This window comes from Helianthus annuus, chromosome 3 (genome assembly GCF_002127325.2).
Source record: "Helianthus annuus cultivar XRQ/B chromosome 3, HanXRQr2.0-SUNRISE, whole genome shotgun sequence".
Classification (NCBI taxonomy): Eukaryota; Viridiplantae; Streptophyta; class Magnoliopsida; order Asterales; family Asteraceae; genus Helianthus; species Helianthus annuus.
The window spans coordinates 121,659,640-121,731,728 of NC_035435.2; the positions used below are offsets into that span (position 1 = coordinate 121,659,640).

A 72,089-nucleotide genomic window follows, 5' to 3' on the forward strand; every position below is an offset into this window, starting at 1 on the left:
CAGCTCTTGGTAGTCGATACTCATTCGAAAACCACCGCCTTTCTTCTTGACGTACAGAACTGGAGCTCCCCAAGGCAAGAAGCTTGGCCTTATAAATCCCTTATCTAACAACTCCTGAAGCTGCGTTGACAACTCTTGCATCTCTGAAGGCGCAAGTCAATAAGGTGTCTTAGCTACAGGCGCGACGTCTGGAACCAAGCAATGTGGAACTCGACTTGTCGTTGAGGAGGTAATCCTGGCAAGTCTTCGGGGAAGATTTCAGGATATTTCCTTACCACAGGGATATCTTCGAGCTTCAGTTATTCGGCTTCTTTGTCAACGATATGAGTTAAGAAAGCAACACATCCTTTACGCAAAAACTTCCGTGCCTTCAAGCAACTAATAATCCGTAGAGGCGTATCCTGCTTCTCCCCGTGTATCACAATCATCTCTTCATTCACCATCGGGATACGGATAATCTTCTCATGGCAAACAATCTCTGCACGATTACTCGACAACCAATCCATCCCGACTACGACATCGAAGCTTCCCAGTTCAACTGGCAGAAGAACTATCGAAAACTCACGCTCTCCAAGCTCTATAACACAGCCTCTAATCACTCCTTTGGCTTCTACTAGCTTCCTTTTAGCTAGTTCTATCGAATACGGGATATCTAACTTACTTACTACTAAACCAAGTATATTCTTAAACTCTAGAGATATGAAGCTAGAATCGGCACCAGTACCAAACAGCACAGATGCATAACGTTGACTAACAGGGGACGTACCGATAACCACGTTTGGATCCTAGCGTGCTTCCCTAGCTCCGATTTTGAGCACTCTTCCACGTGCCTGATTGTTTTTAGGGCAATATTTCCTGAAATGCCCTTTGTCTCCATAGTTAAAACAACCTTGACCACGTCCTTGATCATCACCATTTCCGCCTTGATAGTTGTTGTTGTCGTTGTTTCCTCCGCGATTTCCGCTACCATCTTGACCTCCATTTCCACGTCCAGTACCACGCCAACACGTCTTCTTGTCATGCCTGGCTTTGCCATAGTTATCACATTTTCCATATCTACATTGTCTGGTATGATGACGTCGACAATTGTCGCACTTAGGTAGTTTACCCGTGTACTCTTTTCCCTTTTTGGCATTGTTATTGTTATTTGCCCGAGTACCCTTCTTGAAATTTGCGAACTTTCTCTTGTTATCTCCAGATGGCTCCACATGAGTCTTCTTCTTCTCTTCCGAGATTGAAAATTTTCCCAGTCTAACCGCTTCTTCAGTGAGCGCCACACTTAAGTCAATAGCATAGGTAATCGTTGGAGGTTTAGATGCTGTCACCATGCTTATAATCTGAGGTGCCAATCCCCAGATGAAGCGTTCAATCCTCTTAAACTCTGGCTCCACCAAGTAAGGAACCACCCTAGACAAATCATGAAACCTTTGCACATACACAGCTATCTTTGAACCTTCCATTTTCAAGTTCCAGAATTCAGTTTCCAACCTCTGGATTTCTGCCCTCGAACAATACTTCTTAGGCATCAGCTCTTTCAGTTCGCCCATGTTAAAGCATACGCAGCAGTCTCACCCAATGTCTGAACCTGAAGGTTCCACCATGACAGAGCCCATCTAGAAACAATCCAGAAATGTACATGACTTGTTGCCTTGGAGTACAATTGCTCAATCGCAAAACAAAATCCGTCTTCTCAACCTATCGCACAAAAGCTACGGCACCCCCAGTGCCGTCGAAATCCAGGGGCTTGCAGCCCAAGAACTGCTTGTAGGTGCAGCCTGCTACATAAGCAACATCATTCACATAAGGCATTAGCAAATCACACTTGGAAATGTCCAAACGTTTTGTAATGTGTCTTAAGTAACTAAACATTACCGTTGGGTGGGTTATTTCCTGAGGTACCTCTGCTGTGTTTGGAGCGAAGGGCCTCTTGTAATTTCGCCTCTGTCGTCGGTAGAGGGTCGTTGGCATCGGTGTTCCTTCGAGGCGACATCTTCTAAGAAGAAGATCGGATAGGTCAAGTCTTATTCGTCAAGTAAATAAATAGTCGTCTAAAGGTCGTATGTACGTATACATATAGGCAACCATCATAGCAAGCAATCAAGCAACAACATAAGTGTTGGTGCACTACATCTGTTGATTTCGTCTTAGATCGAGTCTGTCATTGTAATGTATAGATTAGGGCACGTTTTACGAGAAAACTGGAGAGTTTACGTGTTTTAGAGTATAGGTCCGCTTATACGGACATAGTAGGTTCTCTTTTGTGTCAGGTCCACTTATTCGAACATGGTAGGTTAGCTTTTATGTCAGGTCCGCTTATACGGACATGCCGTATAAGGGAACCTATCAGGTCCGCTTATATGGACATGCCGTATAAGGGGACCTCCTCACCTATATATACCGTATAAGAGGACCTCATTTGTAACTTCCAAAATTCCATACCGAGGTGCTGCCGGTGTGAGAATCGATTGTAAACGCTATCAAATTAATCATCAAAGAGAATTAAGAGAATATCTAGCTGTTTCTACGTCAGGTACTTGTTTTCCGCACCTGTATCTGATCAAACTCCTCTGATTGACTCGTTCGGGTCAGAATCCGATCCTACAAGTGGTATCAGAGCTTCAGGAGGAGGAGTTCTATATAGAATTGCTGGATTTCATCACATATTCTTACTTCTACACTTTCTTTCTTCGTCAGACCAAGATTTCACGGTCCGTTTCAGCTGATTTTTGGATATGTTGTGCGTATATACCTGATCTACAACCCTACCAAGTTTCAGATCGAAACTCCTAGCCGTTTAGGAGAAATCGAGGTTTTTCGGTTCGTTTTTGCGTCAAACAAACAGGTCCGCTCGTAAGATCTTTGACAGGTTCGCTTATAGGGTAAAAAAGGGGTTCGCTTTTTCGTCATTTTTAAGGTCCACTCCAATCATTGCTATTGGTTCGCTCATTTGTGAGATTCGCTCCAAAATTACATGCTTGGTCCGCTTTTTCGTCATGTTTTTCATAGATTCGCTTTTACGGTTCGCTCCAAGTGACATGTTATGTTAGGTTCGCTTATAAGATCTCATCAGGTTCGCTTTTATGGTCACTTTTATGGTCCGCTCATAGGGTAACTTCACGTGGTTCGCTCATTGTACAATGTTTAGGTTCGCTTATAAGTCAGTTGTTGGTCCGCTTATTTGACTCTTGTGAGGTTCGCTTTTAGGATTTCAGTAGGTTCGCTTAAAAGTAATCATCATCGTTGTGTTGAACAAATAAAAAGTTGTCAGCCTTCTTATAAAATCGGTTAAATGATATAATTGAACTCATTAAGTGATGTCGGCCATATTCATTTGAGGTCCAATGAATGATGTTTGAAAGATTAACTTGAAAACCCATGTGACTTCATTAATGATCCAATCACAGTCTTACACCGACTCACTAAAACTAGCGGCCCACTAGTTTCTTAATAATCATCTTGTTTGTCGGCCACTTTCTAAAGTTGCCGCCCCATTAATATAAGGTCCAATCATTTGTCTAATAAGTGTATAAAAGGTACAATGAGCATGAAATTGTGATGGGATTTGTCAGATAGAGTTTATTAAAAATTGTTTTGAGTTTTGTTGGGCAAGAAAGGTTGCAAGATTTGGATCAATTTGTGTTGTAAGTTTTAGCTCAGTTGACATCAAATTCAAGTCATATCAGTTGGAAGTCGGGCAAGGTCGTTCAAAAGTCCATCGGTTCGTTCGTAGTGAATCTGGTCGTTTGAGTTGTCACAGTTCACATCAATTGCAGTCCGCACAGTGTGTCAACTTTCAGTTCAAGCAGAATATTCACCAGTTCGAGTACCAGTTTTATCCTGTTAATTGATAAATCTATAAACTAATTGTTGTTTGTTTGTTTGTTTGTCAGGTAATATTGTTTGAAAGTGATTTTGTTTGAAATATGTTATTGAGACATGGATAGTGATGATGATACGGAATATTGGGCAAGAAAATACAATGAAGATATGAAGTTGCTTGCTGAAAGTGATAGCGAAGACGAAAAAGTCAAGAAGAAAAAGAAGAAGATCAAAACGCCGGTGAGTAGTGATGATGAGGAGGTTCCCGTGGTAAGAAGACAAAAGGTGAAAGAAGTTCCAAAATTCAAAGTTGGTGAAGAAGTTGATGCGAAAAAGATTCCGGTGAAGTGTGAAAACTGTGAAGCTGTAAAGAAGCAGAACAGCACTTTGATTTACAACTTGAACAGTTTGAAGGAGTCTTATGATGTGCTGAACAAAACGATGAATCAATACAACCAAACGAGTGAAGAACAAGCCACAGCAATGAAGACACTTCAGGGAGCTTTTATGACAAAGCAAAAAGTTGTAAACAATTACATTGAGAAATGTGCTGCTTTGGAACAAAAGCTTGAGTTGCAAAGAATTGAAACTGAAAGAGTTAATCGTTTGTTAAAAAGTTACTCATGTACTTCCTATGTTATTGACAGGATTTATCCGACGGTTGAAAGTATGAAGGTATGGGAAGATGATGAGGTAACTGAAGAGAAAGAAGCTGGAAAAGATGCTGATGAAAAGAATGCTGACAAGAAGAAGAATGACAAGAAAAAAGACACTGAAAAGACGCCATCTGGTAAGAAGAAAGGTGTCAGTTATAACAAGTGTCCACCCCCGCTGGAAAATGGATATTTGCCTAGATATCCAAACGATGAAAGAGTCAAAAAGGCCACAAATTTACAGTGGGAGTCAGAATCGTCAGTCAATCTTCCAGAAAGTATTGATGTTGTGTTTACATCATCTGACACTGATCAACAGTCTCAATTGATGAAGAAAGTCGTGGATCATGTGTTAGAGAGTGATGATATTGAAGAGTCAAAGTCTGGGTCAAGCACACAGTGTCAAACAGAAAAACAGGACAAATTAGTTTATGATAGAAAATTTCTATTGTCAAAATCTAATTTGGATGATGGATTGTTTAAAGTTGCTTATACTTTGAATGATTCTGACAAATTATATTCCGATGAAGAATTTCCAATAAGAGGTGTCAAAACTGAACTGATTAAAAAGGTTTTCATACTCACAAAAATCAATATTTCTGAAATAAAAGGCTTATGTCTTATTGATAAACCTAAACCTTACACCTCAAGAGTTCAACAGAGATTAAACAAGAAAAAGAATTACGGTTCTGGTTCAGATTTCCAAAAGAGATCAAACCATAACGGTAATTTCAAAAAGAAAGGATTAGGTTTTACTCCAACAGAAAAACAGAAAAATGAAAAATATGTTCGTGACTTTAAATCCAAAATGTCATTTGTTTCAGGTACATCAACTGATGAAGAAGAAAAAACAAGTTTCTGGAGAGAATCAAATAAAGAGTTCCTTGCAAAGAAACAAGATGAACAGAAACGAGATACAAGAACCTGTTTCCGATGCAACACTGTGGGACATATTGCAAAAGATTGTTCGAATGCGATACAATCAAAACATGGAGTATTTCGTAAAATCAAAGATAATGTGTTTGCGTTCGAATCACCACTTGATAGAACAAAACTGTTTAAAGATTCTATTTTTGAAATTGGTGAGAGTTCGAACAAGTTTTACAAGAAAAGAGCAAAATCTGACAACCAGAAATGGGTTGTTAAGAGTATTGGTGAAAGCTCTAGCGATGATTCTGATAGGTCGAAATCAGAGCAGCTATCTTCGGGCGATGAAACTGATTCCACAAAGTCAGTTGAGCCACAAGTTGTTTCAAAATGTGAAGCTGATGTAAAAGTTGAAAAATCAGTTCCGATTATTAATGATGAGGAGTTTCCATTACTTCGGGCTGAGAATTATAAAAAGAAAATTGGTAAAGTTGAAATTTCTAACCAATTTTATCATGATAAACAGGAATTTGATGCTGAGAAGGTCTTTAACCCCAAGGTAAAACACGTCTTTGGCAAGATGATTGATCGAAAAGTCAAAGGGGTTAAGGAATTTTATGAGAAGAAAACAACGAAAGAAAAGGTTGAACCATCCCTGGTTTGTGACTGGGATGGTACATATTATGAACAGTAAGTCTCAGGACTTGCCGGAGCTCCCAGGTTGGTAAGCGTGGAGCATGAATCGGCATCTTTCTTGAATTTTATTCGGTAACGTCAATCATACAATCGGTAAAGAGGTTTGTTTATGTTTGTTGGTTATAATTACAAGTGGTTAGATGATTTGATTGCATATGGTAAATCAAGGACTGTTAGGCCCTATAGGTTTATGGATTAGTAGGTTTAGAGGCTAATGGACCATGATTCTAGAAGGGGGTATTAGAGTGGGCTTTGGGGTAATTATGGGCCTAGGGTTTAGGGGGAAACCCTCCCTATAAATAGTTAATGGAAATTAGGGGTTTAGGTTGGTTGATTGGTTTTAGAAAGTTGTATTAGACAATTAATATTGTATGCAACTTTAAGCCTTTGAGTATATTCAAATCTTCATCTTTGTGTTCTTGATTTCTTGATCATCATCAAGTTTGGATTCCGCCCATCCTTGGTGATCATTTGATATCGTTGTTTGATCCGTATTTTCGGGACTTACAATTGGTATCAGAGCCAATTTGATATCAAACATCAAGAAATTCTGCATTTTGGTTGAAGATCTTCATCGCGTTCTTCGTATTCTTCATTCATTGTCTTCATCCAAAATCTTATAAAATTCCTATTTTTTGCTATTTTAATCTTGTTGAAAGTTGCTAAAAAGCTTTTAAAAATTGATTGTAGTTTATTATTAGACATATGACATCATAGTACATCTCTTCAATATTAATAATCTCTCACCATAATCATCATCGTACATCAGCATCATCATCATCTTATCATATTATCTTCTTCCATCCGTCATTCATCATTCATCCGTAATCATCATTTCATCATCATTGCTGCCAAAATTCATCCGAGATAGTTTCACATCATCATCCGCAATTATCTGACATCATCAACATTCCATCTCGGACCAACATCTTCATCCGGAATCAATCCGTCATCATCATAAATCTCATCCGTAATCGTGCGAGATTCACAGTCTTTCATCCGAGATCATAACTTGTCATCCGTGATTCAATCCGTAATCAATCCGAGATCTTCACGTTAATCCGAAATCATCCGGGATCGTCATTTCGAACATTCATCAACTCATCCGTAATCTCACATCTTCTTTCATCCAAGATAATACAACTTTCATCCGAAATCAATCATTCATCCGCAATCAACAATAATCTGTCTCGACATCATCCGTAAGTCATCTTCCTTCATCATTCCGTTCACCTCTGTCATCATCCCCGTTACCGCTGTTACCTCCGGCCTCCGTACCCACCTTCATAATCAATGTGACAACTCGTACTTTACCGTCTCGTACATTACGTGTAACCATCGAACTAGTGTGATTACGTGATCATATTAATTGAACAAATGTTGTGTTATGTGCTTGATGTTTACTATTTGTACATGTATGAATCGGACCGCACAACACACCCACACTCGCACAAGCCCATTCGGGCCTTATACTTTGCACACGGGTTATTAGGGCAGCCCATGTGGGTTCGGCCCACTCCCCTTTAACCGTGTAAATCCCATAGTTGGGGATAGGTTTTGGTTAGTTGTCACAAACACAAAAACACACACAAACCCTAGAAGTTTTCCTCTCTCTCTCGGCTTGCTTGGAACCCGACGACACACACACACTTTGAAGCTTGTGAAACGAATCGATCCTCTACCTTCATCCGGTTAGTGATGATGTTATGTTTTTGGATTATTTGTGATATCATGTGATTGCTATCATTCGTTAGGCGATGTAACTAGGGTGTATGCTAGTAATATTGGTTGAATGTTGATGATAATTGGATTGTTAATCGGTTCTCATGAATGATTAAGATATACGGTTACTTGACATGAAATCGGTTATATGTATGTTTGTGTTATGAGGAATAATTCGGACGGGTTAATAGTCTGAATGTATGCAAACCGGGTAGGATGCATGATAGCTGATTTATGATTCGGTATGTTTTTATAATAATCTGATTTCCTGTTCTTGATGTTAATATGAACATGCTTGATACTCATGATTTGAAGTTGAATGAAATCGGAATTAACTGTGATTGATCGAAATTGTGAAACTGCCTAAGTGTTTGCTGAAATCACGGAGTTTAATTGACTAGAATTATGGAAACCAGTTACACAGCCAGTTGCGACTCAGATTGCGGGTCGAAACCTCCCCGTCTCGACTCGAAACCACAAACAGCACCAGCCGAAACCACGGTTGCGAGTCCCGTTGCGACTCGTAACCAGACCATGATGAACCGAGACCTCCATTGCGACTCGCAACCAGCTGTTGCGACTCGTAATCTCCGGTTGCGACTCGAGATCCCCGTTGCGAGTCGAGATCACCATCGTTTACGCGCACACAGTTGGGCCTTCACTGTCACGGGCCCAATCTATTGAGCCCAACGATTTGAATTGTGGACTGTTTATTAACGGACTTGTATGTGTTGCTTTTTGGGCCGATTGAGAATCTGGATTGTTTTGTTATTGGGCTGCTTATGTCATTGGGCCGGGTATGAATGGACTTAGAACAATTGGATCCTCACAGGCTATGTCTTATCTGCTTACGTGCGTACATGTTTGCCATGACTATACGTGATTACTACCTACGTGTTATATACGAACCTGACTTGTATAACAACCATGCTAGGACGTGATTGACAAATTACTAGCTTATCTATACTCTTTGTGTATCTGCCGAGCAAACCAAGGTGAGTTCACACAGCCAAGGCATGGGATTCCCGGGTTGGGAATTGGGTTGGATATGTTGAATTTGGAATGATTACTCGTACTTACGCATATACCAGACTATAGACCATCGTCCTCAGGTTAGTCAGGACACGTTACGTAAAGCCTACGTAACCCAGTATATTTGCCATATGTCTCCCGGGTCGGGAGGACACGTTACGTAAAGCCTACGTAACCCAATACCATTCACTGGCTTCCAGGTCGGAAGGCCACGCTGCGTAAAGCCTACGTAGCCCCCACGCGTACCACTGTCCTCGGGGAAGGGCACGTCACGTAAAGCCTACGTGACCCTGTACGTTTTTTCCTGTTCTCGGTAAAGAAGAACACATGGTCGGAAGTTAGTCTAGTAAGTACCGTTAATGAGAAGCCCTCATTAACCAGGATGAACATGGGAAGCCCCCCACCTTTAGTACACACTAGTATGGGAAGCCCCCACTAGCTATACTTATGCATTACTTTATGAACTTACTTTCTGTGAACTCGCTCAACTAGTTTGTTGATTATTTGCTGCATGCCTTGCAGGACCTTAGGTATACTTGGGAGCTTGCACAGGGAAGGAGCAAGTCGTTGTGGGCAGATGGATCGTTAATGATGTCGAACTCATAACTCGTTTTGAATTTACTTTACTATGCTTCCGCTACTTAAAACAGTATTTGGTTTTGAAACATCAATCATGTCATGGTGACTTACGTTAATTACTTTTATTATTATTAAATGCTATGTTTGATATGATTGATGGCTTGATCCTGGTCAGTCACGCTCCCAAGCGGTGGTATTCCGTGGGTGGATTTTGGGGGTGTGACAGATTGGTATCAGAGCCATTGGTTATAGAGAACTTGGTTTTAATATGGGAAAACGTTTTATTAAAACCGGACTATAACCAGTACAGTGCTCTCAACGATCCACAACGACGCTTCGCTCCACGTGCAAGACTCGACATCCTAGGTAATAAGGTTTATGTTTATTGCCAGTTTGCTAGAACTGCTTAGAACTTTGCTCGCATTACGCTTAGATACACATGCATTGATTTCATGAGAACACCTATATGCCTACACTTTTCTGTCATCGCCCTACTCGCGAACCATTCTTATGTATGCTACTTGTTACTATGAAGATCAATGGCCGCACGAATTAACATGACTCAAGCCCAGCTAGAGGCTCTCATTGCTGCGGCAGTTGCAGCCGCCCAAGCAGGTCAACCCGCTCAGCAGCAGCCTGGGTGCACCTTCAAGAACTTCATGGAATGTCGTCCTAGCTCGTTTAGTGGCACAGAGGGAGCAGTTGGACTCCTCCACTGGTTTGAAAAGCTCGAGTCGGTTTTCGAAATGTGCGAATGCCCTGAGGCTCGCAGGGTGAAGTTCGCCACTGGCACACTTGAAGGGATTGCGCTCACTTGGTGGAACGCACAAGTGCAGATCTTAGGGTTGGCAGCTGCTAACGCCACCCCATGGAACGACTTTAAGGAACTCATCAAGCGTGAGTATTGCACGCGGGAAGACATACACAAGCTGGAAGATGAGCTTTATAACTTGAAAATGGTTGGATCGGAAATCGAAGCGTATACCAAACGGTCCAATGAGCTGGCCGTTCTGTGTCCAACTATGGTGGACCCTCCATACAAGCGCATTGAGTTGTATCTCAAGGGATTGGCGCCAGAAATTCAGAGCCACGTGACGTCGGCTAACCTCGAAAACATCCAGGAAATCCAACGCCTAGCTCACCGTATCACCGATCAGGCAGTGGATCAGAATAAACTGCCCAAGCGTGTTAATGCTACTGCTAACGTCACCACCTCAGTTACTCCTGCTACATCTGGTGACAGTAAAAGAAAATGGGATGGGGATTCCAGCAAAGGTTCAGCGACCGTTCAGCCACAAGCTCAGCAACAGAAAATCGACCACTATCAGAGTCCCAGTCAGCAATCCTCTGGTGGTCACAGACAGAGGAGATATCAGGGTAGTCAACCCAGGTGCCACAACTGCAACAGGCATCACCACGGCCCATGTAACAAGGGTCGCTGTCAAAGGTGCCTTAAGATGGGTCACGAGGCCAAAGACTGTAGGAGTCCACGGCCTGCGAATCAGAATCAGCAGCCTCAGCAACCAGCTCCACAGAACCAGCAGCAGCAACAGCAGCCACAGCGTGGAAACCGGGGGTGTTTCCAGTGTGGGGCTGAAGGTCACTTCAAACGCGATTGCCCTCAGTTGAACCAGAACCGCAACAACAATAACAACCAGGGCAACGGGAACAACAACGGTGGAAACAACAACAACAACGGCAATGAAGCTCGTGGTCGTGCTTTTGTGCTAGGTCGAGGTGACGCAGTGAACGATCCCAACGTTGTTATGGGTAAGTTTCTCCTTGACAATATTTACGTTACTGTTTTATTTGATTCGGGTGCGGATACAAGCTATATGTCTGTGAAAATGTGTCAACTGCTAAAACGTGCACCAACACTTTTACTCACCAAACATGTAGTCGAGTTAGCTAACGGTAAAAGTCTAGAAGCCACGCACGTAGTTCAAGGTTGTAATCTTATCTTAGCTGGTCAAGCCTTCTCTATTGATCTCATTCCCATAGTTTTGGGTAGCTTCGACGTCGTGATTGGGATGGATTGGTTGTCCCAACACCAGGCAGAAATCTTATGCAGCGAAAAGGTTATTCGCATTCCTCGTTCGGGTCAGGAACCTCTAGAAGTTCAAGGCGACAAGAGTGGTGCTGTGGTTGGCGTCATCTCTTTCTTGAAGGCTCAGAAGTGCTTACGAAAAGGTCACGCAGCCATTCTGGCTCTCGTTACAGACGCATCAGCAAAGGAAAAGAAATTGGAGGATATTCCAATTGTACGCGATTACCCTCAGGTGTTTCCTGAAGACTTACCTGGCTTACCGCCTCATCGTCAGGTCGAATTTCAGATCGAGCTCACTCCAGGAGCAGCACCCATAGCTCGCGCACCATATCGTCTGGCTCCATCGGAATTGGAGGAATTGTCAAAGCAACTGCAAGAACTCTTGGAAAAGGGTTTCATACGACCAAGCTCTTCGCCTTGGGGAGCTCCAGTGCTTTTCGTGAAGAAGAAAGACGGTACGTTCAGGATGTGCATCGACTACCGTGAACTCAACAAGGTGACGGTGAAGAACCGTTATCCTCTTCCACGCATAGACGACTTATTCGACCAGTTGCAAGGGTCGTGCTACTATTCGAAGATAGACTTAAGGTCGGGGTACCATCAGCTGAGAGTCCGGGATGAGGACGTCTCCAAGACAGCCTTCAGAACTCGTTACGGTCACTACGAGTTTCTCGTCATGCCATTTGGGTTAACTAACGCGCCTGCTGTATTTATGGATCTTATGAACAGGGTGTGCAAACCCTATCTCGACAAGTTCGTCATTGTGTTCATCGACGACATCCTGATTTACTCCAAGAGTCAGGAGGAGCACGAGCAGCATCTTCGCCTTATTTTGGAACTCCTTCGGAAGGAACAGCTGTACGCCAAGCTTTCTAAATGCGACTTCTGGCTTCGTGAAGTCCACTTCTTGGGCCATGTGGTGAACAAGGATGGGATCCATGTCGATCCATCCAAGGTAGATTCGATCAGAAACTGGCCTGCACCGCGTACACCGACAGAGATACGCCAATTCTTGGGTCTGGCAGGTTACTACAGACGGTTTATTAGAGACTTTTCGAAGATTGCTCAGCCGCTCACACTACTGACACAGAAGGGTGTCACCTACCGTTGGGGCAACACGCAGGAAACTGCTTTTCAGCACTTAAAAGATAGGCTTTGCAGCGCACCTATTCTCTCATTGCCAGAGGGCACAGAAGACTTCGTAGTATATTGTGATGCATCCATTCGGGGATTGGGATGTGTGTTAATGCAGCGCGACAAGGTTATTGCTTACGCCTCTCGTCAACTCAAGGTTCACGAACGGAACTACACGACGCACGATTTAGAGCTGGGAGCTGTTGTTTTTGCGCTTAAGATATGGCGACACTACCTGTACGGTACCAGGTGCACGATTTACACCGATCACAGGAGTCTCGAGCATATCCTTAAGCAGAAGGATTTGAATATGCGTCAACGACGATGGGTCGAGTTACTTAACGACTACGAATGCGCTATCAAGTATCATCCAGGCAAAGCCAATGTTGTGGCTGATGCCCTTAGTCGAAAGGACACCTTACCAAAGCGCGTGCGAGCGTTACAACTTACGATTCAGTCTAGCCTTCCTGCACAGATACGAAATGCTCAGACAGAAGCACTGAAGCCCGAAAACGTCATGGCTGAAGCCTTACGCGGCTCACGACAGCAAATGGAACAGAAGGCAGACGGTGCCTACTATGTAACGGGCCGTATTTGGGTCCCTCTTTATGGCGGTTTACGCGAACTTGTTATGGATGAAGCTCACAAGTCTCGCTACTCGGTACATCCAGGGTCGGATAAAATGTACCACGACATCAGCACTACTTATTGGTGGCCTAGTATGAAGGCCCACATTGCTACGTACGTTGGAAAGTGCTTGACCTGTGCGAGAGTCAAGGTCGAATATCAGAAACCAGCTGGCCTACTTCAGCAGCCTAAGATACCTCAGTGGAAATGGGAAGAAATTTCCATGGATTTCGTTACAGGCCTACCTAGATCCCAGCGTGGGAACGATACGATATGGGTCATAGTTGATCGACTCACCAAGTCTGCACACTTCCTGCCGATTAAGGAAACGGACAAGTTCTCCACTCTCGCAGACGTTTATCTTAAGGAAGTTGTCTCGAGGCACGGGGTGCCCACGTCTATCATTTCGGATCGCGATGCACGATTCACGTCAGAACTTTGGCAAGCAATGCATAAATCTTTCGGCTCAAGGTTAGACATGAGCACAGCATACCACCCTCAGACGGATGGGCAGTCTGAGCGTACGATCCAAACTCTCGAAGACATGCTTCGGGCATGCGTTATCGATTTCGGCAACGGCTGGGAAAAGCACCTCCCTTTGGTGGAGTTTTCTTACAATAACAGTTACCATACCAGCATTCAAGCCGCTCCATTCGAGGCATTGTACGGGCGTAAATGCCGGTCACCTCTCTGTTGGGCAGAGGTGGGAGATAGTCAGATCACGGGTCCAGAGATTGTTGTGGACGCCACAGAAAAGATTGCACAAATACGACAACGCATGGCGGCAGCACGCGACCGTCAGAAAGCCTACGCGGATAAGCGTAGAAAGCCATTGGAATTTGAGGTCGGGGACCGGGTTTTATTGAAAGTCTCACCCTGGAAGGGTGTGGTTCGTTTTGGCAAACGGGGTAAACTGAATCCGCGGTACGTCGGACCATTCGAAATCATAGAAAAGATTGGCAAGGTAGCCTACAAGTTGAACCTACCAGCTGAACTCGGGGCAGTTCACAATGTCTTTCATGTATCGAACTTAAAGAAGTGCCTATCAGATGAAAATCTTATCATTCCTTTTAAGGAACTCACTATCGACGAGCGGTTGCAGTTCGTCGAGGAACCAGTTGAAATCACGGACCGGGATGTGAAGGTCCTCAAACACAAGAGAATCCCTCTTGTCCGAGTTCGTTGGAACTCCACACGTGGCCCAGAGTACACCTGGGAACGCGAAGACAGGATGACAGAAAAGTACCCCCAGTTATTCGGGAACAAGGCAACCACTACTGAGGCTGAAGCTACTACTTCGGAATTTCGGGACGAAATTCCAGATCAACGGGGGGAGGATGTGACACCCCAGGAAAATCAGTGAACAGTACAGTTTACCTAGCTTCCTCAGTGAGTGCATACCAAATTTCGGGACGAAATTTCCAATTAGTTGGGGATAATGTGACAACTCGTACTTTACCGTCTCGTACATTACGTGTAACCATCGAACTAGTGTGATTACGTGATCATATTAATTGAACAAATGTTGTGTTATGTGCTTGATGTTTACTATTTGTACATGTATGAATCGGACCGCACAACACACCCACACTCGCACAAGCCCATTCGGGCCTTATACTTTGCACACGGGTTATTAGGGCAGCCCATGTGGGTTCGGCCCACTCCCCTTTAACCGTGTAAATCCCATAGTTGGGGATAGGTTTTGGTTAGTTGTCACAAACACAAAAACACACACAAACCCTAGAAGTTTTCCTCTCTCTCTCGGCTTGCTTGGAACCCGACGACACACACACACTTTGAAGCTTGTGAAACGAATCGATCCTCTACCTTCATCCGGTTAGTGATGATGTTATGTTTTTGGATTATTTGTGATATCATGTGATTGCTATCATTCGTTAGGCGATGTAACTAGGGTGTATGCTAGTAATATTGGTTGAATGTTGATGATAATTGGATTGTTAATCGGTTCTCATGAATGATTAAGATATACGGTTACTTGACATGAAATCGGTTATATGTATGTTTGTGTTATGAGGAATAATTCGGACGGGTTAATAGTCTGAATGTATGCAAACCGGGTAGGATGCATGATAGCTGATTTATGATTCGGTATGTTTTTATAATAATCTGATTTCCTGTTCTTGATGTTAATATGAACATGCTTGATACTCATGATTTGAAGTTGAATGAAATCGGAATTAACTGTGATTGATCGAAATTGTGAAACTGCCTAAGTGTTTGCTGAAATCACGGAGTTTAATTGACTAGAATTATGGAAACCAGTTACACAGCCAGTTGCGACTCAGATTGCGGGTCGAAACCTCCCCGTCTCGACTCGAAACCACAAACAGCACCAGCCGAAACCACGGTTGCGAGTCCCGTTGCGACTCGTAACCAGACCATGATGAACCGAGACCTCCATTGCGACTCGCAACCAGCTGTTGCGACTCGTAATCTCCGGTTGCGACTCGAGATCCCCGTTGCGAGTCGAGATCACCATCGTTTACGCGCACACAGTTGGGCCTTCACTGTCACGGGCCCAATCTATTGAGCCCAACGATTTGAATTGTGGACTGTTTATTAACGGACTTGTATGTGTTGCTTTTTGGGCCGATTGAGAATCTGGATTGTTTTGTTATTGGGCTGCTTATGTCATTGGGCCGGGTATGAATGGACTTAGAACAATTGGATCCTCACAGGCTATGTCTTATCTGCTTACGTGCGTACATGTTTGCCATGACTATACGTGACTACTACCTACGTGTTATATACGAACCTGACTTGTATAACAACCATGCTAGGACGTGATTGACAAATTACTAGCTTATCTATACTCTTTGTGTATCTGCCGAGCAAACCAAGGTGAGTTCACACAGCCAAGGCATGGGATTCCCGGGTTGGGAATTGGGTTGGATATGTTGAATTTGGAATGATTACTCGTACTTACGCATATACCAGACTATAGACCATCGTCCTCAGGTTAGTCAGGACACGTTACGTAAAGCCTACATAACCCAGTATATTTGCCATATGTCTCCCGGGTCGGGAGGACACGTTACGTAAAGCCTACGTAACCCAATACCATTCACTGGCTTCCAGGTCGGAAGGCCACGCTGCGTAAAGCCTACGTAGCCCCCACGCGTACCACTGTCCTCGGGGAAGGGCACGTCACGTAAAGCCTACGTGACCCTGTACGTTTTTTCCTGTTCTCGGTAAAGAAGAACACATGGTCGGAAGTTAGTCTAGTAAGTACCGTTAATGAGAAGCCCTCATTAACCAGGATGAACATGGGAAGCCCCCCACCTTTAGTACACACTAGTATGGGAAGCCCCCACTAGCTATACTTATGCATTACTTTATGAACTTACTTTCTGTGAACTCGCTCAACTAGTTTGTTGATTATTTGCTGCATGCCTTGCAGGACCTTAGGTATACTTGGGAGCTTGCACAGGGAAGGAGCAAGTCGTTGTGGGCAGATGGATCGTTAATGATGTCGAACTCATAACTCGTTTTGAATTTACTTTACTATGCTTCCGCTACTTAAAACAGTATTTGGTTTTGAAACATCAATCATGTCATGGTGACTTACGTTAATTACTTTTATTATTATTAAATGCTATGTTTGATATGATTGATGGCTTGATCCTGGTCAGTCACGCTCCCAAGCGGTGGTATTCCGTGGGTGGATTTTGGGGGTGTGACAATCAACACCATCTTCTCTGGCACTAAATCCGTCAACCTGCAACGTCATACTTAACCACCCATCTTACCATTGTTCATCTTCTCCGATCTACACCTGCAACTATATCGTTTCTTCCACGTCTCTAGTCATCTTCTCCGTTTCCGACACTCCTGCAACCTGCAACTCTTTTCGTTCATCTTCTCCGGCGGCTCCTCCGGTCACCACGTCCACTCTCCGTTCTTCGACAATCCTCATTGTTACTCCGGTCATCTTCATTGTCCAACTCGATTCCCAGTCATTGTGAATCGTCATCTTCACCGTTGCAGCTGAATTTAAACTAGGGTTTTGGTGTGTTTGAACGAAGAAGAAGGTCGTTGGCGGCTGAGATACATTCATTTAGGGTTTCAGGAACTTGTTTCACGAAGAAGACAGAGATACGACATTTGAAATTGTCGTTTTGGGACTTTTATTAATATTATATAATATTTAATAATAATCATAACATAATCATTACCTAATCATTAATATAATATAAATATAATTATAACATTATAATATTAGTTTCTTTAAATTTATTATATTAAAAAGGTTTATATTTATATTATTTAATAATAAAAATATATATACATATTATATAGTAAACTTAAAAAATTAGAAAACTTTAAAAAATAAAAAAAACAAACAAACAAACAAAAAAAAGGTTATAAAATTAAAAAACAGGTGTTTGTTCGGTTTGATAAAGTTTTGACAGGTTTTAAGATACGGTACACAAAGCGGGATCGTTCAATTGCAAAGTGTTCGAAGATGTCTACAGCCCAAACTCAGTACTCAAACATTGTCTTCAGCCCAGTATGTAATCCAAAGCCGAATGCAAATCCGAACATTGTCTTCAGCCCAATTATCCAAACTACCGTTAACAGCACTGCACCCCAGACTCAAAATCAAAACCAAAACCCGAACCAGAACCAGAACGTGATGGATAATGCTGACGATTCGCGGTTTGAAATCATTATTTCTGAAGATGGAGCTGGAAGGTTGCGGGATCGAGTGAAAGAAACGCTAAATGAGTTTATAGGAGAATACAATGTTGATCCTGTCGTGGAATTCGTGATGCGTTTGCTTAAAATAGGGGGACGAAAAGAGGAAGTAAGGAATAGGATGAATACTTTTTTGGGTAATGTTAAAGATTCCTTTGTTTCTTGGTTGTGGGACCATTTACAATCAAACCAAGATCTATACGCACAGTCAAAAGAATCTCATCCCGATGAAGTGGCGAAACAGAAACCTCAAGCCCAGCAAACTGCAGTCAATAGTCCAGCACCCCAAGCCCAAGCCCAAACTCAGCCAGATAAACCAAGATCGCTCATTGACACTGTCAACTATCTGTTGTGTACTGAACCTTGCAGGAATAGGGTTGCACAACTGAGGGCACTCAATTCTAAAATGATGGATGATTACAACAGTGTCATGGCAAAGTACATCGGTCTTCGAGAGAACAATAAAATTCTCTATGAAAAGATTGACGCACTTAAGAAGGACATAGCTCAACTTTACAGAGACGTGAATCAACAGCAATGTTGGGTTCACGACTATAAACATAGACTCACAGTTAAAACTCTTGAATGTGACTCTGTGAAGGGTGAGCTAGAGCTCCTCACTGGAACGTATAAACAAAACGAGTTAAACATTAAAAAGTTTGATACTTCCAGTGACACTGATCGTAATCTGTGCGATGTGCAACTTGCTTATAAAGAAAATAAGGGTAAGGGTTTGGGCTACAAACAGGTTCCACCGCCATATAATCATAATTACTCAAGAATGCCTGCTACTGAGCAAGAACAAGAAAATTATGATACAATGATTTACGGTAAACCGAGTGATTATGTTACATGGGAGCCTTTCAAACCAAAGAATGTCAGACCCGCTGATTTTCGAAAACCAATGAATTTTGTTAAAAATGAAAATGAAAATTTTTCAAATAAATCAGCTGGCAAATCCAAGCAGGTAAAAGAAACTGAAACCGAAATGAGAAAAGAAGCAGAACCAGTTGAAAGATCCGCAGAGGAGACTGAAGAAAATTTGTTAGATTCTGATTCCGTTGATAACACTAATTGTTCTAACTCATGTGCAGAATCAGAAACAGTTGAAGAATAGTGAATGATGAACCACATTCTGATGTTGCTGATAATTCAGATACTGTCAATCATGGTCTTGATGTTTGGAATTATGTTATGTCTTATGTTGCTGAGGCTTATGGTGTTCCGACTAGAACTGATGAATCTGGTGCTGTGATTTTAGATCGCAATGAAAGTGTTTTCACAAGGAAACCTGATGTATCGACTGATAAACTAGAGACCTGTGTCTCAAGTGACTCAGAAAGTCATTCTGATGGTTCAGACAACTATTCTCGTGTGCCTGAAACATCAGATGATATATCAGAAACTCATGAAGATGGATCATCTGATGAACCTGACAGTCAAGTTGCAGATTCTGGTACATCAGACAACGAGCGTAGTACTTCTGAGAATTCTGAATGTGCCAAACACTCAGATTTAAGTAGTGCAACGCCCGAAGAGAGTCAAACAGTTTCAAACATAGACTGCTCTTCGCATGAGAAACCAGAATCAGCTGATGTCAAGGACTCGGAGGTTGACGAAGCTGAAGAAAAGATTTTCGCAGAATCCATTTCTGAAGAAACTAATGGGATCTCGAAGATTGAGGAAAAGAGGTCCATAGACATTAATTCGTCAGTTGATTCAAATGATGAAACTGAAGAAGAGATATTTGTGGAAACCTTTTCTACCAAAATTCCTGAAAACATGGTTTCTGAAGAAAAGGAATATGTGGAAGTAAATTCAACAGAGAATTCAACTTTTGACCCCAAAAGATCAGACTCTGAAGAAAGTGTTTCTAATGAAACAAAATCCCCTGAATCTATTCCTTCTAAGAAGAAAAGATCACGTAAAAATAGAAGACCACGCAAAAAGAAAGTTCGAAAGGAAAACCTAAGCCTCGAGCAAACTGAACCTAAGATGAAGAGTAAAGCAGTCGATACTTGCTCTTGTTCTGATAACTGTAAGCAGGATTCTTCATAGACAAAACATACACACAAGAAGTCAGCATCAAAAGAAAAGAAAGGACTTGATCAGTTCCCTGGAATAACACAAGCAGAACTAAATGTCTTTTTCTCAAAGAGACAAACATGTTTTAATTGTGGAATTCCAGGGCACATTGCTAGAAATTGTGTTAATCGGCCTTTCGTGCCTCACTACTCTGGTAACACACATCATCAGAAGGCTATGCATTATCGATCGGACGAAAATCGATTTTCTCGAGCCAAGCCTTCTGATGGGGACTGGAATCTAGCGAAAAAGAACAATCAAAAGTTTTCAAACACAACTGGGTTCCAAAGACATCATATGGAGTCAAAAGTCTCATCTTTAGAGGAAAATATGTCAAACAACATCACTGACTCTAAGATTTGGAAGCCCACGGTTCTTGCTGGATCCTAGTCTCAGTGTTCACAACCGTCAACATCGACGTCTTCACCACAAACTCTACTAAAAGTTATATGATCTTTCGTGAGGTTTCATACACTGATAACAATGGTCAACTCAGGTCAACAATGGCCTGGGTTCCAGTTTCTAATTAATCTTGCTAAGTGTGCAGGAACGGCTATGGAGGGCGATCGTTAGACTTCGGTTTATCGATAGTAGTTGTTCCAGTCACGTGACAAAAGACTTATCCCAGTTGAATTACAAAAAAATATTCGATGGTGGATTTGTCAACTTCACGGGAAGGGAAACTGGAAGAATAACCATGAAGGGCACTATCAGAAATGGGGTTCTCATCCTCTCAGACGTCAATTATGTCCCAGAACTGAAGCACAACCTTTTGAGCGTATCTCTGATGTGCAACAAAGGGATGGAGGTTCTCTTCACCAAAAGAAAACGTGCTCTTGGAACGCGTAGGGTATTCAGAAACAAACAAGATGACACTAGCATGATGACGAGGAACAAGGCACGAATGGCAGTTCAAGGTTTCGAACAAGTTAAAGGTCCGGTTCATGATGAGGAACATGCATTGGTGATGAGAAAGAAGTTCGAAATGAGCTCGTTGGGAGAAGTGAAAATGTTTCTGGGCACACAAGTTCGTCAAAACAGGGATATCAAGTCTACATCGGCTGGATGCCAATTCTTGGGGGTCAGTCTCATCTCATGGCAGTGCAAGAAGCAACAGCTCACTTTTGCAGCGGAAGCAAAGTGCGTTACAGCATCTGCTGCCTACTGCTCTCAGGTTCTTTGGATACAACACCAGCTCAAGGATTACGGTTTGACTTATCTAAACTCTACTACTTATTTTGATAATGATGTCGTTGTCCAGATTAACAAAATCCTGTCTTTCACACTATCTTTCACTCTAAAACCAAGCTCATTGATATCATGGTGCACTTTATTCGAGATTGCTATGACAGGATATTGTTTAAACCTAAACTGATCCACACTGATTCTAATTCAGCGGATCTTTTTACAAAACCTGTCAGCATCTCTAGATTCAATGTGCTTGCAGATCTTTTGAAAATGATACGTATCACCGACTGAGCAACGACAAAAAAAAAAAAAAAAAAACAACCACCCCGGGGTTTCTATACTAATGTAAATAAATAAGGAAATTTGCGCATAAAGTGTGATGCACAAATTTAGGGGGGGAGAGGGACATATATGTACATATGCATAGTTTGAGGGGGAAATATATATATATATATATATATATATATATATATATATATATATATATATATATATATATATATATATATATATATATATATATATATATATATATATATATATATATATATATATATATATATATATATATATATATATATATATATATATATACATACGCATCTTTTGAGGGGGAGAAATAGCTGCTCGGGAAATGAAATGAATTTTCGTGTTAAAGAACTTGATTAACACATGTAAGGTTTCAATGTTAAACAGGTTCGGCTCCACTGCGATGTGTTGATAGGTCTGCCGCTCGAAAAGCAAAAAAGCAGAAGTGATACAAAAAGGTTGCTCGGTTGGTTGGATCGTTGTGTTAAAGAACTTGATTAACACATGTAAGGTTTCAATGTTAAACAGGTTCGGCTCCACTGCGATGTGTTGATAGGTCTGCCGCTCGAAAAGCAAAAAAGCAGAAGTGATACAAAAAGGTTGCTCGGTTGATCCCATGGCAGGTTCTCCCTATATTACTCCTCTATTTGTTTTCTATTATTAATTTTTTTTGTTTTGATTATCTCTTTGCTAAAAAAAGGTTGCTCGGTTGGTTGGATCGTTGATTTTGAGAAAGATGTTTTTTGTCTTGAAAATGCAAAACATTAAAGTAATAATCTGGCCCACTGTTTCGGATTAGGGCCCACTGTCGTGGATAATGCGAATCAGATCCGGCTCATTGCTCTCAAATATAATTCGGACCATCGTTCCGAGTTGGGGCTTGGCCGTTTGATCTCAGGCCCAATCCGAAACACTATTAACTGGCAATCACTTTCTCCTTCGAGTCACGTTTCGTACTAATCTCATCTCCTGATCATCACGGATTCTCTCATTATCTTCGGACCACTTATTCGAATTACGAGGTGTGCATGTTCTTATGCTTTTCAAACCAAAGCCTTTGAATGCCACAGTTGCCGAACAACATGACGTACAACATACACCTGCTGATAAGAAAGCTGAGATAGAAACAAAAATTCTAGATTCAGACGAAGAAGAATCTGACGAGATCAGTGATGTGGAAGTGATTGTCTCTGAAAAGGTTGAGGAACCCGTTCGAGAATCGACGTTACTGCTAAAAATTTACAAGCCCTGATTGAGTCCTTGAAGGATAGTGTCGGTAACCCTCCTACCGTATCTATTCCTGAAACTGAAGATGATTCAACAGATGATGCTGAAGAAGCACCCAATAAGAAACAAAGAACCAAAACAGCTCCTGATTTTCATTCTACTGGCCCAAGCTCAGAACCATAGCCTACTATGCCCACCGATCCATAAGTCACTGCTGCCACTCAAGAAAAAAGCACGCAAGATCTCGATTTCGATTTAAAAAAATTAATTTGGATCTCGATCTGCCTGAAACAACTCATTTGCAACTAGAAAGCTCAAGCGGCATCAGGTTCAATGTAGGAAGTTCCAGTGGTGCCGATTTCTCTGAGCATGAAGAAGCAGCCATGCGCTTTGCAGCTAGCAAAATGAAATTTATTGAAGAGAGAGGTAGTGATGATGATGATGATACGACTGTTGATGTAGCAAAGTTGCAAAGAAGAGTGATTGTGTTGGAACAAGACCCTGCCCTGAAAGAAGTTCAGATCTCATCTTTGCAAGCTCAAAAATCAAGCAAAGATCAGGCGATCGAACAACTAAAAAGTGATGCGGGTATGCTGACATCTGGTGAAAGATAAGCTGGAAAAGAAGCTCGAGAACGTAATCAAGAATCGTCTGTTTGCTAATCCGGCTCTGTTGCCTGGTGGTCCTCCAAACGGATTCAGCAACTAATCCAGTAAACCTAAGGGGAGATTGTTAGGCCCTATAGGTTTATGGATTAGTAGGTTTAGAGGCTAATGGACCATGATTCTAGAAGGGGGTATTAGAGTGGGCTTTGGGGTAATTATGGGCCTAGGGTTTAGGGGGAAACCCTCCCTATAAATAGTTAATGGAAATTAGGGGTTTAGGTTGGTTGATTGTTTTTAGAAAGTTGTATTAGACAATTAATATTGTATGTAACTTTAAGCCTTTGAGTATATTCAAATCTTCATCTTTGTGTTCTTGATTTCTTGATCATCATCAAGTTTGGATTCCGCCCATCCTTGGTGATCGTTTGATATCGTTGTTTGATCCGTATTTTCGGGACTTACAAGGACATTAATTTGTACTTGTATTTTCCTACATCTGGTTGGAAGACAAGATGATGAACCACATCCCCGAACATTTGTTTGATAAACCTACAAGTGGTAAAATCAATCAAACTTATTTTCCGGAAAAACCATTTTGATTAAAACAAATTTAAGTGTTTTGAAATCTAAATGGGAAAATAGTTTGTTGATAGGGGGAGTTCTGATTGTTTATGCCTAGTGAATGGCGATTTGAGGTGATTTGATATCGGTTGTCATGTTTCTGTACAGTTTGTTTTCATATTTTCGTTAATGTGTTTGCATTTTAGGGGGAGTAAGAAAATTTCAGAAAATCCAAAAACATTAGAAGATTTGAAAAAGCCAAAAACATGATAAAATCAAAAATGAGTTTTGTTGTGAAAAAGAGGAAATGATAGTACATCAGTGGACTATCACAACATGCTAAAGAATTGGAAAGTTTAAATGTGATAAACGATCTTACTACGGATGTGTCAGTAGATTTTCGCACATTTAGTAAATTGAAACGAGATATAAACCTAAATCAAACTTGCTTGATTCGTGGGTAACTATTCTTGAATATATGGGTAACCCCCGAAATCTTGTTTGAAAGGTCCCGTATTCTGAGATACTAGGTCTTTATACTCAATGATATCTGGGGTATTATCCCGGGACTTCTGCTGTATGGAAGTACTGACCTAGTCCCCGGATAATACTTTTTGCAAAATGCTTGAAATATAGCATCGCCCTCAGCAAGCTGATGAAACAATAAAATTGATAGTCGCTGCTGTTGTAATCAAAATATCCTCTAAAGGGGACCCACCAAAAGTCGAAGCCGTCATCTCTCTGCGTATACGGAAGTATCGACCTGAGCTCTCACGGCCCTCGCACATAACCCCTTTACAGATATCATCTGTGGTATACTCACCTGTAAGACTGAATATTTGGGATCTGGATACAGGAGTATATTCAAGTGGAGTAATACACAATTAAGTTTAAGTCTCTAAAACATTAATATCGTATCTCGAATCAATTGAAGTCTGTGTGAAAATTTAAGTGGACAAACATACTGACAATCTAGGTAAATTGTTTAGAACTGAGAATGTTTAAAGCTTAACGGTGTTAGTGATATGTCTCAAAACTGATATGATCCTCTTGCACGAGCTCACAAAAATATTGTCTGTAAATAGTTCATTTCTGCATGTATTTTCTTTCAGAAAAATACAAAAAAGATTTTTGGTGTGTTTTAGCATAAATTTTTGAAAACACAAAAAGATTTTCGACAACTGGTGTTGAATGGCTGATTTTCAAAATTCGAAGTGCTAAACATGATGAACAATTGGTTTGGGTGTCTGTGTTTGTTTTGATAAGAAAAACGTCATAATTCCAAGTGGTTCATCAGTAACTAATTGGCTGGTTAGTTTGTTTGTTTGGTGATGTTTATATGCTTAAACGTTTATCATAAAACTTATGTTGTGGTTGAGTTGTTGTGTAGGAAGAATCAACATTTGAGGGGGAGCACATGTTGGACTTGATAAACTCAAAAGATGTCAAACTTCAAAGTGAGGGAGTCTGTTGATGATAAAAGAGAAAGAGAAGAAGATAGAGAGAGAGAAGCCCAGAGACTGATCAAGACTGAAGATATGAAGACACAGCATTGTTGTGACTCGATAGTCAACTCCATCAACATCTGAGGGGGAGTCTGTTGGTGCACTACATCTGTTGATTTCGTCTTAGATCGAGTCTGTCATTGTAATGTATAGATTAGGGCACGTTTTACGAGAAAACTGGAGAGTTTACGTGTTTTAGAGTATAGGTCCGCTTATACGGACATAGTAGGTTCTCTTTTGTGTCAGGTCCACTTATTCGAACATGGTAGGTTAGCTTTTATGTCAGGTCCGCTTATACGGACATGCCGTATAAGGGAACCTATCAGGTCCGCTTATATGGACATGCTGTATAAGGGGACCTCCTCACCTATATATACCGTATAAGAGGACCTCATTTGTAACTTCCGAAATTCCATACCGAGGTGCTGCCGGTGTGAGAATCGATTGTAAACGCTGTCAAATTAATCATCAAAGAGAATTAAGAGAATATCTAGCTGTTTCTACGTCAGGTACTTGTTTTCCGCACCTGTATCTGATCAAACTCCTCTGATTGACTCGTTCGGGTCAGAATCCGATCCTACAATAAGCTTAGCATAACATATAAATCGACAAAGTGTTTAGTGAGAACATGACAATTGAGATTTCTTTAATTACCAACCACAGTTACATTGTTTACAAAGTGTATCGCATCAACAGGGTCACACTACCCGTGTCCAATAAGTTTGTCAATATACCAAAAATCACGTGGTCAAAAGTGGTCTTCAAAGTCTTCATAATCTCGGCTCAATAGTAGTGCCTTTACCAAAAGTAATGCATCTGCATAAGACCAAAAACCTACTGTACTGATGACTGGAGTGGAGGAGGGAAGAAAAGCAAACTACGAACATGTGCGAGCTCCTCCTGAGCTCGTATACACGACGAAGTAAGTAACTGATCTGCTTCTCGATAGTAAGGAAACGAGCATCAAAACCTGGAGAAGGTGTAAGAGTAGCAGGTGAGAGTGCAAAAGGAGAAAGTGATGAATGTGGAGGAACAAAAGTATACTGACAAAGACAGGGTGGAGGACGTGGTGTCAGCTCAAGCTCCAAAACTCTATGACTCAAAACCTCAAACTATAGCTGAAGTGACAGGAGCAACTCATCCCGTGTGTAGCCTCCATAATGTGGAGGATGATAGGGGTCTGAAATCGGCGTAGTGTATGGTAGGAACCATCGGAACGGCTTGTCCAGCGGTGAAGAAGTGAAGGGAGCAAACGGTGCAGCCTGAAGGATCTGTGGAAAAAGCTGCTGAAGCAAAAGGATCGTCACGCAGGTGCTAACCTGAAGTACCTTCCCCTGGACGGGGTGTAAGGATGTCCTGAAGGAAAATAATCGGTGAATCAGTGCAATGGACATCGGATTCTACATGTTGGTGCATCCGTCTGTCGCCTACGTCTTGTATCGAGTCTTGTATCGTATAGGATAGAACAGGGCACGAAATCCAAGAAATTGTTCTTAGAAAGTGATTCCGCTCCAAATGACATCTTGTCATTTGGAGCGAAACCCCAATTGTTCTGATTCCGCCTGAAACGTCCAAGTAGCTGATTCCGCCCCTAATGTCTCTAGATCCTGATTTCGCTCCAATGTATATGTTCTGATTCCGCTTGTAATGCGAGGACTATATATAGGTGTAGTTAGGAACGAAATCACAGAATAGTTGTTAGGTCATAGTCATTCCGGTTGCCACGAAGTGCTGCCGAAGTGTTGTCAGAGCTTGTAATCGATTCAGTAATCAATAAAACAACAGTTAAAAGTGAATACGGCTGAGATGCACCAAAACATTAGTTTCTGCCTCTTGTTTTGGACAAAAACTCTTCTGATCGACTCATTCAGGGCTGAAAACGATCCTACAAGTGGTATCAGAGCTTAGGAGGAAGAGTTCTTGCCATTTCAGTTGTGTTTTCTGATTTTCTACACATTCTTCTTAAAAAATCAAAATTTTTCACGGTAAAATTGGCTCAATTTCACATACATCACTCGAAATCATGTTTGATAAATCCGTGAAAGTTTCAAAGTTAAAATCAATTTAAATCTGAGTTGTACTTAATTCCGCTTGAAATGCATTTCGGATAAGTGACGTCATACTTGATTCCGCTCCAAAATTCAACTTGATTCTGCTCAGAACGTAATTCCGCTCCAAAAATTGTTAGCTAATTTCGCTCCAAATCAGATTCCGCTCCAAAGATTCAGTCTGATTCCGCTCCAAGCAAAAGCTTGATTCTGCTCCAGTTGTTCATCACATCTAATTCTGCTCCAAACTACAGAGTTGATTCCGCTCCAAGGGCACAAAAGTGATCTCGCTCGAAACAGAAGTGGTGATTCCGCTCCAAGTTCTGATTTCACTTGAGACTTAACTGATTGATTCCGCTCCAAACCTAATTTCCGCCTGAAACTTGGAATTTGTGAACTTTGAAATATTAAACAATGGACAACGAATTTTATAATGCCTTTGCTGGACCAATGAACATTACTCAAAGTACTTTGCTTGAAAATGAAACCGGGACATCTCAGAAACCGCCTAAGCTCATGGATATTGATGATTATAATGCATGGTCCGAACGGTTTGGAAATTGGGTTGAAGCTTATCATTTGGATGCATGGGAACATACTGAAGAACCATATGTTAGACCCACAAAGAATGGTATTCAGCAAACGATTAGAGAAATGAGTGCTGAAGAGAAAAAGAAATATAGAGATGAAAAATTGATGGTGAGTCTGCTTCAGCAAGCAATCAAAGAGGACATTTTGACCTTGCTTCAACATGATGGAACTGCTTATTCGATCTGGACTGAATTGGAAGCAAAATTTGTAGAAAGCGATTATATGCTTAAAAACAAAATGTCGCTCATGAAGAAAGAATTTGATTTATTCCGTGGTTTGAAATCTGAAAACACCAAGCAAATTATAGAAAGATATTGTAACTTGGTGAGAAATATGTCAAAACTTGGAATTAAAAAAGATACTGATGAATTGATTGAAAAACTTGCAGATACGCTACCACATGAAATCTGGGGAACTTTTCTGATGATGCTGAGAAACAACAGAAAAGAATATAAAAAGCTAACACTGGGAGAGTTCATCAAACACCTGGAAGCTCAAGAGATGGAGCAGTGAAAGATTGCCAGGATGAAGAACTACGATGGAGAACAAGACATCAGTCTGTATTTCAAGAGTGGTGTTAGTGAAATGACAAATCTTTCTCCAAAGGTTGAAACAGCTTACAATGCAAAAGGTTCTTCTGAAAAACCATCTCAGGGATCAAGCAGCACAACAGGATTCTCTTCATTTCCGACATATGATCCACAGTTCACTACAACAAAGAGTGGCAAAGTTCTTCAATGCAACATTGCTTTAAATCTGGAAAATGATCAGAACTATACTGAAGAAGTTGCTAAAAGCCACATGTCTTTGTTATTGACCGTGCTTGAATCCTACGGAGGCTTAGTTGCAGGGAGGATCGGTAATCCAATGCTCACGAAAGAGGATTACAATCAAATCGATGCCGAGGAAATGAAATAGATGGATATTAAATGGTGCATGGCTAGTGTGTTGAGACGTGCTGAGAAGTTCAAACAAATTACAGGCAGAGATTATTTTCGCGAGGCTCATGTGTCAACTTTAGGTTTTGATAAGTCTAAAGTTACTTGTTTTCGTTGCAGGGAAAAGGGGCATTTCAAGAGAGAGTGCACAAATCGTGAAGCGAGTGGAGCTCAAAACCCTTTTGGAAACAACGATTACCACAAAAATGCGATTTATAATCAAGTCACACCACAGCCGTATCAACAACAACAACAAGCACCGCATCAGGCACAAACTGCACATGGAAGAAGTGTGATTGAAGATTCAAAAAGAGCGTGTTTAGTCAATCAGGGCAAGGATGGAGGTTTCAGCTGGGATAGATATCTTCCAACAAACAGCAAAGTGTGTTTGGCAGATCAAGATGATGAAAAGTTGGCTGAAGGTTTTAGTTGGGACAATTTATGCCCTGTTGTCACACCCCAATATTCCACGTATTACCGGTGGGCCCGGCGGGGAGTATCGTGACGTAGTTGATATCATCATTGTCAACACACACAATAATATAGCACATCGGAAGGCTGGGAAAATAAACTATTACAAACCATACTGTCTGTCGTTGTTCGAGTACATGAATAATACAGTCTGGAATGTAATAAGATCCACAGGCGGATCATAAAGTACAAAGAAACAAAAACTACAGACTTCGGGTATCTATTGGATTTGCAAGATCCTCTATAACACCCTATAGCTCCAGCCTATCTCGTGAAGTACCTGTCAATCAGTCTTTAGGAAAATAGTCAGTATAAACTGGTAAATACAATTTAACTGACACGTTTTGAAAACATTTAAGAAAATTGATTTAGGTGCACAAGGCACAAATCATTTATAACTTGGGACAATCTTTATTAAGATCATGTATACAGCTTTACATATTTGTCATACATGTGGGCCGGTTTGGAAGCCGGACATGATTAACTGACTCACCACTTATAGAACCCACAAAGGAGTTATCCCCAACTTGTGGGTAATTTAATATTTAGCATTTGCATCTGTCAGGTGCATGCCTGCACCCCGTGCATAGGTCGTGGCCATTAATAACTTAAATGAGCCGAGGATATCCAGGACACGGTCGTTAACCCCCAAATGTTTATGTTATCAAATAATACAGATTAAAACGGGTTATGCGGATTTATTAAATCACAATCCGACAAAATAATCCCATACCCGACCAAGCGGTATTAATATACCGTATCCCAAGCCCGTATAGGGAAAATAAGTTAAAAGTATTTACCTGGTGGTAGCAGTAAATTCCTAAGGTTCTTGAAAGGCACTTTTTACCGGAAGCTATAAATCTGTATGGAAGGTTTAATTAGCCTATTAGGATGCTAACGGGTCTTTAATTAAGTTAAGGACTTAGACCGGCTAGCTAGAAGGAAACCTTATGGATCTAAACGCTAGATTAAGCGGAGACCGGGGTAGAATGTGATTTAGACCCGACAAGCTTGGATACTTGTATAATATGGGTAAACTAAACACATTCTGGAAAATGAGGATTTAATGATAAGGTTAAGCCCGTTTCGGCTATTTTACGTAAACTAGTCACGTAATCCTATCCGAACACGTAAACGCGTAACGGGTAACCGAATAAACTATATACATGTCTTAATCATTATTATGCTCAAAATATGTTAATATATCAGTAATATATCAACATTTATGCCCAAAAAGCAATTTAAACCAAAATAAATCCCATAAGGGTATTTTGGTAATTTCAATGCCCATAAAAGAGTTTATTTATAAAACTGAGTTCCAGGTCTGATTATATTAGTAAAAACATGTACTTTAACGAGTTACATCAGTAGGATACTTAATATATGAAAAATATACCTTTTATTACCAATTATGCACCGTAGGGGCATTTTGGTAATTTTACATAGGCTTATAAAGGTTAAAACAGGTTTCTGAGTTTAAAAACTTTAGCTTACTGTAATATTATATAAATTAGTTTAAAATATCAGTAGGTAATGAGTTTTATATGTCAAATCTAGTTTTGACCCATACTAAGTGCTAAAAATGCTTAGAAACCGATTTAAAGGGCCATTATGATAAAAATAGGAAATCTAAGGTTATGGTCAGTTTATAAAGTTCAAAATATTATATTTATCATATAGAATCAGTAGCAAAAAGTTTGGCTTTAAAATGTTATGTAAAACTCATTTTATGGATGAAAAGGGTAAAACCGGCAATTATCAAAATTAGGCTATAATCCTATGTTATGCTCAGCCTAAAAATAAATAAAAATCTTCAAAATCCCAAAATATTATTTAAACATCAGTAGGTAAAAAGTTTGGTGTCAAAAATCGGATTTAGATAAGCTTTATGCTAATTACGCCTTTTAATTACTAAAAAGTCCCTTAATTACGCTATTGAGCATAACTCCCATTCTAGACCTCAAACTGATGTCAAATTTTCGGGACATGTCTAAATATCAGTAGCAAAGGTTTTAGTTCATTCACATTCCTAAAAATCTCGGTTTTATGTAAAAAGGGCGTTTTAGGCACTAATGAGCATAATTACGATCAAGAGCATATATTACAAACGATTAGGCACCATACAATGTAACTTCAGAGGGTTATACTACAATGTAATATGGTCCTAATGGAAGCTTAAAACATGGAAGAATTAAGCTTGAACGGGTCAGAACTGAAAGTCAAAGCAAAAGTCAAGCTTTTGCGACTTTCGGTTATAATCTGCCCTTAGACTATTAATTGTCGGATTAGGACTGATAAAACATGTTTAGATAGTCATTACCAAGTCATTAGAATGTTAAAATGTAATTTTACCTCTGGTTTATTAAATAAAATCATTTTTGTCATTTCTGTCCAGTCTACTTTGACCCGACATTTAATCAGTCAAACGAGATAATTAGGAGACACCCCTTCAGGGGTTAATCACTTATACTAATGTGGTTTCGTAACCACTTTCAATTTAATCAGTGGTTAATCCACATGTAATTAAAACGAAAGTCAAACTGATTATACACTAAGTTTGACTTTTAAGTAATTAGGCTAAATTAAACAACTAAACAAGTAATTAGAAGCTTACTAATGGTCCTAGCAATCTTTTCTACACTTGTAATCCCCTTGTTACTGCTGAGAGCTCCAGAGCAAGTCCCACAAGTGAAGTGTTGCAAATGATGTGCCAAGAACACAAGAGGATGTGCACTTATATAGCAATTATCATGGATTTAGATCACTTCCAGGTGGATTTGGGGGCCCTGGGATCATCCCAGGTGTCCTAGCTATTTTATTAAACCGACATATAGCTCCAAGGGTCGTCACAACCTATGCAAAGGCGGTGGAACGGCTTAACCCGCACCTGGCAGGTGTTTTATGTTACTGGAAGTCCCTCGCGGCCCGCGTAAGAGTTACATATGGGCTTACGCGGCCCGCCTGGACATGGTTAACTGGCCAAAACAAGTTTCCAAACTGGCAGTTTCAGTCCCTGAATGTATTTAGCCCCATTTAACCTTATTGTTGACATGTAGGGCCCTTGTATTCAGCAAGTTAGTGTTCCATGAAGAATAGGCTAATTCGTTATGCTCGGGTTCGTTAAATTCCTTCATAAAAGCAAGTTTCATCAAGTTGACGCTTTTAACCCAAAGTTTAGAAAACATGCTTAACGATCTCGGAATTACGTGAAATTTTTACCACATATTCTCGGGAGTATATTTGAATATTACGAAGCCTCAGTTTCATTAAAAGGCCACTCAGAGGTCAGAATTGATATATTGACACTTTTAACCCTTGTAATTTATAATCTTTCGATTATTTTCCCAAACGGCTTCGTATACCCAATCAATCACCCATTTAAGAATATTTTCTTCACGTGTGGTCATTCAGAGGCTCAAGTTTGGCATGTTGACACTTTTAGTCCTTTCGTTTGCATATTATCACTTGTTGTCAACTTTAGTCCCTTAAACTCAATCTTTCGCTTAACCGGAGTTTAGGACACGTGTTTATGTATAATTTGACACGTTTTTACATGGTGTTACATCCTCACTGTGACACCTGTGTCACCGCGACCATCAAACAAATACCAAGCCGATGAAATATTGTATTTCATACTTGGGATCTTGTATAAATATGTGTATCTTTTGCACATATCAATTCTTGTTCAATTTCAAACTCTACAACGCTTTCTGGAGAACTATACGCAAACCGGTGCGTAGACGTACTTAGTTTAATGCGACAAATACTCCAGAACACCATCATATACTTAACATACCTTAAATAACTTTTACATAACTTAGAAATAAGTTTTGAAGGTTTTGGTATGGCAAAAAAAAAGTTAATTCGCTTACAGGGACTAAACTTGACAAACTGCGAAAGTATGACGATTCGTACTAAAACAGACATTTCGGAACATGTCCATAAGTTAAACATACCATAAATATCCTTTACATAGCTTAGAAATAGGCTTTGAGGGGTTCGGTACGCTAAAAATAAACTTTTGGATCATCCAGGGACTAAAAGTGTCAAAAAGTGCATAAGTTTGCACTTTCGCGCATAACTTACGTTCTGAATACATCCGGACATCCAAAAATTTATGTAAGCATCATAATATTATGCCTTAGTGTTTGGCATAAGAAAAATCCATTCGTCGCGTCATTTGGATCGTTTTTCGCGCTTATGCGCATTCCGTCGTAATTAACCGAACATCGCGATCGTACGACTAAACGAACCAACATCTAACATATTTTTGAGCATGTTTCATGTCCTTAATGTTTAGGCATCATTTTAGGGCCTTAAAGATGGCTTAACGGACCTTGAATGTGTCGGAAATGGCCTTAAACCATAACAGGGACCAAAACTGTCATTTTTGAAAATTGGCTTTTTATCAGAACCTCCAGGCGGGGCGCGTAAGACTAAGGGCAACCCTCACGCGGGCCGCGTCAGCCCTGCAGATGCAGAAACTCGTTTTTCTTGCAAAAATTGGCCTTTCAAGCATCCAAGGGGCAATGCCTCTTCACAACCTCTGGGGTTAAGGTCACATTTTGATACCACAACATTTTGACAAGTGTACGAATAAGATCAAGGCACGATATTCAAGAAACGATCCTAACGGTCTTGCTTTTCCTATAAATACCCCCCATTTGGTGTAAAAGCCACAAAATCTGATCTAAAGCTCTAAGTTGAAGCCTTTGCTTCATACCTGAGCTCCTGGATCGAGATTAGCTTTCGGGGACCCTTCGTAAGTGTTCTTTCGTTCTTTTAATCGCTTTCTTGTCCTAAAGTCAAACTATGTTTGAATTTCTGCGTTGACCAGCCTATGGTCAACACGAAGTTCTTTTGAACTTCATAACGTGAGCGTGATCACGATGGTTATAGTCCCTAGTGATTACACCTACTGATCACCACGTTATCTAGGCTCAGTGACGAGTCGTAGTTTCGGCCAAAATGCGCATTCTTGTGTATTTTGTAACCAAACTACTTGTGGGTATCAAAACCGTTTGTTTTGATACCAAACCTGTTTTCTAAACTTAGTTAAGCATGTTCTAACATGCTTAGCTCGTCACTTTTAGTATAGTGCTTATATAGGGTCGTAAGGAAAGCGATCTAAACAATCGCTTATACTTTCGAACCTGACCCATTTGGTCGATCTTTACGATCCGACCAAACACATTAGGTGACCATAGTTGTATAGGGAATAACCTTCCGAGGTTATACCTTATGGTCACGACATTAGGCGTTCCAAGCACGTGTTACGCAAACGACACGTTAAGGTAGCATAAGCTACCAAAACGGGTCGTAATGGGTCGTAAGCACTTAGGTTAAGTTTCACTTTAGTATGTGGGTTTTGTTAAACCATATTACATGAGTCTCCATACTCGTTTGGTTTACGAACCCGCATCCTATCCAATCCTCCGATTTAGGTCCGGTATATTAACATAGTTACCTATATTAGGTGCCGTTTGTATCCGTGATCTCTAGCATTGTTTGGTTGTTACACAAGGACTTCTAAGCAATCTCAGGTGAGTACATACAACCCCATCTTTCAAATGCTTTCAAGGTGTCTATGTGAGTACATAGACCCCTCTTTTACTGTTTTCCAAACTGTTTTGGGGTGGAACACATGTGCCTACTTGTTACTTTCATGCTTTCCATGTTTTCACATCATATACTTGCTATGTTCATTAGTACATTTATAGTATATGATTTCAATACATTTTATGCTTTGTATGCCCATTGTGTGCATACTTAGTACATCACTTTACAATACATTTCATGCTATGTAGGCCCATTGTGTGCATACTTAGTACATTGTTTTACATTGCATTTCTGTTGCATATGCTCATCCAGCATATGAACACATTATACTACATTTTGAACCGTTGTAACCATTCGACTATGTGAACCTTCTTAACCCTTTGATTATATGAACCGTTTGTAACTATTGAACCGTGTGAACCAGTTGTATCTGTTGACATGATTTACATTTGAAAATAGACATTTGACTATACATAAACATTTCTACAATTGTTAAACATTTTATCTTGATGGTTTGGTTTGAGTAAGTGATCTAAGTAACGAGGTGTGTGTAATATGATACAAGCATGGTGGATACGCCGCTGGTACTTCCTATATATAAGTGTTTGTATGGTATTACATATCGTAGCGTTATTTGAATCATTTCAATTTGGGACATATAACATTTTTATACAAATAACACACTTTTCACAAGACCTTGATTTACAAACAACTTATCTTATACAAACTCATTTTACATGGTTATTCATTTAACCATACATTACTCTCTTATTTATACATATCATCTGATCTTATCGTTTTTCAAATGATTTACAAGACAAAGTAAATTACAAGGTTCACGACTAAACATTTTCTCAAACATAAGTCATGAATTCTATTTTCACAAAACCTATGTATCTCACAGGCATTTTTATGCTGACGTACCTATTTTCACATGTGTTTTCAGGAGATGATGCATAGGACTTATCAAGGCATACTTAGGCGGACCTGTGCCTTAGTGACTTAAAACGAGACAAGAACTAGTTAATTTATGTTACGTACTCTTTGGTTCTTGTTTAAACAATGTAATTCATGTTTGATTAATAAAATGAAACTTCATTTGCCATGGATTTGAAACAATTAATTCTGTTACAACACTCCCCGACGTTTCCGCCACGTTTTGTATGTTCTTCGTGGTCGGGGTGTGACACTCACCCCCTTAAAAAAATCTCGAACCCTAGATTTACTGGAATAAGTGAGGGTACTTCTGTCTCATAGTGGATTCAACTTCCTACGTATACTCGGGACCTCTACGAGCGTCCCATTTTACCTTTACTATAGGTACGTACTTTCTTCGAAGCTTTTTGACTTGTCGATCCTCGATCGATATAGGTCTCTCAATGAACCTCAAGCTTTTATCAACTTGCACGTCTTTATGAGACATAGCTAGAGATTCACCGGCTAAACATTTCTTGAGATTACAAATGTGGAACACATCATGAATTCCACTCAGCTCCTCTAGCAAGTTTAGCTTATAAGCTACACTGCCGACACATTCGATGATCTCGAATGGTCCTATATATCTAGGGCTCAACTTGCCCTTTTTACCAAAATGCATCACACCTTTCCAAGGTGACACTTTCAATAAAACTTTATCGCCCACTTCAAACTTGAGAGGTTTTCGCCTTTTATCAGCATAACTTTTCTGCCTATCCCTGGCAGCTTTTAGGCGATCACGAATCTGGACAATCTTGTCCGTCGTTTCAAGGACTATATCAGGTCCTGATATCTGGGCTTCTCCTACTTCTGCCCAACAGAAAGGCGTTCTGCATTTCCTACCATATAATGCCTCAAAAGGCGCAGCCTGAATGCTGGTATGATAACTATTGTTATAGGAGAACTCAATCAATGGCAGGTGGTCATCCCAACTACCACCCAAATAGATAACACATGCACGAAGCATGTCTTCCAAAGTTTGAATAGTACACTCACTCTGACCATCCGTCTGGGGATGGTAAGCAGTACTAAAATTCAAACGAGTGCCCAAAGATTGTTGGAAACTTTTCCAAAAGTGAGAGGTGTATCTAGTATCTCTATCAGAGATAATAGCCACCGGTACTCCATGAAGAGCTACAATCTTATCGACATACAACTGGGCTAACTTATCGGAGCTATAAGTCTCCTTGATGGGCAAGAAATGAGCTGACTTCGTCAATCTATCAACAACAACCCATATAGTATCATTTCCGTGCCTTGTTTTAGGTAGCTTGGTTATAAAATCCATGGTTACCATTTCCCATTTCCAAGTGGGAAGTTCCGGCTGTTGTAGAAGACCTGATGGCTTTTGATGTTCAGCCTTAATCTGAGCACATGTCAGGCACTTAGCTACATGGGTGGCAATAGATTTCTTCAAAGCTATCCACCAGTAATTGGCCTTTAAGTCTTGATACATCTTGTCACCTCCCGGGTGAACCGAATACTTAGAGTTGTGGGCTTCCTGAAGGATCACATCCCGAAGTCCTCCTTAAATAGGAACCCAAATTCTACCGTTCATTCTAAGAATTCCATCCTTTCCAGGTGTTAACTGTTCAACAGTTACACCTAACTTTTCGTTTGGAAGATTAACTTCCAATACAGCGTCCTTTTGTGCAGCTAATAGTCTTTCATTCAGACTATTCTTCAATTCAATGCTCTTTGCATTGATCCTAATCGGTTTAACTCTTTCCTTTCGGCTTAGAGCATCTGCGACCACATTCTCCTTACCGGGATGGTAGCGAATCCCGCAATCATAATCATTTAAAGTTTCCATCCAACGGCGTTGTCTCATATTGAGCTCTTTCTGGTTGAACAAATGTTGGAGACTTTTGTGATCTGAATAGATTACACATTTTGTTCCATACAAATAGTGTCTCCATAATTTTAGTGCGAATACAACGGCACCCAATTCCAAATCATGGGTGGTGTAATTCTTTTCGTGCACCTTTAGCTGTCGCGATGCATAGCCAATTACATTGCCCCGCTGCATAAGTACACACCCCATGCCAGTGTGTGAAGCATCGCAGTATACAACAAACTCTTCAATTCCCTCTGGTAAGGATAAAACCGGAGCATTGCTCAATCTTTGCTTTAGAGTCTCGAAAGATTCCTGCTGCTTGGGAATCCAGACAAATTTTACATTCTTACGGGTCAAGGAGGTTAATGGTGCAGCTATTCTTGAGTAGTTCTCGATGAACCTTCTATAATATCCTGCTAAACCCAGAAAGCTGCGAATTTCTGTAGGTGTCTTAGGTGCTTCCCAATTCATAACAGCCTCTACCTTGGCAGGATCTACTTGAATACCTTGTTCACTGACAACATGTCCAAGGAACTGGACCTTACGAAGCCAAAATTCACGCTTGGAGAATTTGGCATATAACTTCTCTTGTCGAAGCAGTCCTAAAATACACCGAAGGTGCTTTTCATGCTCCACTTGGCTACGCGAGTAAATAAGTATGTCATCTATAAAGACAATGACAAACTTATCCAAATACGGCTTGCAGACTCTATTCATGAGATCCATGAATGCTGCAGGCGCATTAGTGAGCCCAAAAGGCATCACTAAGAACTCGAAATGTCCATACCTCGTTCTAAATGCTGTCTTCGGAACATCTTCAGTTCGGACCTTGAGTTGATGATACCCAAATCTCAAATCAATCTTTGAGAAATAACTCGCTCCTTGGAGTTGATCAAACAAGTCATCGATCCTGGGTAAAGGATAACGATTCTTGATCATTACTTTATTCAGTTCACGGTAATCAATGCATAAGCGCATTGATCCGTCCTTCTTTTTCACAAACAGAATTGGAGCTCCCCAAGGCGAAGAGCTGGGCTGAATGAAACCTTTTTCCAATAATTCATCCAGTTGAGTTCTGAGCTCTTTCATCTCGGTAGGCGCTAGACGATACGGAACTCGTGCAATAGGCGCAGATCCTGGAAGGATGTCTATCCTGAATTCTACTTGCCTCTCAGGAGGTAATCAAGGTAACTCGTCAGGAAAGACATCAGGATACTCTGAAATGATTGGAATGTCTTCAATCTTCGGCTTTAGATCATTCACAGTCACCTGTGCCATGTAAATGATACATCCACCCTTCAAACACTGAGATACCTTAAGGATAGACATATTGCTGGGCAACCCATACTGTGTATCTCCTTGAAAAGTGACTGATTCACCGGAGGGGGTTTTGATAATGATAAGCTTTTTATCATAGGCAATTTGGGCTTGGTTATGCGGCAACCAATCCATGCCTAAAACTATATCAAAACCAACCAATTTTATTGGCAAGAGGGACAACGGGATAGAGTGGTTCTTAATGGATATGGAACATCCATCAAGAAGAGTTGAAGCTGATTCTAAGGTACCATCAGCGAGTTCTACCTCATACTTTATGTCTAGAGTCTTAATAGGCAAATTCAATAACTTACAAAACTTATGATCTACGAAGGACTTATCAGCACCGGAATCAAATAAGACTCTAGCATAAATATTATTGATGAGGAAGGTACCTGTTATGACGTTATCATCGGTCACCGCTTCCCGTGCCTGCATCTGAAACACCCTGGCATTGTTCTTCTTAGCCTCCTCAGGCTTCTTCGCATTCTTAGGGCAATTGGTCTTGATGTACCCCTTTTCATTGCAACCGTAACAGGTTGCATCCTTTATATTCCGGCACTCGACAGACTTGTGCCCCATTTTCTTGCAGATCCCACACGGTTTAGCTTGTGGGTCCCGGTTGCACTTGCCAAAATGCCTTTTGTGGCAAGTCTTACACCTGGGCTTATCACCAGTTTGCCCTTTCTTGGAACCAGAGTTCCCCTTTCCTTTCTTTTTCGAATGAGAGGACTGATCATCCTCTCTCTTCCTCTTCCCTTCTTCAGAAGTTTTCTTCGCCCTACTCCTCACAATATCCAAAGTGAGGGATAATGATAGATCCACAGCGGATCTATAGGTGGTTGGCTTTAAAGCCTTAACATTCCCCTTAACTTCAGGAGCCAGACCACCAATAAAACGCGCAATGCGCTTGGGCTCCGGTGTGACTAGATACGGTACAAGCCTCGACATGGAATTGAAACTAGTCACATATGATCTACAGTCTAGATCCTTCATCACGAGGGTGAGAAAATCAGTCTCTATACGCTCCACATGCTGAGGACAATAAGTGTCCTTAACCAGATCAACAAACTTCTCCCATGAAAGATTATACAAATGCACTTTCCCAGTGGACTGTATAAGTGCTTTCCACCACGTAAGGGCATCGCCCTTAAGAGATTGGGAGACACACATGACCACATCTTCTTTAGCGCAACCGCTAATATCTATCACCGTTTCCATCTCATCTAACCACTTCATACAATCTATCGCCCCTTTTTCTCCTGTAAAGTCTCTTGGCTTACAGGATACAAAATTCTTGTAGGTATAACCCTTGGCGTGCCTAAGGGTAGGCTCAATAATTACCTACTTTTTGGGTATACTACCCTGGTTAGACGAGTGCAGGGACTCACTTTTCTTGTGAGTATGTGGCTGAGAATGGGTTTTCGAAAGAGTTTGAGACCGAACAACACTCGGCTCTTTAAACTTAGCCTCTACCGCTTGAGAAACTGCCGCGGTGATTAGGGCTTGCAGTTCGGCACCAGTAATATTGATTATGGTGTTGCCCTCTGCTGGATGACTATTTGCTTCGTCTGAGCCAGCCATTTCTGAATGCTATAATATAGACAATAATAATATTTTAAATTACATATAAATTCATCGCATTGATGATCCAATGGTCATGGTATTATTAAACCATTTAGACCATTTCAAATCATAACTAAAAGTTAATAGAATGCATTATTCTTTACATTATTGGGCAGGGGAAGGATAGAAATTTCACAACTGCCAATGTCGTAAAAGACATTTTATTCATTATTAAACTCGTCTCGAAGGACATTTAAATAGCTTAGGAAGCTTGTCACAAGGACGAGTTAAGATCTATCTAACGATCTCTAAGATCAGTGATCTTTTAAGGGTTGAACAAAGTTCATCGCCTTTTTGACAAGAAGTTTACAAATTGTACTTTCATTGCCATCTTTACACCTTTGCTTTAAAAGCATGCATCTCAAATGGATGTCTTGGTGTATACATCGTTTGATGTTTACTAGCCATGATTCGCATTGATCATTTAGGCTATATGTGACTTGGAAGGATCCAAGTACCTTTTGGAAGCTTGTGTGGTTTCTCGTACCGCACAGCTAGGAATTTTAACATGTTTTCAGATGTTAACAGAGATTTGCTATCTTAAAAAGGTTGTACCATCATAGCCAATTAATACTTTGGCTAGGTTATACCTCTAAGAGTTTATTTGGCAGATCAATTATAAATTGAAAAGATATAATATGGTGTAATAAAATACACAATTAAAAACCAAAGTTGAAACTTCATTACGATGAAAAACAATACAACTGCCCTAAACGGGACTTAGGAAAAGACAAACTACCCACGCAGGGGCATACAGAAAGGAAAATAAGTCCACGCAGGGACTTGATACAGAAACTAAACAAATGTCCACGCAGGGACACGATTACAAGTACCAAGAAAACATAACAATCCTCTACTTCTTCTTCCCTTTTATAAGGTTCGCAAGGCCTTTCATGAAACTAGTATGCCTTTCCTTGTTCTTCCTAGCCTTGTTCTCAACCTTATCTAGCCTCTCCAGAATTTCTTGAGTTTGTTGCTGTTGCTGAAGCTGCTGGGGAGAAGGTGGCTGGTACGGCGGGTACTGGTAACCCTGAGCCGGGTATCCAGCTGGATGCATAGGAGGGTAAGTAGAAGGATAGAGGTGGTGATACTGCGCAGCCGTAAGGTACGGGTCTTGAGATACATAGTCCGAGGGGTACCCTGATGGGTTCTCATAAGGATTGTACCCGGAAGGACCTGGGTACGTCGGGATTGGGTTATCAAAACCCACAGGCGGCTGAGGTGGTGCATAAGAAGCTTGCGGAGGATTAGCCTCCGGTGCCGCGTTTGAGGGCCCACCCATCTGGGGGTCCTCTGGAATAGGGGGATAGGAACTCGAACCATGAGGAGAACTGAAACAAGGTCCTCCTCTTACGGACATGCGTGCGTTCCTCCTTCGCCTTGCAGGCTCGGGAGGTGGCTGCGGTGGCTGCTGCGGTGGCTCCTCTACCGGGAGTGGTGGTGGTGAGACAGCTTGAAGTTGAGGATCTTCCAAAGGTGGTTGGGCTGGAGAGCTATGGTAAGATGGGGTAAAGAACCAGTCATATGTAACCATTTTCTCCTGGAACGAGTCGGGCCCATGGTATGGGGATCCCTGATACGGAGACCCACTAGATATGCTGATAGGGTGGCCCGAGGTTCCTGTTTGCATCTCCGGGTCGGGGTCATCATCCATCTCCATTTCCTGAGAGAAATGGTCCTTAGGGCCCAATGGGTTATAGCCAAGAAAATCGTTAACATAATCGGCTGGGTTGAACTGTCCTGGGGAGTAGGGGGAGTCAGAATGATGAAACGAGTGAGATTGCAAAGAGTTATGCGACGGGTAAGACTCGTGCGAATGGTGAGATTGATGAGAGTGGTGAGAGTGTTCGGGCTCGTCTGGAGCAAACGGCCCGAAAGACGGATGAAAAGATGGCGAAGAGCTTAGGGAGACTGAGTGTCTTGCCGGCTCGAAAGGTTGACCCCACATATCGTGAGAGTTGGAGGAGGATAGGGACGCCGATGGAGTGCGTCTGTGTGATGGTCCAGCTGATGACGGTCCTCCGCGCATGTGACCCTTGCCTCGTCCTCTTACTCTTGGAGGCATGATGGTGAGTTTCCTGTTGAAACAAGAAAACAAAAATAAAACAAAACATAATAACAGCAAAGGAAAAGTAAAGATGTATTCTAGGTCATTTGCCGAGACTCGAGAGTCTAAGGAATGTGCTTATTGTGTCATTGAGATTAAACACAAAAGGTTAGTGTTTAATTCACTCAATGTTGGCTCTGATACCAACCTGTCACACCCCAATATTCCACGTATTACCGGTGGGCCCGGCGGGGAGTATCGTGACGTAGTTGATATCATCATTGTCAACACACACAATAATATAGCACAGCAGAAGGCTGGGTAAATAAACTATTACAAACCATACTGTCTGTCGCTGTTTGAGTACATGAATAATACAGACTGGAATGTAATAAGATCCACAGGCAGATCATAAAGTACAAAGAAACAAAAACTACAGACTTCGGGTATCTATTGGATTTGCAAGATCCTCTATAACACCCTATAGCTCCAGCCTATTTCGTGAAGTACCTGTCAATCAGTCTTTAGGAAAATACGTCAGTATACACTGGTAAATACAATTTAACTGACACGTTTTGAAAACATTTAAGAAAATTGATTTAAGTGCACAAGGCACAAATCATTTATAACTTGGGACAATCTTTATTAAGATCATGTATACAGCTTTACATATTTGTCATACATGTGGGGCCGGTTTGGAAGCCGGACATGATTAACTGACTCACCACTTATAGAACCCACAAAGGAGTTATCCCCAACTTGTGGGTAATTTAATATTTAGCATTTGCATCTGTCAGGTGCATGCTGCACCCCGTGCATAGGTCGTGGCCATTAATAACTTAAATGAGCCAAGGATATCCAGGACACGGTCGTTAACCCCCAAATGTTTATGTTATCAAATAATACAGATTAAAACGGGTTATGCGGATTTATTAAATCACAATCCGACAAAATAATCCCATACCCGACCAAGCGATATTAATATACCGTATCCCAAGCCCGTATAGGAAAAATAAGTTAAAAATATTTACCTGGTGGTAGCAGTAAATTCCTAAGGTTCTTGAAAGGCACTTTTTACCGGAAGCTATAAATCTGTATGGAAGGTTTAATTAGCCTATTAGGATGCTAACGAGTCTTTAATTAAGTCAAGGACTTAGACCGGCTAGCTAGAAGGAAACCTTACGGATCTAAACGCTAGATTAAGCGGAGACCGGGGTAGAATGTGATTTAGACCCGACAAGCTTGGATACTTGTATAATATGGGTAAACTAAACACATTCTGGAAAATGAGGATTTAATGATAAGGTTAAGCCCGTTTCGGCTATTTTACGTAAACTAGTCACGTAATCCTATCCGAACACGTAAACGCGTAACGGGTAACCGAATAAACTATATACAGGTCTTAATCATTATTATGCTCAAAATATGTTAATATATCAGTAATATATCAACATTTATGCCCAAAAAGCAATTTAAACCAAAATAAATCCCATAAGGGTATCTTGGTAATTTCAATGCCCATAAAAGAGTTTATTTATAAAACTGAGTTCCAGGTCTGATTATATTAGTAAAAACATGTACTTTAACGAGTTATATCAGTAGGATACTTAATATATGAAAAATATACCTTTTATTACCAATTATGCACCGTAGGGGCATTTTGGTAATTTTACATAGGCTTATAAAGGTTAAAACAGGTTTCTGAGTTTAAAAACTTTAGCTTACTGTAATATTATATAAATTAGTTTAAAATATCAGTAGGTAATCAGTTTTATATGTCAAATCTAGTTTTGACCCATACTAAGTGCTAAAAATGCTTAGAAACCGATTTAAAGGGCCATTATGATAAAAATAGAAAATCTGAGATTTTGGTCAGTTTATAAAGTTCAAAATATTATATTTATCATATAGAATCAGTAGCAAAAAGTTTGGCTTTAAAATGTTATGTAAAACTCATTTTATGGATGAAAAGGGTAAAACCGGCAATTATCGAAATTAGGCTATAATCCTATGTTATGCTCAGCCTAAAAATAAATAAAAATGTTCAAAAATCCCAAAATATTATTTAAACATCAGTAGGTAAAAATTTTGGTGTCAAAAATCGGATTTAGATAAGCTTTATGCTAATTACGCCTTTTAATTACTAAAAAGTCCCTTAATTAAGCTATTGAGCATAACTCCCATTCTAGACCTCAAACTGATGTCAAATTTTCGGGACATGTCTAAATATCAGTAGCAAAGGTTTTAGTTCATTCACATTGCTAAAAATCTCGGTTTTATGTAAAAAGGGCGTTTTAGGCACTAATGAGCATAATTACGATCAAGAGCATATATTACAAACGATTAGGCACCATACAATGTAACTTCAGAGGGTTATACTACAATGTAATATGGTCCTAATGGAAGCTTAAAACATGGAAGAATTAAGCTTGAACGGGTCAGAACTGAAAGTCAAAGCAAAAGTCAAGCTTTTGCGACTTTCGGTTATAATCTGCCCTTAGACTATTAATTGTCGGATTAGGACTGATAAAACATGTTTAGATAGTCATTACCAAGTCATTAGAATGTTAAAATGTAATTTTACCTCTGGTTTATTAAATAAAATCATTTTTGTCATTTCTGTCCAGTCTACTTTGACCCGACATTTAATCAGTCAAACGAGATAATTAGGAGACACCCCTTCAGGGGTTAATCACTTATACTAATGTGGTTTCGTAACCACTTTCAATTTAATCAGTGGTTAATCCACATGTAATTAAAACGAAAGTCAAACTGATTATACACTAAGTTTGACTTTTAAGTAATTAGGCTAAATTAAACAACTAAACAAGTAATTAGAAGCTTACTAATGGTCCTAGCAATCTTTTCTACACTTGTAATCCCCTTGTTACTGCTGAGAGCTCCAGAGCAAGTCCCACAAGTGAAGTGTTGCAAATGATGTGCCAAGAACACAAGAGGATGTGCACTTATATAGCAATTATCATGGATTTAGATCACTTCCAGGTGGATTTGGGGGCCCTGGGATCATCCCAGGTGTCCTAGCTATTTTATTAAACCGACATATAGCTCCAAGGGTCGTCACAACCTATGCAAAGGCGGTGGAACGGCTTAACCCGCACCTGGCAGGTGTTTTATGTTACTGGAAGTCCCTCGCGGCCCGCGTAAGAGTTACATATGGGCTTACGCGGCCCGCCTGGACATGGTTAACTGGCCAAAACAAGTTTCCAAACTGGCAGTTTCAGTCCCTGAATGTATTTAGCCCCATTTAACCTTATTGTTGACATGTAGGGCCCTTGTATTCAGCAAGTTAGTGTTCCATGAAGAATAGGCTAATTCGTTATGCTCGGGTTCGTTAAATTCCTTCATAAAAGCAAGTTTCATCAAGTTGACGCTTTTAACCCAAAGTTTAGAAAACATGCTTAACGATCTCGGAATTACGTGAAATTTTTACCACATATTCTCGGGAGTATATTTGAATATTACGAAGCCTCAGTTTCATTAAAAGGCCACTCAGAGGTCAGAATTGATATATTGACACTTTTAACCCTTGTAATTTATAATCTTTCGATTATTTTCCCAAACGGCTTCGTATACCCAATCAATCACCCATTTAAGAATATTTTCTTCACGTGTGGTCATTTAGAGGCTCAAGTTTGGCATGTTGACACTTTAGTCCTTTCGTTTGCATATTTTCACTTGTTGTCAACTTTAGTCCCTTAAACTCAATCTTTCGCTTAACCGGAGTTTAGGACACGTGTTTATGTATAATTTGACACGTTTTTACGTGGTGTTACACCAGACCAAGAGTTCATGGCCAAAGAAATGTCAAAAGAGACGTCAAATGTTAAAGCTTTTATTGCTAATGCTTATGATCTGAAATGGGCTGAAAAATGCAGAAAAGTCAGGGAAGCTGCAGAAGAAAAGCGGAGAAAGATTGAAGAAGAGGAAGAAGAAGAAGAAGAAAGGTTAAAAGCTGAAGCTGAAGCCGAGAGAAAGAAAAGAAATGAGTTTTTCCAATCAAACAGAACAGTCAAAGACGTTCCAGAATTTGAAATCAAAGTTGATACTGAAGCAGTCAAAGTTTCTGAAAAGTGCTTGAATTGTGATTCTTTGATCAAGCAAAACAATGAACTGTTGCACAATATTAACAGATTAAAAGAATCATATGATACAATGAACAGAGAGATCAACAAGTACACTGAGTCAAACTGCGAACAAGCTATAGCAATGAATACACTCAAAGGAGCTTACATAAGACAGCTTGATGATGTCAACTTTTACACAAAGAAATGTGCTGATCCGGAGTTGAAGCTGGCAACACAAAGAATAGAAACTGAGAGAGTTAAAAATCTATTGGATAGTTACTCATGTTCTACCTTTGTTGTTGACAGGATTTATCCGATTGTGGAGAGTTTGAAGACTTTTGAAGAAGTAAAGACTTCGGAAGAAAAGAAATTTGTGACAAAAGACGAGGATGAAATGACAATTTCTAGTAAGAAACCAAGTGTGGTCTACAATAGATGTCCGCCCCCGGTCGAAAATGGATATTCTCCTCGAAGTCAAAATTCCGAAAGAGTCAAAAAGGAAATTAACTCACAATGGGAGTCTGGGCCATCAGATAACTTGCCAGAAAATATTGATGTCACGTATACGTCGTCCGACACTGATCATGAGTCAAAATTGATAAAAAGTGTGGTCGATCAGGTGTTGGATAAAGATGACAGTGAGGAGTCAAAAATGGAGTCCAAACCCGAGTCAAAGTCTGAGTCCGATACATCAAAACCAACAATCAAAAAGGACAAACGAGTTTATAATAAAGAATTTATGCTATCAAAATCTAATTTGAATGATGAACCGATCAAAGTTGCATATACTTTGAAAGATTCTGACAAATTATATTCTGATGAGACTTTTCCAATAAGAAGTGTTAGATTTGAAATGATTCAAAAGGTTTTCAAAATTACAGAAATTAATATTTCTGAAATAAAAGATTTAAATCTTTCTGGAAAACCTAAACTATACACTTCAAGAGACCAACAAAGAATTAACAAGAAAATGGGTTACAATTATGGTTATAGTTTCCAAAAGAAACCAAACCATAATCGTAATTTCAAAAAGAAAGGTCTTGGATTTAATCAACCGAAAAACTATAAAAATGAGAAAATTTATAAACCAAAAACTGTGTTTGTTTCAGGAAAAACAACAGCGGCTGAGAAAGAGCAAGTTTTCAGGAAGCAGACAAATCAGGAATTCCTTGCCAAGAAGCAGGAAGAGCTGAGGAAGAATGTTATTCAGAAAAAGACAGAAACAAGAACCTGTTTTCAGTGCAAAACTGCTAGGCACATTGCTAGAAACTGTCCTAAAACATTCAAACCAAAACAGGAAGTTTCTAGTAAACTGAAAGAGAAAATTGTTGAGAAAACTGAACTTACAACCAAAAAGTTTACAGGCTTTGAAAATTCAACCTTTGAAGTGGGAGAATGTTCAAAGAATGTCTTAAAGAGAAAAGATAATTTGAAAAATCAAAAATGGGTTGTTAAGGGTTCAGGAAACAGTTCTGGTGATGAATCTGTCTCCACAAAGACAGAGGAACCGAAGGTTGTTGTGAAAGATGAGAAGAAAGTTTTGATAGTGGATGATGTGAATTTTTCACCACTGAGTGCTAAAAACTTCAAATCTAAAATCGGAAAAGTTGAAATTTCAAATCAGTTCTTTCCTAAAAAGAAAGAATTGAATATTGAAAAAGCCTTTAACCCTGCTGTGAAAAACATTTTTGGTAAAATGATTCAGGGGAAGGCTAAAGGGGTAAAAGAGTTTTACCAAGCTAAAAGGAAAGATATAACCTCTAATGAGACTGAAAAGGTTACACCCAAGGCTGGTCAGGTTTGGGTGGACATATTCTTTGTTGAATAGAAACCTGACTTGCCGGAGCTCCCAAGTTGGTAATCGCGGAGCATGAATCGGAATCTTTCTTGAAAATGTTTGTAAAATTTGTTTTGAGAAGTGTGAATTGCCGGAACTCCCAGGTTGGTAAGTGTGGAGTAGGAATCGGCACCTTGAGAATTCAACCAACGGATGATAATTGGTTGAAAAGGTTTGTGACAGGTGTTTTGGTTTTTGATTCTACAAGTGGTTCAATCATCGATTCTACAAGTGGTTAATCAAGGTCATTAAGTTGAACTTGATTTATCTATCATTCAAAAGATTGATAAACAATGTGATGAAATGACCCCAAAACCTACAAGTGGTTGATAAACGAACTTATTTTCCGTAAAAACCATTTGGATTAAAACAAACTTAAGTGTTTTGAAATCTTAATGGGAAAATAGTTTGTTGTGAGGGGGAGTTCTGATTGTTTATGCCAAGTGGATGGAGAATTGAGGCGATTCTATCAGTTGTCATGTTCTGTATAGTTTGTTTTCAATTTCTTTAAATAGTTTTGAATTTTAGGGGGGAGTAAGAAATTTTCAGAAAATCCAAAAACATTAGAAAATCTGAAAAAGCTAAAAACATGATAAAAATTCAAAAATGAGTTTTTGTTGCATAAAAGAGGAAATGATAGTACATCAGTGGACTATTAGAACACGCTAAAGAATTGTAAAGTCAAAATATGATAAACAATCTCACTGTGGATGTGTCAGTAGGTTTTTACACATTTAGTAAATTGTGACAAGATATAAACCTAAAAATTCAAACTTGCTTATTCTGTGGGTAACAACTTCTTGGATATATAGGTAACCCCTGAAATCTTGTTTGAAAGGTCCCTTATTCTGAGATACTAGGTCTTTATGCTCAGTGATATCTGGGGTATTATACCGGGACTTCTGCTGAATGGAAATTCTGACCTAGTCCCCGTATAATGCTTTCTGCAAAATGCTTGAAATACAACAAAAGCCCTCAGCAAAAATGATTAAACAATAAAATTGATAATCATTGCTGTTGAAGAAAAGATCCTCTAAAGGGGACACACCAAAAGTCGAAGCCGTCATCTCTCTGCGTATACGGAAGTATCGACCTGAGCTCTCACGGCCCTCGTAATTTAACCCCTTTACAGATATCATCTGTGGTATACTCACCTGTAAGACTGAATACTGGGATCTGGATACGGGAGTATATTCAAGTGGTGGGACACACGAATAAGTTTAAGTAATTAAGACACTAATAGTGTATCTCGAAACAGTTGAAATTTGTGTGAAAATTTAAGAGGACAAACATACTGACAATCTAGGTGAATTGTTTAGAACTTAAAATGAAATCAAGCTTAACGGTGTTAGTGATATGTCTCAAAACTGATATGATCCTCTTGCACGAACTCAGAAAAATATTGTCTGTAAATATTTCTTTACTGCATTTTCTTTTATTCAAAAAAATTCAAAAAGATTTTAGTGTGTTTTAGCATAAATTTTGTAAAATCCAAAAAGATTTTCGACAACTGGTGTTGAAAAGCTGATTTTCGAAATTCCAAGTGCTAAACATGAAGAACAGGTTTGGGAGAAAATGTATGAAGATGTTATGTTTATAAGTGGTTTTCAAAGAACAAATCATTTTGTATATTATCTGAAATAGTTTCTAAATTTTAAAGATTTAATCATTTTGAAACTTATGTGTTGAGTAGAGATTATACAGGTAACCTGAGCTGGTAGAGAGCCAGGTCAAGATATTGGAACGAATCATGAATGTGTGATTTCCAGACTACGATCCCAGCAAATTGAGAGGGGGAGTCTGAAGGCAAAATTGAGAAAGCAGTTAGAGCCAGTGCTGATCCTGGAACTGCATTTGCACAAGAGAGAAGATAGAGTTTGATGATGCTTCAATGGAGAACATTCGAGGAAGAGGAGCTTGTTTGTGATAAAGACTGATAAAGACTGAAGGTTGACAACCGAAGACTCGACACTGAAGACTCCGTCAACATCCGAGGGGGAGTTTGTTGGTGCATCCGTCTGTCGCCTACGTCTTGTATCGTATAGGATAGAACAGGGCACGGAATCCTAGAAATTGTTCTTAGAAAGTGATTCCGCCCGAAACGTCCAAGTAGCTGATTCCGCCCCTAATGTGTCTAGATCATGATTTCGCTCCAATGTATATGTTCTGATTCCGCTTGTAATGCGAGGACTATATATAGGTGTAGTTAGGAGCGAAATCACAGAATAGTTGTTAGGTCATAGTCATTCCGGTTGCCACGAAGTGCTGCCGAAGTGTTGGCAGAGCTTGTAATCGATTCAGTAATCAATAAAACAACAGTTAAAAGTGAATACGGCTGAGATTGCACCAAAACATTAGTTTCCGCCTCTTGTTTTGGACAAAAACTCTTCTGATTGACTCATTCAGGGCCGAAAACGATCCTACACTACAGGAGGGAGAGGAGCAACATCAGCGGGTACGGGTGGAGGAATAAATGGCTCGGCAAAAGGAAGATCAACAGGTGCAGGTACTGGGTCGGGAATAGGGAGTGCAATATCTGGTAATTTAAACGGAACATGGTCAGGATCAGGAATCGGCTCAAGATCAATAGGTGCAACATCAGGCTGACCCAAAGGAACAGGAGCTAGCTCAGGAGCAGGCTCTGGGTCGTGTGGGGGTGTGGGATCTCGAGCAGGTGATAGTGCGGCAGACATAGCGGTGTCGTCGTCTGAGTTAGTAGTAAAGCTGAAGATGTCACAGACTCAAAGGAGTCTAAAACCGAGTGCAAACTAGAATCAGAGGATATCTCAATGACAGGAGTCTCAGGAGGTGGGACAGCAACAACATCCTCAACTATCTTTCCATCACCCTGGGCGTCGACAAGAGGACCTTCAACAAACAAATCAACGTCATATTCAAACAAATCGTCATCATCCTTGAACAAGTCATCGATGGGCCAAGCCTGGGAGGAACGACCACAAGAGGTACGACATCGAGGATCGGAGCCACGATGTGCTCACCATCGGGATGACCAATGATGAGGTGGTCATGGACTGGAACAGGGATGACAAAAGGATCCTCGTCAGGGAAACCATCTGCAAGGATAAATCATCGCCAAAGTCTGGTAGCGTGAACGACTGGAAGCATGTCAGAATCACTCTTAGTGTCTGACGTATATATCCCTGGTGCGGGCATAACCTCGTCGTCTGCTGCGACTGCCATCGGGTCACGGGCATCCGACAATCCCACTCTTTGAGGATGACATGTGTGCCTGTATCGTCACAATCCTAACATATGTACATAGAGTAACCACTAATACTCAGTATATGCAAACAAAGGCAATTTATCATGTAACCATGTATTCACATTATCCTTCATGAATCTTTCTCTATCTTTCCTAGTCTACCTCATGCAGACTAAACCACCAATGTGACCTTGCAACCGTGTTTCTTGTCTTTCCTTTTTGTAAAAACGTTTGTTCCATGGATCTGGGCGTTGTGTGCATATGCAATGAAAACATGTTGTAAAAATAATTTCGAGAGAGAGCCCTAGTGATTGTAGTCTAGACTCGAGAAGAAATCCTAGTTCGCTACAATCGAAGTTCTGATACCAAACTGTCACACCCTGACTTTTGCGGAAGCGTGATTTGGTATGACTTGCTTAATATCATTGCATTCAACCATAACAAACATCTATATGATAAAACCATGATGTTCATCTATAAATTAAGTTTCAAAACATTACAATCGTCATTGTTTCACCACAATCCAAGACTTCAATTTCAAGTACATAACAACCCAAGTTTTAGGTTCCAAACTGGACTTAGCAAAAGACACTACTAAAAGCTAGGCTTTGAACTATGTATCTTATCCAAGATAAGATGCAAAATCCAAACCTTTCGACACTGGATGACATCTTTTATTCGAAGACACAACTTGAAATCTTGAACGCCCGCCTAGATCCATAATCAACTTCCTGAAATACATGTAGTTTGAAAACATCAACAAAAGTTGAGCGAGTTCATGTGTTTTGTATGTGTGCACGAACATTCCTTGAAAACATTTGTAAGTATGTATGTATGTACTTGTAAATCGGTATGAAAGCAACAAGGAAACAGATCAATTAATGTGTAGCTAATACATTAATATGTGTGACATGGTGCAGGAAGGCTCAAACCTAGCAGATTTTGTACCGGGCTATCCGGCGGGAACGACATAGTCACCTCATGGGCCAAACCCCGGTCCACATGGGTGTGGGCTCGCTACACCCAAATAGATCTATCAGTCATGTCCCTCGGTCCTACAATGAGGATTAATGGTCTTAAGCGTTGTACCCACCACTCACATGATCTAGCAGTACCCTTCCTTAGCTAGCCATACCAAATGTAATCGTATGTAAACAATTTGTAACATGTACCACACCCCCGAAGTTATAAAACTGAAAATAGTTAAAAGAAAAGGGGGACATGAACTCACTGTTTTGCGTTCTTTGGTCAAATAACTCAAAGCTTCCTTTACGTCGCACGACTACCTACAAACGTGCTACGGTTCATTAGACGGGTGGGTCGTGCCTTGACCTTGGTCTTATTTAGTATTTTTGAGTTACGTTTCTTTGTGTCATCAATGTTATTCCAAGTATATAATTATTTGTTAAAATAATAAATATTTTAACTTAAATTATATTTATCAAATTTTGGAATATTAGTTAAAATAATATACTTTAACTTGACTCATATGTGTATTTGTACATGTATAACTTCCCCAAGGATGGGTGTATTTATACTCATATTCTTATACTTGTGTATTTTGCCAAGTATCGGTGGTGTATTCTGGTGTGTATGTATACGTACGAGAATACGTATTTTTATTGTGTTTATTAAGTATTCATATACTTAATTTTTGTATTAACTTTTCCGGAATAACATTTATAATAAAAATACATCAATATATATTCCCAAAATATATATTTTAAGAAATCTTATATAGAAAAATCATTTATAATTTTTCCCTTAGCAAAAATATTTATAAACTTCATATAAGTCTCAAAAATAATATATTTTCAAGTCTAGCTTAGAAAATATATAAATTCATTTTTCAACCAAAGGTAATATGTTTCATGTTTATTTAAGAATATATATATTTTCTCCCCAAAAATAATATATCTTCTAATATTCCCAAGAAAAATATATATTTTTATTTACCAAAAATAATATATTTTCTCCTTGTCAAAAATATGATATATTTTTGTGGTAATTGTAAAAATCATATTTTTGTTCCTTTGGTGTCCAAAATACCAATTATCAAAATTATACTTATGAATTTATTTCCGGAATGTTTATGTAAGTTATATTCCTTGTTCAGTTTCTCCAATATTTTGGGTATAAATTACGTATTTATTTCTTGGAATTTTGGTAATATTTTGGATTGTAATTTCTTGGTATTTTGGTGAGTTATATTATTTCAAGTTCTAAAATCATATAACTAATACACACAATATAAAAATAATCACACACATGGTGACATCTAAATATATATTTTCCTAAATACATATTTAGTCACTTTTATTAGCAAAAACCAACCTCCAATACTTATAATTTTGGTAACAAAAATTATGGCAAACTTTATATAAAAATTCATGGTTTAAAATATATTTGTAAATATTTATTTAAAAATATTTTTTTCTAAGCGTTTAATTTTTTTAGAAAAATTTTGCCATAGTTTCCCCTTAAAAATGGAGGTTTCCATGCTTTTAAAGCATATCGTTTTCTTTTATAAATCACCACAATCAACAATAAACCAATCAACACTTACCAATTTGCCAAAATCAAGCATAAATTACTACTTCATTAACTTGAAAATTTACAAAAATTTGTAGTAACTTACTAGTGTGTTTAGTAAGCTTAGTTACCCTTTAAAGTGTGGCTGTTTATATAAAAACATCATTATTGAAGAATTTAGTTCTTTACAACTTGCAAATAAATTTTCTAAAAATATTTCTTCTTGAGTTTTTCTTGTTACATATACATTTCTACACTTGATTAACCACCCAAAATATGGTTAATTTCTTTAAGAACCAAGCTTAAGTGAACTTTGTATTTTTAACTTGATTTCTTGAAAAATCATTCTTAAAATCATATGTTTATAAGACTTTATATCACACTTTGTTCATCATACTTCAAGAAAAACATTAGATCTTTCAAGTTCATGCTTTACATATGGATGATTACTTTGATCTTAACATAATCCTCCTCTCATCTTGCTAGATTATGTCTTTAATCCCTATCTAGCAAGATCATATGATGTCTAACATCATAAACACAAATATTCAACAATCAACAAGCACATAACAACATGATTTCTTATGATTTTTAAGCTTATGTTTAAGTTTCATGTTCATGATTCATAGTGTTCTTCAAGATTAACCACTTATATCATCTTTTAACCAACTTAAGAAGATGTAAAATAGAGTGTGGATGATCTTACTACTGGCTCAAGGCTAGGGATGATCACAAGATGAGGAAGAGGTAGATAAAAGCACTAGGGGGAGGTCCTTCACCTTCCAAAGACACCAAGCTCCTTAATCTTGCTTTTAACACCTTAGAATCACCTTGGAATGCTTGAAGGTTAAACGAAAATGAAGGTAGTAGGGTGGGGTGTGTGAGTCGTAGGCTATGGAGGAGAAGAAGGGGAATTTTTGGTGTTGAAGATGATGAAATGAACTTGGCTTAATCTTGTGGTTAATTTACAAAAACTTCCAACAAATAAGTATCCATAGGTTATTATGTTTAGTAAAGTTATAACAAGATCCAATAAATAATCCAAATAAAATCTATGGTGGGACCCACATGTTGGGCCGTAAGTGGGGGCAGGGGTATAGGGTTGGAATGTAATGCTAAGTTAGTTATATTAGTTACAATCCAAGTGTATTAGTTAGGTGTTCAGTTACTAGTGTAGGATTGAGATTCGACCTATACGAGTCGATCAGAAGAGTTCTAATCCAAATCAAAGGCGGAATTCAGTGATTAGGACTTGATTACAGCTTGATTCACACACAGATTCACTTTAACTGTCTTGTATATTGATTTGAAAGAGTTACAGATCATACAAAACTTCAGCAGCACCTAGGCTCTGGAATCACAACTGTCAAATGAATGACAAAGCTCAGCTATATATAGGGGATGCCAATTCGCATGGAATGGACATGATCCATTTCGTGCGAAATGGACAATGATCGTTTTGTACGAATTGGCCTCTGCCAATTCGTGTGAACTGGTCCAACACCTTTAAACCACTATAATCTAGCCTACCGAGCTCCATTCTATCCAATCTAGATACAAGACTCGATACAAGACGAAGTCGACAGACATATGCACCAACAGACTCCCCCTTGGATGTTGACGAAGTCATAGGTGTCGAGTCTTCAGTATGATAAGTCTTTAGTCTTGATCAGTCTTCGTGCTCTGCCAAAGTATCTGACACTGTAAGCATCCTCAATCTTTTCTCTTCTTCTATCAGCAGCTAACCTCCCCCTTGGATGTTGATCTAATCTTCAATCTCCTCTTTCTCTCATTCATTAGCATTAGCAGCTGGATTCGTACGATAGGATCTGAAACTGGCTCTACTATCTTCAGACTCCCTTTTGCTAGCAGACTACCCCTTAAATTGTTCTGGGATCGCAATCTGACATAGCACTCGTTTTATAATCGAAACCTGGCTCAAAATCTGCTTAGGTTTAGACACGGAGATCTTGTTTTGTAACATTCACAGTCTCAGGAACGTCTCCTGGCTCTCTGTAAGCTGCACAATTTTCTATCTAACAATAAGATTCACAATAGTTAAGATTTAACAAATTTAGAATTCCTGCTGACCACTTGTATATGAAACATTCTAATTTGGTATTTTCATTAAATTGAAACCATTTAAACTTTTCAAATTCATTCTCATTTCAAACAAACTCTCCCAAACCATTGTTCATCATGTTTAGCACTCGGAATTTTGAAAATCAACTTTTCAACATCAGTTGTCGAAAATAAGAAGAAATAAAATCTTTTTGATTTTTCAAAATTTTATACTAAAACACAATCTTTTTGAATATTTGTTTTTAATGAAAAGCAGTAAAGAAATATGTACAGACAATATTTTTGTGAGTTTGTGTAAGAGGATCATGTCAGTTTTATGAGACAAATCACTAACACCGTTAAGCTTTAAACATTTTAAGTTCTAAGCGATTCACAGTATATTGATCCACTTAAATTTTCACACAAAGTTCAACTGTTTCGAGATACGAGATTAATATTTTAAGCACTTAAACTTATTCGTGTGTCCCACCTCAGAATATACTCTCGTATCCAGACTCCTATATTCAGTCTTACAGGTGAGTGTACACTAATGATATCTGTAAACGGGTAATGCGAGACCATGAGAGCTCAGGTTAGAACTTCCGTTCAGAAAAAGAGATGATGGCTCGTCTTTCGGTGTGTCCTGTTTGGGGATCTTTTCTTCAACAGCACATGATTAGCATTTTTCAATGTTTCATCATTTTTTATGCTGAGGGTGAGCTTTAAGATTAAAGCAGTGCAGAGCATTATACGAGGACTAGGCTATTGCTTCCGCAAAATCAGAAGTCCTGGTATAATACCCCAGATATCATCATGCACAAAGACCTAGTATGTCAGAAATAGAAAGCCCTTCAAACAAGATTTCAGGGGTTACCTATATATTCGAGAGATGTTCCCCACGAAATAAGCAAGTTATTCGTATTTAAGTTTATATCTCGAAAACAATCTACTGAATGTATAAAAACCTACTGGAACATCATCAGTGAGACCGTTTATTACATATGACTTTCCGATTCTTTAGCGTGTTGTGATTGTCCACTGATGTACTATCATTTCCTCTTTTTCACAACAAAACTCTTTTTCATTTTCTCATGTTTTTGTTGTTTTTCAATTTTTTCAATCAAAATGAGTTTTGTGCTTTTTCAAATTTTCTAATGTTTTTCGATTTTCTGAAATTTCTTACTCCCCCTAAAATTCAAAATCAGTTAAAGAAAATTTGACAAACTAATGTAAAATGCTTCAATTTGCCATTCACTTGACATAAACAATCAGAACTCCCCCTGACAACAAACTATTTTCCCATTATGATTTCAAAACACTTAAGTTTGTTTTAATCAAAATGGTTTTTCCGGAAAATTAGTTTGTTAAAACCACTTGTACGATCGGGGATTAATTCATCACATTGTTTTTCTTTATCAACCACTTGTATGATAGTTAAATCAAGTTCAACTTAACGACCTTGATAAACCACTTGTAGGTGAAAACCCCTTTTTCAACCACTTGTAGGTTCACTTATCAACCATACCATTTGTAAATCGAAATATGACAATTTTAAATTTTGAGAAAAATGCCGATTCATGCTCCACGATTACCAACTTGGGAGCTTCGGCAAGTCAGGATTTTAAGTAGAGAATGCTGTCACCCAAGCCTGACCAGTCTTGGGTGATTGTGAATCATCTTCAATCCACCATATTTTTTTATTTGTAAAACTCTTTAACACCTTTCACCTTACCATCTGTCATTTTTCCAAAAATATGTAACACTTTTCCATTAAAAACCTTTTCAGCATCAAATTCTTCCTTTCCAGAGAAGAATTGATCTGAAATCTCAATTTTACCAACCTTTGATTTCAGGTTTTCTTTTGACAATAACGGAAAGTTTTTATCATTCATTTCTGGAACGGAATTCTCATCATTTTTCTCAATAAATGACTCCTCTGACTTTGACGAGTCAGATTCATTGTCAGAACTAGTTTCAGATTTAACAACCCATTTTTGTATATTTAAATCGACTCTTCTTTAGTAAAAACGTTTCGAACTTTCACAAACTTCGAAAGCCGAATTTTTGAACTCTTTAACATTTTCAATTGGTTGTTCTTTTTTATCAACACATTTTTTCTTCATTTTAGAGTTAGAAAAAACTCTCTGTTTTGTGTTGGTGGACTTTGGGCAATTCCAAGCAATGTGTCCAACTTCTTGACATTTGAAACAAGTTCTTCTGTCAACTCTTGGTGCAGATTTTTTCAAAACGTTCATTTTCTTTTCGGCGAGAAACTCTTTGTTTGACTGTTTTCTGAACAGTTTCTCCTTTTCTTCTTCTGAACTTGTACCTGAAACAAATTTAGTTTTTGGTTTATAATTTTTCTCATTTTTATAATTTTCAGGTGGAATAAAACCTAAACCTTTCTTTTTGAAATTACTATTATGGTTTGGTTTTGGTTGAAAACCTGAACTAGAACTGTAACCTTTTTTCTTGTTCAATCTTTGTTGAACTCTTGAAGTGTATTTTTTAGGTTTTTCATTAAGATTTACATCTTTTATTTCAGAAATATTAATTTCTGTTAATTTGAAAACCTTATTTATCATTTCAGTTCTGACACTTCTTATTGGAAATTCTTCACTAGAAAATAATTTGTCAGAATCATTCAAAGTATATGCTACTTTGAATGTTTCATCATTCAAATTATTCGTTGACATCAGAAAATCTTTATTATAAACCCTTTTGACTGGTGAACTCGGACTCTTGTCTGATGAACTCGAACTTTCAGATTTAGACTCCGACTTTGACTCTTCATCCATATCCAACACCTGATCGACCACTTTCTTTAATAACTCAGACTCATGATCAGTGTCAGACGCTGTGAATGTGACGTCAATGTTGTCTGGTAACTCATCAGTTGTTTCAGACTTTAACTTTATATTGACTGCCTTTTTTAATTGTTCCTCATTTGGTTTTCTAGGAGAATAACTTTCCCAGATCGGAGGCGGACACTTGTTATACTTGACACTTTGTTTCTTACCAGTATCCGTAAGTTCCGTCTTTTTATCTTGAAAAGCTTCAAGACCTGCAACAGTAGGATAAACTCTATCAATCAAATAATCACAAGTTGAATAACTCAACAACAATCGTCTGATTCTTTCATTTTCAATCTTTTCAGTTTCCAAATCCTGCTTCAGCTTTGCACACTCTTCAATATAATGATTGATGGCCTTCTGCTTAGTCATTAATGTTGAACTCATCATCGTCGAGGCAGCTTCTACTTCTAAGTTTGTCTTGTTCAAACTATCAACCGTTATGTTCAGCACATCATACGATTCTTTTACATACTTAACATCAAATAACATTTTTTTCTTTTAACTTGTCTAGTTCACTATACTTCTTGTCTTTCTCTTCACAATGTTTGCATGGATCCAAACATTTTAGACAAGGTTTTGTGACCTCGACAATCTTTTCAACTTCGACTATCTTTTCAACTTCGATAATTTTTTCAACTTCGACAATTTTTCAACTATTTTCTCAATCACCTTTTCAGTCATTGGTTTCTCTTCAAATTTTTCTTTATCAGCTTCCATTTTTTTCCTTTTCTTCAGCAATCCTTCTTGCATCCAATTCTTCCAATTCTCTCTTCAGTCGAGCAGCCCTTTTCTCTTTCAACATCTCAATTTTATCTGCAAAAAACAAATTAAAACTAAATGAGTCCAAATTTTTTCTAGCTGTATTAATATACTCTTCCTCATCGTCGGTGTCTTCATCAGTGACATCTGTGCTTGTGATATCATTATGCAAACTCTGAACAATACAATATTAATAAAACAATGTGTTTTGATCCCAATGTTTGTCATTTATGTTTGGTTTTGTGCCCATTTTGATTTCTGATCGATTTTGAACTCTATATCGTTTTCTGGGAAGTTATACGCAAATTGATGCGTAAACGCAGCCAGTTTAACGCGAAAAACACTCCGGAACATCATCATAAACTTAACATACCTTAAATAACCTTTACATAACTTAGAAATAAGTTTTAAAGGCTTTGGTATGACAAAAACAAGTTTATTCGCTCTCAGGGACTAATTGCGTCAACTTGCAAAAGTCTGCCGTTTCGTAAGGCAACGTACAGTCCAGAACTTGATCATAAGTTAAACATACCATATATAACCTAAACATGGCTTAGAAATAAGCTTTGATAGGTTCGGTGTGCGAAAACATGCTTACATGATCTTACAGGGACTAAAAGTGTCAAAAACAGCGTAAGTTTGCATTTTCGCGCATATCTTACGTTCTGGCCAGATCTGGACATCCAAAATTTTTGTACACACTAAAATATTCTTATTTTAGTGATCGGCATGCAAAAATTCCATTCGTCGCTTAATTTGGTTCGTTTTCACGTCCGTTTGAGTTTCGTCATAATTTAACGAAAAACGCGACCGTACGACCAAACGAGCCGACATCCGAGAATGTTCCAAGCATATTTTGAGTCCTCTAAACTTTATTAACCTTCTAGAGCCTTGAAAATGGCTTAACGGGGGTCAAAAAGGCCTGAAATGGACTCGAATGCATGCAGGGACTACAGCTGTCAATATATCAAACTGTTGCTGATCTGGGGAGCCCAGGCGGGCCGTGTAAGCCCTCTCCCATCTCTTACGCGGGCCGCGTCAGCATGCCCAGTTCCAGAAAATTGAATTTCAGCATTCTGTTGCAACTTCAGGGGCTGTTAGTGTAAATTCCTTGTGTGATGGGCAAGTTTATGTGCTCTCCAAGTAATACCAGCTGTCCCTAACACTTGTATGGCCAGATTTCATTGCTTAATGGCTAAACAAAACACTTGGAATGATCTTGTTCTTCATGCTCTACTATAAATAGCATGCCAAACTCCTTCATTCCTTGCTCATTCTCATTCTCTCCTCTCTACATCTGCTTGGGAGCTCTCCTAAGCTAAATTGGGACTTTGTCTTCTTTGTTGAAAAGATAGCAAGGACCCTAAGTGAGATTCTTTCATTCTTTTATTTGCTTTTTCCTTATGTAGTGCAGAAAGTCAAACGTTTGGCCAACAGTTTGACTTTTGGTTTTGTCCATTAATTGGTCAAGTCAAAGTTCAATTGAACTTTGAAACGTGATTGTAATCACGATAGTTATAATCCTTCATGATTATAGCCGCTGATTACCACGTTAACTAGTTGTAGCGTCGAGTCAAAGTTTTGGTCAAAATGCGTTTTAGCACGCATTTTGCCTCGGAACTACTTTAGGGTATCAAAACACTTTGTTTTGATACCAAATCAGTAGGTTAAACATGTTTTAACATGTTTAACTCGACACTATTAGTTTAGTGCTTGTTTAGGGTCGTGAGTTAAGCGGTCTAAACAACCGCTTAGGCTTCCGAACCCGACCCGTTTGGTCGATCTTTAGGATCCGACCAAGCTTAGTTAGTGATCATAGTTGCATAGGGAATAACCTCAGAGGTTATACCTTATGATCACATAGGATTGGTTAGTCGTTTGCTAGTTAGCTTGTATGCCCATAGGAAATGACCAAAATGCCCATTTGAAGCTAAAATCCGTATTTTGCCTACGTGAACATATTTTTGACATATAATCTGATTTAGTAACATGTTTAGGAATAATTGGGCATGTAAGACTTGACATAGCACATAGATAACCATCCAAACATAGTTTTACGCTAACGACGCCTTATAGTAGCTTATGTTACCATAATGTGTCGAAACGGGTCAAGAGCACTTAGGTAAACTTTCCAATCAGAATGTAGGGCCTATTAAATCATACCATGAGTTCAATTACTCATTTGATTTATAGAACCTCATTCTATCCTATCTCCTGATTTAGGAGCCGATTTATTAACATAGTTACCTATACTAGGTGCCGGTTGATTCCGTGATACTTGGAGCTTAAATTGGTCTTATTCTCAAGACTAATTAGCAATCCCAAGTGAGTACATAGTTCCCCTCTTTGACCGTTTTCAAATAATTTGGGGTGATACACATGTACATACGTGTTACTTTCATGCATTTCATGCTTTTATGACATAAACATGCTAGTTTCATCTTGTACACTTATAGTACATGCTTTCAAATGTGTTTTGCTATGTATGTCAAGCATGCTAGCACATTGATTTGTTACACATTTGTTGCACATGTTTACTTAGCATATGGAACACATTGTTTTACATGACATTTCTGCTATGTATGTTTACTCAGCATGCTAGCACATTGTTTTACATGAACATTTCTACTAGGCATGTTTACTTAGCATTCCTAGTACATGGTTTTCACATGCTACATTGGTTATGACATTTGGTGTGTTTAATCGGGACAATAATACATTCATTAACATTGATCACGCCGCTCGGACTTATGTAATGGTACCATAGGAATTGATAACTCCCGTTTCCGACTTCCTAGGTTTGTTTGGAAGTTGGGAATGACAGAATCCGACTACATAACTTTAGATGAACCTTTAATTTGTTTAAAGGTTTGTCGCCACAGTCGCAAGGCTTGAATGTATGCGATTAACATTACTGCATAAATGTTTGTAATCATAAAGCATTGTTTTTCTGCAAAACATAACATTTGATTTAAACTTAGGTTTATTCAAAAACATTGTTTTGTACATTTTCTATGGGGTTGAGTAGCTTCTAGTTATTCACCATACATGACACAGTTTATACATTGACATCATCACATAGTTTAAGTAGATGATTTCCTACTTGCTATGCATTTCATTTGGTTATACATGAAACATTTCACACATGACATTGTACATGGTTTACACATATACATTTTTGACATGGAACAAGACATTTTGGTTGGTTATTGATAAGTGACTTATGTAACGGGGCTATGTGTTATATGATAAAAGCATGGTGGATACGCCGCTGGTACTTCCTATATATAAGTGCTTTTATTGTATTATACATTGTTGCGTTATATGAATCACTTGGGCAAGACATGAAACATTTTATAGAAGAACAAGACATTGTTTTACAAAGTACACATTTTATCCAAATTCATTTTCACTTGGTTATTCATTTAACCATGCATTATCATTTCATCATCATTTGATTTTCATTGATTTTCACATAGTTTTACAAAGGTAAACATTTTACAAGGTTCATGACTACATTTTATTAAACACTTCTTTCAAATACAAGTCATGAATCTGCATAAACAAAACCTATGTATCTCACAGGCATTTTTATGCTGACGTACCTATTTTTACATGTGTTTCAGGTGCTAATGCATGATGATGCTTGTGCTTCACTTAGGCGGACTCGGGCCTTAGTGACTTAAAAGACAGTTATTATGTTAGTTTAGTTTGAACTCAAAGACAATGTAACTTTAAATTTTAATAATACATAACTTTAATTGCCATGGTTGTTGAAACAATAATTCTGTCGCCACTCACCTCCCCGGCGTTTCCGCCGCGGTTTGTTGTTTTACGCGGCCGGGGTGTGACACATCACTTTCTGATGACTTGAAAATCTTCTTTCTTTTTGGCTTAGATTTGACTGACTCTTCTTCCAAAATTCGAAAAACAAATGCTGTTTTTCTGAATCAGCTGGAATGTATTTGTCCTAGCTAAATCCCTCTGGCAATCTTTCATCATCTTGATTAACTAGATAAGCTTTCTTCTTTCCGTCTTCAATTTTAATAGTATTTGAACTTGAAGGTTGTTGTTGATATGATTGTTGAGCAACCTGATGATAAATTGCTTTTCGATGATAATCGTTGTTTCCAAACGGATCTTGTCTTTCGGTTGCTTCTCTGTTTGTGCACTCTCATTTAAAATGCCCTTTTTCTCGGCAACGAAAACAAGTCACCTTTGATTTATCAAAACCTAGCTGAGATGTAGCAACATCACGAAGATCATCTCTTCCGGTGATTTGTTTGAATTTTTCAGCTCTTCTCAAAACACTAGCTAAACACCACTTGATGTCCGTCAACTCAAGTTCTTCAGAATCAATCTGATCATAATCTTCTTTGGTGAGCATCGGATTTCCGATTCTTCCAGAAACTAAACTTTCATAAGATTCTAACATAGTAACAAGTGACGCCATGTGTTGCTTAGCCATATCCGGAGAGAGATTTTGACCATTTTGTATGTTTAATGTCACATTGCGTTGCAGATTTGTTGAACTCTGTCGTTGAGAACTTGGTGTTGAGTGTCACACCCCAACCGATGGCGGAATCATCGGGGCGCGGCACTGAGCGAAACAGATTGTCCAGAAGTTTCCACAACAACTATTAATACAAATTCAGTTTAAAGTGATACGTCCCATACCGTATCCCGAATAAATAACAAGTCATTACAGATAACATCCAAACAAATAATTCTGTTCCGACAACTCGGATTCAAATATAAATACAGCAATTGTTTATCTGCTTCTAGACCCCTATTCTGTTGACTTTCTGGCTGTATTGCAAGAGGACAAGATCTACAGACAACTATGCCCCAGACGCTTGTTCTTGGCAGACAACCATTTGTTGGGGGCTTCTAGAAACTTATTCTAGCCTCGCTTTCCTAGCAAATAAGCATCCTAATTACCTGTCACATATGTTAAAATAAAATCAATACATATAATGTAAAGGTGAGCATACAAGTTTTATAATAGCATATAGAGTTTGAATAGTTTACGCATAACCAGCACGTACACAGAGGAAAACGAAGCATGTTAATTATCGACATGGACCTATCGATACCAATGACTGCGGGTTGACCATCCGAGACGGTTCGCAATACATGATTACCACCGTAATCCATGCAAGTAATTGTCCTTAACAACCCCCGTGTGAACGGGTGCTGAGTCCAAACTATAGTACTACGTCGTTAAGGCAGGTAGACAGCATTCCATGTGTAAACACAATCAACAAGCATTCACTTAGTCACGTAATACATGCATATTGGTTAGCGTTCAAATAGTTTGAGTAGTGTGATCGATTGTATTTTGATATAAGCAACGTATGTAACACCCAAAAGTGCTAAAGCAAAAAGGGTTCGAGTATACTCACAGTGATTGATTATGGATTGAAGGGAGCGCTGAGGGTAGGATTAGCCTGAATAGTTCGATAGCACAACAATGAGTAACGCGGAATGTAAACAAGTGTGAATGGATCGAATAGCCTGGTCGATCGAACAACAGGTTCGATCGGACGGGCTGTTCGATCGGCTTGAAAGTCCGTTTGAACAGTCCTGTTCGATCGGCCGGTAGGCTCGATCGGCTGGCCCATTCGAGTGGATTGTTTCTTCCTCTGGTGTGTTTGTGTATGATGGTTTGAACTTTTGAAGTTTTTGTTGTAGTATATGAGAACACTAAAGTGTTCTTACCTTTCAGGTCGATCGATCGGTCTGTTCGGTCGGCCGGCTTAACCGATCGGTTAGGAACTTCAGAGTAGTTCTCAGCAGGATGTCACTCGATCGAACAGCCTGTTCGATCGGCTGGCATTCCTTACTACGAACGAGTTGTAAAATCGATTAAGTGTTGAAGCATAGTATCTCATGATCCGAAGAGTAATGTTTACCAATCGAGTAGCGTATTCGATCGAACATCACTTCGTCAATAGCATACTTCATGTAATTTGAAAAGTGTGGGACCATGTGCTAGCTGATCGGCTGGCCCGGTCGATCGGCTGGTATGTTCGATCGGCTGGGCTGTTCGTTCGAGCAGCCTAGCCGTTCGGCCAGCAAAGTCTGACCTGGTCGGCCTTTCGTCTACCACCTGGCTGTTTTGGTTGTTTGTTATGATTTTAAGGTACTTTGACAGCGAGTTAAACCGTAGAACGTGGGTTCTTACTTGTTGCACCGGTTCGGATAGGAGTCACCCAAGTCCGGCTGGTGAACTGTTCGGAACGGTAGTTTGACGTTTAACCCGAAATCGGTGAACCTTGTAGATAGAATCCGAATCTTGAACCTCCTAACTGTTAGAGTGATTAGTTAGCCGGTTCGAGCTCCGTTTCTATCGGGTTTAAGGTTGTGAGTGTGAAAGGTTGAAGAAAAGTTGGAAATCATTCATAAAAATGTTAAGATTCTTACAAATCTTAGTTTGTTTATGTGGAAATCGATCAGACCTAAGCTATTCATGGTTGGATGAGGCCCAAGGTTGATGTTCTTCAAGAACACCATGATGACATCACCCAAGAACACTTAGATCTTGGTGAGTTCACGGTTAGAAATCAAGTTTTGAAAGATAGAAAGGTGTAGAATCATGTAATGATCAAGAACATACAAGAATTTAAGTGAAAACTTACCGGAGTTGAGAGAAATCTGAGAAAAAGGTGAAGAACAAGGCTGGTTCGGTCAGATCTTTCCAAAAATAGTAAGGTTGACAATGACAGGGCTATTTATAGGCTCCAAAAGAGGAAAGTGTCAGCCGATCGGCCAGGAGCTCCGATCGAATGGTCTGCTCGATCGGCTAGGAACATGCTAGCCGATCGGCTGGCCTGTTCGATCAGGATGCCTCCTGTTCGATCCGCGACCCCCTTTGAGTATTTCGCGACGATTTTCGAGGTTTCGGCTTCGATGGACGATGACACGAATACGATAGAGTTCCTAGTCAAATTACTTTCAGTAGTTGGGACTATATCTAACATACAATCATCTATAAGTCACGTTTCGATGTCGGTTTCGATTGAGTCCGATTGCCTTTCGAGTTTCGATTCGATTTTCGATTGATTTGCTTGAATACCACACAAAACATAAAGTAAACACGCACAAGTAACACATAAGGCACACACACGTATAACCATACCAACATTCGCATTAATTCGAGTCTCGAGTTTGATTGATGAATCGATTAGCTTGATTATTGATTGATTAACTTTATCGCATTGTTACTTCCTACTATTCACAGTCGTAATCGGTCGCATTGATTAAACATTCGATCATATCATTTAGACAACACTTACTCCACAGAATACAACCAAAACATGAAATAGACTATCTACAGTCAAAGAAAGTCAAAGTTGACTTGGACTTTGACTTTGACTTTGACATTCGAAAACACGGGGTGTTACATTGAGAAATTTGGATCAAAACTTGAATAAGATGAAGAATATCCACCACTCTGAGTTGTAGTGCTAACATTTGTTCCGGAAGTACCATCAGCACTGAAAGCAGTCTGAATCTTCGGACTCGGAGTAGTCTCAAATTTGCTTCCTCTATAGTATAAACTATCATCTTGTTGAACACTCGGATTATTCATGATTCAAGCTTCTGAATGAACTTACACAAATTCATACTTTCAGATTTTCTCATATGTTTTAAAATCAACAGATATGTTCCCCATTTATCTTGTGGTAATGCATCAGATAGCTTGTCAACCCATTCATCATCTTCTTTTTTGATGTCTAATCTTTTCATTTCCTGGACAAGATGACAATATCTATCGATAGTCTTCTTAGTCGTTTCACCTTTCCAAGCTGTAAACATATCAAAAGATTTCTTTAGTAATGCACGTTTATTTTTTATCATATCAGCACTTCCCTTAAACTTTTGAATCAACGCTAACCAAATTGATCTAGCAGTTTCCTCATGTTGAAGCAAAACAAAAATATCTTATTTTACCGCTTGTTGGAGAATGCTAATCATCATTTTTTCACTGGTGTATTTTCACTTCTCATTCGCTGAATATTCACTTAGGTTTTTCATTTCCACGGTCATCTGTCGGTTTAACATAATCTTTGTCTAACGAAACCCATGCATCAAACTTATAAGCTTGCACCCAGTTTTCAAGACGATTCTGCCATCCTTTAAAATCCTCAATGTACATAAGCTTCGGAGGCTTTTGAAAAGTTCCCGTTTCATTTTCGATTTCAAGAGTTTCGGTAACTGTAACTGGAGCAGCTGGAGTAGCAGCAAATGCGTTGTAAAACTCTTCTTCCATGTTTCAGTAAAAAGTTTCACAAGTTCACAAAGTTCAAGCGAATTAAAGGTTCAAACGAACTGGGATCTCAAACGAACTGAACTTCTTTGATGCGAACTGGTTCAAACGAAATGAACCTACAATCTGACTGATCACACGAACTGGGTTTGATGCGAATTGACCTTGATGCGACCTGAATATCAAACTTCAAAAGACCTGATCCTCTAAGTGATCACTTCGTGCGAAGTGATGTTGTTTTCAAGTGAAATGGAAGCAATACATACAAACTGGATGATTTATAACTCAATCCGTGCGAAATGGAGGTCCCTTTCAAGCGAAATGGCACTTTTCAAGCGAACTGATGACCAACTCGTGCGAAATGGAGATTTCTTCAAATGAATTGACACTATTCAAACAAACTGGTCACTTTGATGCGATCTAGAAGTCCAATTCGTGCGAAGTGGAGGTCTGTTTCACACGAATTGGGCCATTTCGTACGAATTGATGCTGATGTCACACGATCAAGTATGTTTTTGACAAAATTGATCAAGTTTTAGGTCGATTTTAGGTCTAATTCCTTCAAGGATTGTTTAAAACCGTGTTTCGCACGTTATATGTGAAAATCAGTCCATTTTAACAGTAAAATCTCAGTTAATTTTGAAAAATGTGTAAAAGAAGGAGTATGAGTCAGAATTTTTGATGAAATCAAGCTGAAATGGTAAGAACTCTTCCTCCTGAGCTCTGATACCACTTGTAGGATCGAGATTTGACCTATACGAGTCGATCAGAAGAGTTCTAATCCAAATCAAAGGCGGAATTAAGTGATTAGGACTTGATTACAGCTTGATTCACACACAGATTCACTTTAACTGTCTTGTATATTGATTTGAAAGAGTTACAGATCATACAAAACTTCAGCAGCACCTAGGCTCTGGAATCACAACTGTCAAATGAATGACAAAGCTCAGCTATATATAGGGGATGCCAATTCGCATGGAATGGACATGATCCATTTCGTGCGAAATGGACAATGATCGTTTTGTACGAATTGGCCTCTGCCAATTCGTGTGAACTGGTCCAACACCTTTAAACCACTATAATCTAGCCTACCGAGCTCCATTCTATCCAATCTAGATACAAGACTCGATACAAGACGAAGTCGACAGACATATGCACTAAGAACTAGTATGTTATATAGTGTGTTATGATGTTCGGGACCATGACTAGCTTGAAAATGTCAAAACAATGCTTCTAGTGCAAATTTGGTATTTCGGGTAGTGTCCGGTTGTTCGGTTGGTTACCGGTTCGTTAAGGTGCTAAACTACGCAGTTTACTGTGCTTTATGTTACCTTTTGTGACAGTTTTGATTCCCGACACTTAGGAAAGCATTCAGGACCATTTAACCATATTTCTGCATGATATTAGTTTGTGTAAATGCTGAATTTTGCTGAATTCTGCAGATTTCTGCAGTTTATGTAAGTTTTAGGCACTTTCCGGTACTTAAACTATCACTAGGAAGGCAGTTTTAGGATCCTTACTTTCCTACACACTATACTAGTGTAACTCTTGGTTTCTGGCTCATTCTGTGTCTCAATACAATGTCTGTCTATGCACTGAACTCCGTCAGCATTTTTCTGAGTCGTCTGATAACTGTGCTACCTTTGTTTCGTGCATCATTTGAATCAATAAAGTGTTGCATGCAATAATGATATGACATTTGCAATATATGATGCACATGTATGTATGATAACAATCATCAGAAAGCAATTCATGTCATAAATTATGAATCAGCACCGTCATTAAGCATTAATCATTGTCGAATAATTGTACGGATGCATGCAAATTTGACAGTTGTCACAGGTAGAACCTATGTTTTTCCCACAGTTAGAATTACCGTAGCGAAATTCTTGGGTAAGCTTTTGGACTAGGTTCTTCCTCTAGTTTTCTTCTTGTGTACGTACTAGTTCATCAGTCAAGGTATTGGCTAGTTCTACTGCTTCTTCTATGGTTTGTGGTCTAGCTGCCTTGACTACATGTCTAATCTCACTGATTAATCCCCAAATTTAACGGGAGATTAATACTGGTTCTGGTGATGCTAAGGTTGGCACAATTCTGGCATATTCGAAAAATACGGTAGTGTAACCCTTACAATCTACTCCAGTCATTCTACGGTTTATGTAACAACCCTCGGTAAAACCAACACCCTCATAATAGTTCTGACACCCTAGTATATTTTAAAAATGTCCCAACGTATCTTATATTACACCCCGTATGTGAAAACCGAGCCCAAATTAGATTATAACATATAAAATAAATTAAAAACAATAAATCTTAAGCTGAGGCGGGCCGCGTAGACCCACCCCAACCATTCACGCGGGCCGTATAAAGGTGCAAACCGGATTCCTTTGATTTCTTTAAGTTGAAGCGGGCCGCGTAACAGTTCTCGATAGTTAACGCGGGACGCGAGTGACCTAAGTTGTGGCACAGCCCTGAGCTGACACGTGTCGATATCGTGTCGAACCTAGTAGATGACCGGGCCAAGCTATTGTGTTGACCAACGTTGACGCGGGCCGCGTAACCTTGGCCTGTGCTTTACGCGGGCCGCGTGGAGACCAGATTTCAGCCCTATATAAGAAGGCAACGGGCCTTCAGTTCCGATCGTTCATTTTCTTTCTTTCAATCTAAATTTCTGTAGTAGAGTTATTATACTCGGGTATTATACCCCCCTAAATAGCGAGGTTCTGCTATGATGTAAGTATTATAACCCCTGGAGACGTATTAGATACGCTGCCCGATTGATCTAGGGTTCCATAACGACTGTCGTGGTTCTGCCCGACGTAGTCGTTGGAATGCCGTCTTGGGGAGGGTATTACTAATGTTAAAATGGGTTATTATACTAACACGCGTGCATTTGTGTAAATTATAGATTATTCCCAGAAAATCATTACTGAAAACCCTAAGACAGCAATGTGAGTTGATCCACTTTTTGTAAACCTTTTTGTTAATTGTTTTTACAAAACCTTAAATACCTTTCCATGCGAATAACAGTTATTGAGTATTTGTAAGAATACAATTATCGTGGGTATGTTGGGGTTTTGTATACAAAATTTGTTACCACCTGGTCAAGGAATAACATTTCCACAAGTCAAGTCTGACAGTACCGACGGGTGATAATTGGTATAACTTGGAAACAAATGTAATTGCGGGATCGCCCTCAATACTGTACACTGTGAAATGGTTTTACTTAAAACTTGATTAAACTGGGACTCACTCACCAGTATTTCCCACTGACAAAATGTTTTTAAAACGTGTTTCAGGTAACAAAATGTGAAAGCCAAATAGAAGCCAGCTGGACAGCACTGAAGGCTTGGAAAAGTGGCAATAAAGTTACCTAAGAATAAAATAGATGTTTTTATTAAGGAAATAGGATTTATTCCTATGAAATGTGTATACTGAAAACTTGGGTTTTACCCATGTGTTTAATATTATAAAACGTGGTGGTTTACTCTGATTAAATATTTCCTAACTACGGTCCTGATGAAAATTTCCGCTGCCAAATTGGATAAATAAACGTGATACCACCGAAACTGGCTCGCGGCCGCCCGTTCCCGGGAACCAGGGATCGGGGGTTGTGACAGAAGGTGGTATCAGAGCTATGCCACTGATTCAGCCACAGAAGTGTTCTGCTGACATCAAAAT

General features: G+C 39.3%; 2 protein-coding genes across 2 annotated transcripts; both read right to left on the reverse strand.

The window, feature by feature from the left end:
- Nucleotides 1-37,485: 37,485 nt before the first annotated feature.
- Nucleotides 37,486-40,695, reverse strand: LOC118490493. Its single transcript, XM_035988156.1, has 3 exons — nucleotides 40,476-40,695; nucleotides 39,648-40,373; nucleotides 37,486-37,703 (listed from the first exon to the last, which is right to left on the reverse strand). Exons 1-3 carry the CDS (start codon nucleotides 40,693-40,695, stop codon nucleotides 37,486-37,488), a joined length of 1,164 nt encoding a protein of 387 aa, XP_035844049.1.
- Nucleotides 40,696-41,590: 895 nt separating this feature from the next.
- LOC110931995 (leucine-rich repeat extensin-like protein 5) lies at nucleotides 41,591-58,414 on the reverse strand. Its single transcript, XM_035988157.1, has 4 exons — nucleotides 58,255-58,414; nucleotides 51,476-51,574; nucleotides 51,131-51,413; nucleotides 41,591-42,815 (listed from the first exon to the last, which is right to left on the reverse strand). The coding sequence occupies exons 1-4, from the start codon at nucleotides 58,412-58,414 to the stop codon at nucleotides 41,591-41,593; spliced, it is 1,767 nt and encodes a 588-aa protein (XP_035844050.1).
- Nucleotides 58,415-72,089: the final 13,675 nt, after the last annotated feature.

What these genes read in the sequence shown, in the direction of transcription:
- LOC110931995 (XM_035988157.1), bottom strand. Translation starts at nt 58,414, where the DNA reads ATGAATGATAAAAACTTTCCGTTATTGTCAAAAGAAAACCTGAAATCA. An exon ending in TTTTGGAAAAATGACAGATG is followed by an intron (nt 51,575 to 58,254) that starts GTAAGGTGAAAG and finishes TGTTTGTTGAAG; the next exon opens with GTCCTCTTGTCGACGCCCAG. An exon ending in GCTCCTCTCCCTCCTGTAGT is followed by an intron (nt 42,816 to 51,130) that starts GTAGGATCGTTT and finishes TTGTTTCAACAG; the next exon opens with GAAACTCACCATCATGCCTC.
- LOC118490493 (XM_035988156.1), bottom strand. Translation starts at nt 40,695, where the DNA reads ATGGCTGGCTCAGACGAAGCAAATAGTCATCCAGCAGAGGGCAACACC. An exon ending in CCTGCACTCGTCTAACCAGG is followed by an intron (nt 40,374 to 40,475) that starts GTAGTATACCCA and finishes GAGACTTTACAG; the next exon opens with GAGAAAAAGGGGCGATAGAT. An exon ending in GAATATAAAGGATGCAACCT is followed by an intron (nt 37,704 to 39,647) that starts GTTACGGTTGCA and finishes ATGTGGTCGCAG; the next exon opens with ATGCTCTAAGCCGAAAGGAA.